This window comes from Haliaeetus leucocephalus, unplaced genomic scaffold (genome assembly GCF_000737465.1).
Source record: "Haliaeetus leucocephalus isolate CR32 unplaced genomic scaffold, Haliaeetus_leucocephalus-4.0 Scaffold217, whole genome shotgun sequence".
Classification (NCBI taxonomy): domain Eukaryota; kingdom Metazoa; phylum Chordata; class Aves; order Accipitriformes; family Accipitridae; genus Haliaeetus; species Haliaeetus leucocephalus.
Window position 1 is genome coordinate 5,788,985 of NW_010972653.1, and position 53,735 is coordinate 5,842,719.

The 53,735-nt window shown below is 46.6% G+C and overlaps 1 protein-coding gene across 1 annotated transcript; it reads right to left on the reverse strand.

The window, feature by feature from the left end:
* Nucleotides 1–13,584: 13,584 nt before the first annotated feature.
* Nucleotides 13,585–50,421, reverse strand: GRHL1 (grainyhead-like 1 (Drosophila)). Its single transcript, XM_010566683.1, has 15 exons — nt 50,341–50,421; nt 47,204–47,274; nt 45,233–45,623; nt 44,353–44,429; nt 43,387–43,543; nt 42,736–42,847; nt 41,670–41,764; nt 28,734–28,892; nt 22,536–22,587; nt 20,094–20,233; nt 18,636–18,673; nt 18,445–18,533; nt 16,566–16,651; nt 14,778–14,842; nt 13,585–13,699 (listed from the first exon to the last, which is right to left on the reverse strand). Exons 1-15 carry the CDS (start codon nt 50,404–50,406, stop codon nt 13,585–13,587), a joined length of 1,713 nt encoding a protein of 570 aa, XP_010564985.1. The 5' UTR covers nt 50,407–50,421.
* Between the last annotated feature and the right edge of the window lie 3,314 nt (nt 50,422–53,735).

Genomic DNA, 53,735 nt, shown 5'->3' on the forward strand with positions numbered 1-53,735 from the left:
GGGCCCGCCCCTCCCTTGGGGGGGGGGGGGGGGCGCCCGTACCCGCTGGCCGGCCTTCGGCTGCTGTCGCACCTGTCACTGTGCCCGGCAGCATCGTGGAGCTGAAGGGCCACGCTCCCAATGACGTGCCGGCAGCGGCGAGTGAGCACGGTGCTCAACAGTGCGTTGGAGGGAAGGGGAGTGCAAACGTGCAGTCCCTCCGCGCTGCCGTGCTGCATGTGGGCCAGCTGCCTGGGGGAGATCTCATTTATCATTGCGGGCCATCGAATAACACAGCAAGTCCCCCCCCGCCGCTGGGCAAGGAGCCCCAGCCCTCCCCAGCAAACTGCGAACGTGCCTGCTAGCAGGGACAGGCTGTGACACAGCAGCCTTTGCCCAAAGGGAGGACGAAAAACACGGTCCTTGCATGCCATCCCCAACCGGTGTGAGTCGAAAGTTGACTTCTTCATCACCTGCATCGTTCGTGTTCGCTTTCAGAAACAGATTGAGCTTTCAGTATGTGGATAAGCGGCCAAGGAGCGGGTGAGCAGCCAGCACAGCATAAGGAAACATAGCCAGGTTACGGCAAAAGGGAAGAGTTTAAGAGAAGAGCCACGCAGACTGTTTCCCACTTTATTTTGGACCCCGGGTGCTTAAAGAATAAACGCACGCTGCCAATTTTTTTTTTTTCTCCACTCCCCAAAACACGTTTCTTTCTGAAGAAATTCTGACTGCATCAAATGCTTCCTGAGACTTGGCAGTACTACAGAGGGAAATCACCACTCGACCAGATTTTTTCTGAGTATGTGAAACATAATGTTTACTGAATTAAAAAACCCAACCCACAAATATTGATTACAGGTGAGGACCATCCCGAGATCCACCGTAATAGAAATAATAAAGTAAGTAACAGTAATAAGTATGACACGACACACTAGTGCACCATCTGCTCCCTCAAGTGCACCATCTGGTTTTTCTACTGCTGCTATTCGTGCCCTGATCTTATTTTAGTGGCACCAGAAGATGGATTCAAATACCAGCAAAAACAAAAATGACATGTTATTTATTTATTGTTCTGCTTAAGTGGATGTCTTCATCGGATTCACCGTTGTCTTGATCTCAATATTACTGTTAGGTAAACCCACGCGTATTTTCTGACACACAGTATATTAAAGCATTAGCAATGCTGACAGATATTCCCCTCTTTTGGTCATCTCGCGACTTGCTTGGGCAGGTATCAAGCCTGTGTGCAAACATGTGTTTCATCCTGAGTCATCTTTCACATTTTATTAAGTCTGAAGTGTTTTCATGCAGCACTTGGATGCTGGGAAGACATCCCGTGTGACCAGAGACCAACTTCTGGCCCATCGGACATCGTTCACACGCTCACAGCTGGGGGTGACTGGTACCACAGACTTCCACCAGGCAGGAGTGGCCTCACATGCAGAGTTAGTGATGGTCTCCTTGCAGTCAGAGAGAAGGTCCTCCAGCACCAACACTGCCATCTCCTCTAGGACATTGCCCATGTGCACCTGACCAAGCCCAAGGGAGGTCTGTGGGTGGGGGGATTTGACTGATCACTGGCATCCAGCTGTCTTGTCATAGGTGTTTAGTTATCTCTTCGCCGGCTCTCAGCCAAGGTCCATGTGTGGTCAGAAGAGATGGTTGGTGGGGTCTTTCCATTTGGCCGCTGCGGGCAGCTCACTAAGGGTCATCTGTTTTGACACCAAATGGGGTTTGTTAAAAATTCGGGCATTTTTTCCCATTCCTCACAACGCTTCTGGATTACCCAGCTGGTATCAGAGGGGCTTTCTGCATGGCTCAGATGTACAACTTCTGTCCCCTGTCATGTCTGATAACCTGAGACAGTACTGAGCATCTCCAAAGGCTTCCCCCAACACCCCTTTCTGGGAACGGGCCCTTCTTATGGGCCTGGGAAGGGCCATGACATCCCAGGCCTGATTGCTGCCTCTTGGGTCACGTCTCTAAGCAGACCTTAAAATAAGTGTCCATTTTACTTCTGGGCTAGTGCCTTATCTGTATTTTTTCTCCCTCCGCCCCGCGGTGACTCCTGACCCTGCGCTTCCTGGGGAATTAATCGCTTGCACGTCCCTAGTCCACATTACCCATCCTGCAGCCTCTCCTGCTCCTCCCTGCAGTTGTGTCTCCCACCCTTCCCTTCCCCAGCCCTGCAGAGCCTCTCCCTCTACCTTCTTGGTCCTGTCCTGGCAAGACGTTAAGAATAAGGAACATCCATGTAAAAAAATATCTTGGGTTGGAGTTAATGACCATCACTGAAAACGAGACAGATGAGGGGGGTCGGGAGGGGCAGGAGACCAGCCAGGGCATCCTTGGGCAGAAGTAAGCACAAGAGCTTGTGTGGAGGAGAAGGGGACAGATGAGATGACCACCTTCAAGCGACTGACCTTGGCACCAAGTGCCTTCACTGCTGCCCTCCTGCACGTGGATGTGCTCACAGACACCAAGGCTCAGCCCTGGTTGCCTCCGGACATTTCCCGGCCAGGGCTGAGGAACCTGGCCGTGGGGCCACCGGCGCAGCGGGAGCGTGGCCCTCCCCACCTTGACGCTCGCAGGTGCACAGGGTCTGCAGCAGCAGAACAGCAGGAGACAAAAGCTGAGTTACCCCTGCTCTGCATGCTCAGCTTCGCTTGCTGCCTCCTTCCACAACATAAATGCCTGAAATAACGTCTGAGTGCGTGCCACCGTGAATTTTGCTGTATAAAATCCTCCCCATGACAGCTAGCTGTCACATACACTGACATCCAAACCGAGATGCAATCACTAACCCATTATATTTGTAAATAAACTCCTCACCAGCCAGTGTGGTTTCTGGCTGTGGCACCACCTTCTTCCAGTTTCCTCGGACCGCGCTGTGCCTGCTCCTGTCTCTGCTCCTCGCCGTGGGGTCTCCGTCCGCACCTCCCTTTGCCTCCCCAAACGCTGTTTGGCGGCCAGAACAGGAGTGCTCTTAAAAACATGTTGTTTCCAGCTGAGTCAGCCCACACTCCCACCCGGGTGACAGGGTTTCTGCGTCCCTCTCCAGTGCCACCTTCCTGCTGGGGGCCCAAGCAGATCTGCACGCTGCAGGATGGATGGCAAACCCAGGGACAAGGACACGTCCCTGTTGAACAGCACCAAAGCAGAGGAAGGCTGGAGCTGGGGACGGGATTGCTTGCAAGGGTAATATCCCCCCGCAACGCTAGCACTCAAACTATACAACTAATAATTATATGTTCTGCACCCTCCATATCTATAATGCTGAATTAACATCGTGCTTTACAATTAAGTGTATATATTACACAGACACAATCAAGTATGGGATTTTACTGCTGACAAATACATTTTCCATTAAGAGCCGAATAAATAAAAGCCACCTGAGCCTTTGGGGGGAAAAGTCGGTAGCAATTGAATCACTCAACGGTTTAAACCCCTGTCCTAGTGTCTAAGGGGGGTGCCTCACCCCAGCGATGTCCACATCCCATCCCTGCCCCAGCTAAGGAGCTGGAAAACTGAAATTCCTGCTCATGTGGTACTTCCCCAACAGTATTGCTGGTCACAGATGACTTAATCTCCTCCACCCACTTGCTCAGAAGCAGAACATACTCTGCTTGCTGCTTGGATAAAGTATCCCATCAGGCTGGGCTGCTGAATGTGACTTGATGCTTTTTCTCGTTAACAAGTGCTTCCTTGGACTCACTTGCTGTTACTCCCCTTGCACAGTGGAGAATCTAATGCCCCCTTCAAAGGCACTTTCCCACTCAGTTTTACACTGTTTACATAAAAAGGGCAAGAAGTCCCCATTTTTTTCACACCGTTGGTAAAGCCTTACGTCAGCGTCGGGTGTGCACTTTCCCTCTGCTACTGCAGTGCTTCAGGATGTTAAGATGCAATGAGACAACGAATGTGAAATAAACTCAGGCTCTAATTCTGGGCTGCGTCTCTTCTGGTTTGTAGCTGTGCTATTTCCCCTTCCCGAGTATGGGTGACACTGTTTACACTGAATTTCTTTCCCCTCGAGCATCCTTCCGTGCTGCCAACAGAGCAGAGAAATGAGTCTCAGGGCTTTCAAGCTGAAGGAGCTTCAGCCACCTTCCAGTGGGAAGCCCACTACAGGTTTTCTGTCCCCTCAGCTTTCACATAGCATCTGTCCTTCCCTGTAAAATTTGATTGCGCTATGCGTTAGAAATAACCTACTGCTCCCGGGCACAGCAAGTCCTCACTGCTCAGTGGGCAACCCGTGCTGCTGGGATGCTGCCCAGAAGGAAGCGCACTGGCTTTGATTGAGTTCCCGGTAACAAAATACGCCATTTAACATTGGATGGTTTACTCCACTCCAAACAATTGCTTGGGCTGTTCCAGCTCCAGGATTGCTTTTTTCCTCTCCCAGCTTTCTTAGTTTTAATTCAGTTTGTGAGTAAAACCCATTTATATCGTATTCGATACCAAGCTCTTCCCTCAGCACTCAGTGTTTTAGCCTAGGAAATGGAAAGCTGGAAAGGGGAAAGTAGCATAAGAGACTTGCCCAGAGGAAAGCCCCGAGATCCAGGATCTTCCCACCTCCAGGACAACTTGTTCTTGTGATCTCTGTGATAACTGTAATGTGAACCCCATCTCTGGCTAAAATCCACTGCGGCTGGAGCAGGAAAATGATGGTTATACTGGGAGATGGCTAAGCTCCAGGGCGTCAGCGAGGGGTTGCCTGGCACTCAGCTGTGGCTCAGTAAAGACGACCCGATGGGCTGCGCAGGACTTGAGCCTCTGAGGCTGCTGGATGCACGTGCAATGATGCTGCAGGGCTCACAGCACGCTGTCTGGGCATGGAGCTCTAACACCAGTACCTAGCAGCACCACCCGGCTGCTGGTCCTCTCCTTGCATCCCACATTCAAGCCTCCCGTCTCACCTACAAGGAAGGGTGCTCCCCTTCCTCGTCTCACCTCCCACTCAGGCTCAAGCCTCAGTCCTAGCTGCTCTCACCACCCCATTCTCCGAGTCTCCACTGTCCTCTGTGAGACACCCTGGTACCAGTAGGTAACATTTTATTTTCATATATAACAAAATCACCACTTCATCTCTCTGATCTCTTGGTACTGTTTCCTCCAGGAGACCCACCACATACCTTTACAAGACAGGAGGCACAAGCCAAAACACAGGAGATGCCATCGGAACATCAGGAAACACGTTGTTACTGTGAGGGCGACCCAGTGCTGGCATAGGTTGCCCAGGGAGGTTATGGAGTCTCCATCCTTGGAGATATTCAGAAGCTGTCTGGGCGCGGTCCTAGGCAAATGGCTCTGGGTGGCCCTGCCTGAGCAGGGGGGTTGGACCAGATGACCTCCCGAGGTCCCTTCCAACCTCAACCATGCAGTGACACTGTGAAGAGCAGCCTAAGGATGAACATTCACAGTTCTGCTGGATGAGAAAGGCCACATACCAGGGAAAAACACTGCTTTCACCCCCAAACCTTCCCCACACGCAGTAATTCCCAACCTCATGGTCGAACTGAGCCCTGGCCACAGCTCCTTCTGCTCCACAAGCACCATCCCTCCTTTTCTCCCAAGCCAAGTGACTGACCAAAACAAGCTGAGCTGTGAATACCCTGCCTGAATACCTTAACCTGAAGGTTTGTGCTTCCATTTCAGTGGCAGACAGACTTCACTGGCTGAGACTTATTTTTTCCCCAGCTCTACCAGTCTCAGGCCAGGTTCTCCTTCTCCCTTCACCTAGGTGTGAAATGCCAGTCACTGCAGCCAGTCAGGCCCGCACCGGCCAGATCTCCACCTGCTATCTCTGCACTTTATGGCATTCACATGGTCTGTCACACTATTACATCCACCCGAGCGCCGTTGTCAGGGAGCTTGAATATGCTTCGTAAAAGCCTTGAAATATACCTTTGGAGCAAAATAACAGCGGGGTAATGGATAGATGTAATGCAGCGTGAAGAAAACCTTGAGGATCAGCGGGAGAGAAAGAGTTGTCAAAGTAGGGCAATGGGGGGAAATTCTGCCAAGAAATTAAATATTGCAAAATCTGATGGCATTGAAGAGCATCATTAACCCCAAGCATTTAGGAATTGGAAGATGGACCTAAAGGAAAAAAAAAAAAAGCGAAGGAGAGTGATTTAGGGTCATAACAATCTTCGTCATTTACCTTCCTCTTGAGGCATTGTGCTGCTTTTGGCTGGGATAGTTAATTGTCCTCACAGTAGCTGGTATGGGGCTGTGTTTTGAATTTGTGCTGAAGACAGTGTTGACAATGCCGAGATGTTTTAGTTATTGCTGAGCAGTGCTCACACAGAGCCAAGGCCTTTTCTGCTTCTCACCCCAACCCACAAGAGAGGAGGCTGGGGGGACACAAGGAGTTGGGAGGGGACACAGCCGGGACAGCTGACCCCAACTGACCCAAGGGGTATTCCAGACCATAGGACATCACGCTCAGCATACAAAGCTGGGGGAAGAAGGAAAGGGGGGATGTTCAGACTGATGGCGTTTGTCTTCCCAAGTCACTGTTACGTGTGATAGAGCCCTGCTTTCCTGGAGATGGCTGAACACCTGCCTGCCCATGGGAAGCGGTCAATGAATTCCTTGTTTTGTTTTGCTTGTGCGCGTGGCTTTTGCTTTACCTATTAAACTGTTTTTATCTCAACCCATGAGTTGTTTTCTCACTTTTACTCTTTGGATTCTCTTCCCCATCCCACCAGGGGGGAGCAAGCAAGCAGCTGTATGGTGCTTAGCTGCTGGCTGGGGCTAAACCATGACCGTCCTTTTCCACATTCCCTCTACAGTCCTGGAGAAGAGCTCAAAATTTTCCTTGAAAACAACAAAAGTCAGCACGGGGTCCCGAGGGTGCTGCTGGCCACGGATGGGGCAATGCCACAGTCCCCAAGCCCCACAGCACAAATGGATGAGTGGGGACAAGCTGTGCCTCCGCAGAGATCAGGTGGATTTGGGCCCCTCTCTTGCCAACACCATTGCCCCTGCTGAAGGGGAAGCCCACAGGCATGCAGCATCCCCATGGGCCAGGCTGGTGGTCGCTCACAGGCAAAGCTCCACACAGGACTGCCGTGAGGTGCCAGCTCATTTAGGAACAGTCACGTGGCATGGCAAGGCATGATTGAAGCAGCAACAGATTGCTTTTTTTAGCTTGCCATCACTGATTTTATAACTGTCTCCTTTTGTCTCACGCATTATCCTGACCTAGGCTTTGTACACGGCAAGTCTTGACCAGCCTCTTGCCTGCAGCCTGGGCTCTTTTTTAAGCACGCAGAGCAGAAGCAAGTGGGAGAGCAAGGGCTGGTTTGGGGCCCCAACTCCCACAAGATGGGGGACCTAGCACTGCTGCTCCCCTTGGCCAGCACTGGCTGACATGCTCAAAGCAAAAGTACTTCAAGCGAGAAGAGTCACGGAGCAGAGATTGTGGAGACATGACCTGCAGAGCTGACCACCAAGTGATTTTTACTTTATTTACTTCATCAATGTTTGCAAAGCTTATATACTTATTTACTTTAAGAAAAAAAAAAAAACAAACCACAAAACAAACCAAAAAAACAAAACTCAAGCAAACCTTATCATGACAGAATTAAAAGTGGCACCAAACCAAGCGCTGGCAAGAGCCCCAGTGCCGCCAGCACAGCTGCCTGGCAGAGCTGATGCCAATCCCTGCGCTCTTGTCCCGGGGCACCTGTCACCCCACCGAGCAGGGCTGAGCATCGCCCCACAGAGCAGTCCCCATGACAGCAGCCACCCCAGCCAACATGCCTCTCCAGGCAGGGGACCGGGCTGTGCCTGGGCACATGCCGACAGCCGGAGCAGGCAAGTTGATTCAAGCCGGGCTGCCTGGCGGCAGCGGCAGAACTGCGCCCTCTTCGCCCCAAGCCATCGAGCCCTGAAAGGGCGGGTGCAGGCTTGACAGGTTGGCAGGGCCAGCACTGCCCAGCCAGGGCTCCATCCAGCTCCCCTCATCTGCCAGGCATTGAGGAACCCCAGGACGTGATTTCCCTGGTGCTGGGGAACCACAGGACTCGATTCACCTGCCTTTCCCCACATCACTTCACCCCTGCTCCAGATTTCACTCCAACTTACACCATCTTTTCCAGCCTGGTGGTAGCAACCACCCACACGCCATGCTCCATCATCCCTCCCTGCCATCGATCCCTGAGCCCAGGGCTGTCCCCACCTCCAGGCATCAAACCCCCAAGAGGCACAAACACTTTTCCACCGTGTTCCCACTCTCCAGAGCTGCCGCCAGCCTCAGCCACGCACCTTTCCTCTGCCCAGCGCGTGCTTCCCACCCATCAAACTGCAGAGGAGGCGACGGACCCACAGGCCAGCGCCAGGCTCGGGATGCTGCCCAAGACAACCAGCACTGCAGCGGGAGCACGCAAGTTCAACCCCATTGACACTGGTCACCAGCTGGTATTTGCACACGTGTATGCAGCCTGCAGGATGTCCGCGCTGGAGGAATGGCAAAATAAATAATGCTTAAGCCAGCAGGCACGCCGTCTATCTGCAAGCTGTGTGTGCAGGCAAACAGATCGATGGTGTAACGGAGCATTGCCCTGTGCAAACAAGAAACTGCAAGAGGCACCAAAAACCCCGCAACCACCCCAGTGACAGCAGCTACTGAAACTAGCCAAGAAGAAAAGAAAAGCCGAAATATCCCTCCTGCAGTATTGTGAACTATGCAAATGTAGCCAGCACTGGTGGTATGGTAGGGTAGTCCAAGATCAAAGAGCAAAACAAGTTATAAAAGCTCATATTTTTTTCATTAGACCAATTCATCTAGTTGAGGTGTCATCTAAATATTATCTAATATTAAATAATTTAATCTCAATAATAAATCAAATAATCTAAAATACCAAACAAATCAAACAGAGGAGCATGTAAGCTCTATGCTCTTGCAAAGCCTTGAGAAAAATCTCTTGCAATTAACAGACAAAAGATCCATCAAGAAGCTGCAGAATTCAGCTTTCCCATAGGAAAAGAGATCAGATCTTAAAAGCTTAACTAAATGTTTGTGATATTAGAGCCCCGAGCCACACCCCAGGGAAGTAGCACAGATCTCCCTGTAAGGCTGCCTGGCTTGGGAGTTCAAAGCTTCATCTTTGGGAGTTCACCTTTCATCCACTGATGCTCTGCTGCAGATAAGACCTGCTTAAAAACACGCTTTAAATTCACTTGAATAGAAAAGAGCCAACAGGGTGGCAGGAGGCGGTATGAGGACTGGCGCAGGCGCACACAGGCACACACTGCGTAAAGGCTTAGGAAGACGAAGGTATCGCGTGCCCAGAGGAGAGGGGGTAGCAGCCATTTCGCAGCCGGCCTGACAGCAGATCCACCCTCACACCGAGGTTTGCTGGGAGATGGCCACCACGCTGCAAACCGACTGTACGGGGGCTAAACCCTGCTCAAAATTTCAGTGGGCACTGACTCAGGTGGAGATAATACTCAGCATCCCCCAGCACTTTTGCATCACCCAGTGCACCCCAGGACTTGCTGGGTGACATCCTGCAGCATCTTCCTACATCTGAGACACAAACTCTGCAAGCGCAGCCCACATGAGAACTAGAAATAAATAAGTTAACAAATAAAAAGCGTTACTGGCCTTCTTCTAGCCTAGAAATCTTGTGCCACCCACACTGCTCCCCACTGAACCCCGGGCATGCCGACACAAACCCAGCAGTTGGGAAGGTGCTGGCGCAGAAGCTGCCCCACAGCAGCACCCTGCAGCCGCTGCAAGGACTGGGGAGCCAGCTAAAGCAAAAGCTTGTCGAGACATTTTCTGACAGTGAAAAAGAGGTGAACACCTCTCCAGATGCTAGAGCAACAGCAGCATTAAGATTCTTCTGGAGAACTAGCATGGACTATATCTGAGTGTTTTCATCTCAGGAAAGTCAATGCTTGCAGCTTCACCGACGGTCCCCTGCACCTCCTGGGAAGTGCCAGTTATGACCAGCTCCTCCTGGAAAGACACCTGCTGCAATCATGGGCTGGTGATTACACAAAGCACCTTGGACCTGGCAGCCAGGGACGAGCCCACAGCTCCCCCCTCCAGGCACAGGAGACCCCATCCACCCCTGCACGGGGCACAGAAGGCAGCAATGCCCCTGATGCTTTTGTTCAACCTCCAGCAGAGACTGTCAGGCATCACTGACCCACTACACATCTGAGCTTACCAATGGTTGTTTGGTTTTGGTTTACTGCCAAAGGAAAGGGTCCCACGGAAACAAAATGCTACACAGCTTCCCCGCACCAAAAGTGAATGAAGTCAGTTGAAATCAAGCAGGGAATGAGAACGGGACTAAGCATTTCTTATGTGGAATAACAGCAAGGCTGGCATTGGGATTATTTTCTTCTGCAAAGAAGAAAAGAGAAACTAGAAAATGATCACTGGGGTTTTGTTTTATAGATTCCCTGTCAATGGAAAAATAAAGGGGTAAGAGCAGATGCTTTTACTATAGAAAAGACTCATCATTAGAAATGAACATATAAAATTTAATAGCTTGGTTTAAAATACATTTTCAATTAAAAAACAGCAGGCAAACAAAAAAAAAATTGTTTTCATAAAACATACATGACATTGCTGCTACTGTTAAAAGACCCGTGTCCCAGTGTATCTTATAGTGGAAAACAATCATCAGATTTAGTTCACATACTTCATTAAGCAGTAAAAAGAAATAACATTCATGTCAATCTTACCTCTATGGAGACTCTAAATCTACTTCCCTGACCCTAGACTGAGTTTCTGTAATAAAACTTCAATTTTCAATAAAAATGTGTAAATATATATACGTATTCTATATATCAGGTTTTAAAAAAATTCCCTTGCTATAGTAACATTATTCCCGTGACTGATGAAGGGAAGCCCAAGCAGCTGGTTGGTGTTGGCTGGGTATGAGTCCCGTGGCTGCTCTGCAGGCAGTGGATTCCTGTACGGGGTGGTATGTGTCAGCCAAGTCTCTTCAGTGCCGTACTGCACTCTGGCTTCAAGCCCACGGGCTCCATCCACACGCCCACAGTCACGGATGCATCCATGCGGAGTTTGCTCGACCCTGGCCACAGAGCAAAGAGGGGAGCACGCGGCACCCAGAGCATTGGCAATACTCCGTGGGGCCCGTCAATGGAGCAGGAGGAGGGAGGGGGTAATGGAGCAGTCTATGAACCAGCTCAAGATTGGTCCAAACACAAATCCCAAATACTGCATTTCATATAAATCATTAAAAAAATATGGTGGGGAGGGACTTCAAGTGGTCACCTAGTCTCAGCACCAAGGGAAAATCAACGATAGCTGTGAGAGTCCAGAGATACCTTTGCCCAGCCCAGCTCTGAAAACCTCTGATGCCAAACTCCAACACCTCCCTGGGCAACTTGCTCTTCTCACTAGAAAAAGCCACCTCGACACCTAACCTGAATTTCTGCAATTTACGCCCACTACTTCTCATTGTGCTTGCGATGGACCGGGAGAATGCTCCCACGTGTTGGGAGGCTGCTCCCCTCAACCTTCCCTTCTGAAGATGACCCCTCACCAGGCAACTCATCCAGCCCTTCCTCCTCAGAAGCCACAAGCTCTGGCTGAAGGACTGGGCAGGCGGTCTGGTCTCTCGGGGACATCCGATAGGACTGGGCTCTGCTGGAAGGGCACAGAGCTCCAGCAGAGGCCTCGGCAATGCCAAGTAGAGCAAAAGGCAGGTCTCCTATTTCTTGCAGGCCATGCTCCTGTTTATCAACTCAACGTGGCATTTGCCTCCCTCTTCCAAACAGCAGCATGACACAGCTGAACAACGTTCGGTTACAATTTGTTAACCCTTCAGTAGAATCGTTAATCATTAAGTAGAATCATATCCTACTTTTCCAGGCTATTTCTCCAGCCTATCCAGATTGACCTTCACATCCTAGGTGAGGCATGTGCAGCTCTTTCCAGCTTTGTGCTGTCTGAAAATGTTATAAACCTCTCTTTCATTATCCAGATCCCTAGCAAAAGCACTAAGTGACACTGGACCTGGTACTCACACTCATCTGCTCACCCTGTAACACAGGTTCTTGCCCTACAGCCAAGTGCTGCTATTTAAGTGTTCCCCTCTCACTTGCTACTAACCAGAGGGTGCCCTTCCTTCATAAGCACATACACTTGATGAGTAAATACTGTACAATCTACTGCAGAGCAGCATTTTCTGGAGGTGTCTCGCACTCCCAGCTGGGGCTAGGCTCAGGATGCCTGCTACCAGCTGCCCATTTGATCTCTCCACCTCAGCAGCAGGTCAATGCCCAATGATGTACATAACACCAGGAAAGCTTAACCTGCTTGCAGCCCCTAGTCCCCACTAACACTTGGCCTGCTGCGCCGGGTTGCCACCTTCCTCTCTCAAAAGCCTTACTTGTGCACTTCCAAGTCGTTGACATCCTAGGTAGGACCTTGCAAGCTGGCTCCGACCCATGGGTTCATCCAGCCTGAACTGCTGTTAAGGCTCAGCTGGATGCTGCCCGCAAGTACACTATTACAGGAGAAAAATCCACCCTCCAGGAGACCTTCTTCCTGAGCCCCAGAAGTGAGATTTCAAGGAAACTGCATCTGCTCAGCAACTCTTGGGACCCAGCTCTCAGACTCAACCCAAATCTCCTCCCAGGGCAGCCGTACGCAGCCGTTTCAGGGGTCAAACTGGCAGTTCATAGGAGAAGCCAGGACTGCTGTCGCCTGGCTGTGCAGGAGGGTTTAGGAGTGAGCTGGTACCTTTTTTCCTTCCATGCAGGAAGATCCACGTTGAACAAGCAGGTCTCTTGTGCCTTCTATGAAAGTACAAACGTGTGCTCACCTTTGGTGCGTGTTAAGGGTTTGTCTGTTTTTAAATAGCTACATTAAATATCTGTTTTCTCTGTATATGGCATCCTTTTAGATGGGCTTCATTGCATATATTCACGGTATATACAGAACACCGTATTTTATATATATTATATATCACTTGTATGTACACATTTACAAACCTTCAAAAAAATATTGCACTTATATACAATGTAGCTTCATCTGATGAGAGTTCACACAGTTACTAAGGCGACTTCTTCATAAGCAAGGCAGTTTTACGTTCCCCCCCCCAAATGACACCAGTGATTTCAACAAGTCTGCCCTGGTTCAAGAGTAAACATTATAAAGACTTTTCTCCAACCTGCACGCAATTCCTACTACTATCAATTAGTAGTTTTGCAGCTCTACCCAGCAGAAAACAGCCCAATAAAATGGTATTAGCTGATAACGGGCTCAAACATGGATACTGAATAGATAAATAAGATATCATCACTCTAAAAGGCCACCTTCCAGGAGTTTTCCCCTCCCTTTTTTACTAGTGTTTTATACACGCTCTCTAATCGCAGATCTTTGTTCACTCATTTCAAGTGCAAATAAGGTCATGAGCATTGCAATGTTCTTTGGAAAGAACAGTAACACAAATGTATTAAGCAAAACCACTGCTCTGTTCCCCAGAACAAGTCAACACCTGGCTTTCTTCTGGAGAAGGCGATTAGTGTTTTGCCCAACATCCTAAATTATGAGAAAAATGTTCACTTGAGACCTTTAAAATCCACAGAGGATCCATGATCTTAGATCTCAGTGAGAGTGAGCTTGTAAGATCCTCCAACTTCTTCAATCTGCAACTGGAAGGTATCTTCATTAGAATAGTGTTTCACAATGTTATCATCCATGTTGACCAGAATTCTGGAAAAATAAAGTCAGTCAGGGAAATATTACAGTACTAAATGCTAAAGACAGCAAAGGCGCCCTCAAGTCTCAGAAAGTCTGGGCTGCCCAGAGGTAATGCAAGATGCCTGCTTACCTATCATCTCTGACCCATTGCTTCCTATAGCAGATTTAGCTGTTCCTACCCAAACCTGCCATCAAGGCTTGCAAGCTGTGCTTCTAGGACCTGAACGAAAGGGTTAAGTCTTGGCTCCTGGACCAGGGAGGGAGGGAGATCTCAGAACTGGCAGAAATCCTTCTGAAGCTCCAGACGCTGGGGCAACCCTGGGGTTCTGAACTGGTTTGTCTGACAGCCAGTGGTTTAGCTATCATCAATTCAAGCCTCTTCCAGTTGTTCTGGTGGATTAAATTCTGCTATGAAAGCACAAGCCTTGAAACTACATTCCAAAAGTGATGAAAGGATGTATTTTTCCAGCCAGAGGGGCTTTGGGGAAGGGGCTAAGACACCGAAGTGACTTTAGAGAAAAAACCCAAGAAAATTACTGAGAGATTAAAAGGAAAACCAAAAGCAGACATGTTCAGGGACTCGACCATTTATGTTACAAAATAAGAGGACTGTGGAGCGTGGCCTCTGTGGGGAACGGGTACTTCACAAGTAAAGCTCTCTTCAGTTTAGCACATAAAAGGACAAGCAGGTGTAGTAATTGTACCCAAATGTGGACATAGCGAGTACCACTGGAACAATTTAACATGGGTTAAAGGAGGTTCTTTGTCACTGGGAGTCTTTAAACAAACTGAACCCTTCTCCTCTGACACGATCAACTCTGGCTCAAATAGCAATTAACTCAGAGAGGTCCTGTGACTTGTATTTAACCAGGAAGTCAGACTACATATTTCTATAGGACCCTTCCAGTCTTCCGCTCTATGAATGACATTGGAATAGGATTAGTACATTGTGTGCACACACAAACACAAGCATCTGTGAATGGCATTTGCGTATGTGCAGTGCATGGAGGCATTATAAAGCAGATTTCCCTGCAGGCTTGAAAAAAGGAGTTCATATTCTCAGACAGTCACTGCACAGGTACATACTCACCCTTTTTTACATTTTTTGAAGATTTTTCCTATTTTGTCAAAAGGAACATCATACTTGTCAGATATCTAGAACAAAAGAAAGCAAGCATTGGCAAAGCAAGGAGACTGCTGGCATTGTCTTCCACTTACTGTTTTACAGAAAGGAACAAAAAAAGGTCTGCAGATGAAAACAACTGCTCTGCCCTATAAAGGCAATACTAAATCCTGAATATAGCATAAGCCTACAGATGAGAAACCCTCCTCTGCAGTTTGCCAATTTCTGTGCAAAAAAATTGAATCATGCTCTAAACCTGGCCACTGACTTCTCATACAGCAACCCCCTACCCCCACACCAAAAAGCCCATGCATCAAAAAACCACACCACACTTTGGCTCTCATCCTTTCTTGGCTCTCTGTTCCCTTAGCATATCAAAACCCATTTTTAAATTCAGTGTCAAAGGGATCAGGTGAAAACTAGTCATCGCAGTGGCTGGTGCAGGAAGAAAATAGCAACAGAGCAAAGACCTCTGCTGCTAAGGACACGAGCTGATCAGAAACATCCCCCTTGCCTAGCAGGGTGACCTCAGTGTGAAACCACAGCCACTAGCCCTAGTACTTCACCATACAAGCCTTCAGAATGTCACCAGTTCAGTAACCTAAGCCTGGTTTACTTTGGCAAATTGCTCTATCACACTGACAGCAAGTACCAAACCAATATGCCATTTTCAGGGTGCAAAGGCACAGGGAGCTTCCTCCAAGCTACGGTTGTGAGCTCTTGGTTCCTTGCTTTAAGAAGCCAAAAGTGAAACAACAAAGGTGCAGCTTCACTTCAAGACCATGGGATAAGGGAGGACTTCATAGCCTTCAATTGCCCTCCCCATTAGCCCCCACCTCCAGCCTGCCTGCGCTGGCAAAGCTCCACAGCCAGGAGTGAGCTTCAGGTTACAGAACCATCTCTGGGTCCCAAAGCTAACAGCAAGACCTGGCTGTACAGCCCCAAAGCCTCCGTCCTCTGGGCATTGACAAGGCATTAGTCACAGAAGGAGACAGCCAGAAACATCAGTTTTGAGCTTGTGCCAAACATTACACCATTCCTTGGAGTTAAACTCTGTATTTCCTTTGCAGCAGTGCAGCAGCAGGGGCAGTGGAAGGCTATTTTGGAAGTCAAGTACCAGAGAGCAATTTCATGCACGTGTGCACAGATATATAAAATTCTTCAAGCACGCTCAGAAGCCGGGACTTAGAGCTCATCATAAGCAGGTTATAAAGGGGGAGGGGAGGCCCCAAACAAGGCTTTGAAAGGCTGAAATAAACCCAAGCTACTGAACACATGCTGGAAATCACTCCATCTTCTAATTAAAATACCCTTTCTGACATGAGACATCCACAGTGGGAGTCTGTTGACCATTTTTTGACAAAAAAAAAAAAAGAAAAAAGAAAAGTAGGAATGTAGTAGGAAAGGACCTACACAGCTGCTTCTGCAGCTTGGCCAAAGCAGAGCCCGCACAAGAAGTGAGCCTAGAAGGCTCTCTCTCCAGAAGCATCTGTCATTTTGGGACTATGTTGGATATCCAGTCATCAAGCTTGACACACCTGGATTTTCACAAAGGCTGAGAAACACTTTCTTACACCCAAACCCCAGACATGTGAGGCATTTCTTATCCACAAGAACAGGAATATGGGGACACAACCTGTGACTGAGACTCTAGCTCCTCTGACTGTCCAGTGTATACGGACTGGATAGCCAGGGACTACACTCGCTTTTTTCTCAAACTGGAGGAAAGGACTATAAAAGAGCCTTATTACTTACTGCTTCCATTAGGCCTTTCAGAGACGGTGTCTTTAACATCAGTGCATCAAAGACTTCCTCTGACTCTTTTCTGACATACAGCAACACTGAAAAGCAAATCAGAGAGAGGAATTTACTGCGTAATTGCTCCTCAAAAATTATCTGTGTATGACAGTGGCTAAGTACAGAGTAATACACATTGAGGATCTCATGGGGAGATATACATACATTCAATATACATTGAAGACTGCATCACAAACATGCATAGCTAGGTTAGCTCAAAACATACTTTTTGCACACAGAAATAGTGTATGCTCAAATATCTTTATTGTCAAAATACTTTTAAATTTTTCACTATTTGCTATTTTCTCTATTATTTGAAAAGAAAAAAGGTTATATTTGAAACACAGAAAGGTGGAATGCAAAACACACAGCTTTAAGACTCTTGGGTATCTGTATCTCACAGGTCATCTGCCATAAGACGTTGCACAATAAAATGATTTGACAGATGCTACCACAGCAGGTGAAGCCATCCTAGACACCTCCTCGTTTTTAAATAATTTATTTGTACAGTCCTCTGCTCCTTCTATGCTGTCTCATCTCTCTTCCTACCCCTTGCCATGTTTCAGTAATACTCATACCACCCCAGCTGACACACAATGCAGACTTAGTCTCCTTCTAGGAGGGGAACAAAAGAATAAGAAACCCAATTAGGTGAGCATCCCTAGCCTTCTCAAGCTAGCAGAGAGTCACTGTATGTAACGTCAGCCTCATTAAAAACTGCATTAAGGCTGAGGAATAAGCCTGAGAGCAAGAAAGCTTGGACTTCAACAGCTTTACTGTCTTTAATCCATCTTCTAATGACTAGGTATTGCAGCCTGGATTGTTTACAAGGGTTCATCAGCCACAGCTTTGACACACCTGCAACACAGAACAATTACTGACACATCTAATTGAACAAGGTGAACTCAGGACAGCACAGCACCTTGATGATTTCCTCTGCTAAAGGCAGGTTTAAAAAAAGGACTGCAGATTTAAAAATGAAGACAGCAGGCACGCTCTCACTTACAGCACAGGTTGGATGACATACCAGCCAAAGGAGAGAGAACCCCATGGGTCTTGTTTTATGGCATATAGCAACAAGAAAAACCAAGCCTAATTTCCTTTTATAAAATCCATCCTTCCTTACTAGTTTATCCAGACTACAGAAGCACGGCTACATTAAGGTCAGATTTGCTAGACTTAACCTTTGCCTCATCACAAGTTTAATCCTCCTTTTTTAATCCTTTAAGCTTTGTCGTGGTCCTTCCACACATGACTCTCATCAGGCAGGTAGTCCTCTACACCATCTCCAAAGGGACCTCTCATCTCCTTCCACAACAACATCCAATCCCACATCAAATTGCAAAGGTCGACAACAGGTTAAAAATAAGCAGAATATTCTCTCAGTTTGGCTCTCAGCAGTGAACAGCCCATTTTCTGGCACCATAAAAGATGCAACAGTTTTATACCCAGAACCAGTTCTTGGCATTCATTGTTTAAAGTCCTAGAGAAGATGTCCAAAGTATTTTGTAGTGGATTATGTGATGAATTCTCTCCACCAATCCACCAAGGAGACTGGTAAACTGCTCACCTCCTCTGAGTCTCTTTCCTTACAGGTTCAGAGCCAATTAGTGTCCGAGTTGGCAGAAAACCCCAGAAATCCTGACACTCTAAAAGATTTGCAGAGCTGAACTACATCCTGATATACAAACTCTTTCTATTACTACTCAAAGCCAGAAAAATGAGGCTAAAGTATACTCCAAAATAAATTAAAACAATTCTTTAACCTCAGATGCATCTCTCTATTATGACGGACAAATACTCCAATAATTTAGTCTCTGAAAGAAGAAAAGAATACCTCTTTTTGGCTCTTCTATTCTGGCCATCTTATTTGGAGTAGCAATAAAGTCCTCTTCACCAATATAGGCTCCTCTCTTCAGGTTGGAGCTGTCATTGACAAGGCAAAAAGTTAGCAACAGTACAATTACAGGGACTTACCCCTCTGTCTGAAGGCAAGACTTCAGTAGGCTGAAGTAGCACAGCTCTTACCTTTCACCCTCCAGTTCTTCTGAAGCAACAGGAAGGACCTTTTAAAACAAAGGGGAGATTTTCTTGACATACACACCGAAAAACACACGCTCAATTAGCTAGCTAGTGAGAACCTTATGTGGCACTCAGTCCTCGGAAAACTCTACAGAGGGCTCTGAGCGCTACAAAACAAAGTTGCATAAGGACAGACCCATTAGCTGATATGGTCTTGCTAAGCAACGCTCTCCCCATCCCTCCCAGTGCTATCTGTTAATAGCAACTTAGCAATAGCTTTGTTTGCATTAAAGAGTCACTGGCATGGAACAACAATCCTGCTGCATCCGGCATGAGCAGAGGTCGAACAGCATCAAGTTAAAGCAGAGGGAACCCCTGAGCTCATGGCCAGAGCTGCAAGGGACAGGCAGATAGCTCACCCCTCCAACTCACTCATAAGCACATCAGCACAAGACAGGGGAAAGTAAGGCTGTCAAGTGGGGAGCCAGCCACGGCTATGTTATTAGAAGCAAGATGCTTTGGTCCAAGCAATAAACATTGGCCTTCATTTTAATATACAAATAATATTTGCGCTTAGGGTTGTGAAAATTTTATCCAGAACTGGAATTAATTTCCTCTTATTATCTTTTAACCCTGTATCAAACGACACTTTGGCTCAATCTTCCAAAAGCCAGTAAGCATCACCTTTACCTCTTTTCATAAAGAGAAATCAAAGGATCTCAAATGAGAGAGACAGGAACACACAAGAGCTAACCAGCTTTCTATCTGGACTGGCGTAGAGTCTTCTCACAGAGCTCAGCACTAGAGCCTTCATAGGAAAACATGCGGAAAAGTCAGCGTTACAGATACAAGTTTATTCTTCATCCCTGTTAAGAGTGTAGGCAATGCTCTTAAAAAGTAAGGTTTAGATTCTGTTAGAGCATGGCAGAATTCCCAGCACAGGAAAGTTCCAAGATTTTGAAACTTGGTTGCACTCTAATTTTTTCCCTTCCTGTCAGCTGGGACTTTCCAGGAACGCTGAGGCAGGGCACTCTGGCAGCGGATCACAGAGCTGACACACTTGCCAGTGCCATAGAACGGCTCTTCACCCTGCAGCAGCAGGCTGGAGGAGCCTGAGGTCCACAGCAGCACAGCAGGAAACCAATGGATTTTACAAGAGAAAAACAGCCTGCAGTTCATTCAATGAACTCTTGGCTGGAGGCACTTCCAAAACATCATTTCAGGTTCACGCAAACGGGAGTTCATAGGCAAATAATTTATTCATAGAACATCCCCAGTTAGCTCCAGCTGACACGACTAGGAGCAATGTTTTCTTGCTCATGTGAGACTCAGCCTGTATTTGTTTACAGCCTCAGTGCAGATAGTCTGGCATTTCATGTGTATATACATACACACAGCATCCTAGGCTTTTTGCAAATACACCCCATAGCCCTCCTCATCCCCACACCCACGAGCTTTACTTACGTGAGCACCACGCTGAAGATTTGCAAAGTGAACATCAGGAATGAAAAGGACTGGCTGAGTGTCTAGATCCATGAAGGGCTTGAAGATGGTGATGTCCGTACGTTTGTGTGAGGGAAGCATTGGCACTTTGACATCAGAAACTGCAGAGACCAAAGATTGGAATAGAGGATAGTGAAGACACGGATGAGGCTGTGGCTTTCCTACATCACTGAAGAGGCACATATGCTGCTGAACAAGGGTACTCTGTAGTCAGGGCCAAACAGAGAAGCTCCTGTGGTAGAAGAGTTTGAGGCTGGGTCGTCTACCTCTCAGATGAGGGCCTGGACCCTGAGGAACACCTCATTTCACAGAGGAGTAGGAGTTTGCTCCATCTCTCCAAGTGAGCTGCTTGACTTTGTTCATATAATAAACTGGGCTGGAGAATGGCCAGGCCACTCACCCCAGCAGAGAAACACAGGTCTTCCACATATCAAGCAAACCATCCAAACAGAGGGCAAATGCTAGTCTGAGTCCCCTCTTCTCCCTATCCATTCCCTGAAAAGGTTGCTGATTTCCCATATCAGAAAGGCAGAAAGAAGACAGAGACAACCTGCCACCAACACAGTTCCAGTTGGGAACCTCCCCAACAGAAAACACCACAGGAGCACTATCACACTACAGAGGTGGTAAAAATACTGTTTCTTGCAAGATGCTCCATTTAGAGATACATTTCTATTGCCACACTTTTGAATTTTATATTTTTGTTCATCTCATTGTTCATCCTGGTCACCTCAAGCTGCCAGACCCCAGTTCATCCCCCACTGAGATCAGCACCATCTCCCACAGAGCACTTGGGTTCTCATGACACACCAGCTGATGTGACACAAGCGACCAAGTGGACAGACTTCACCCACAAAGACCCGTTTGGGAGAGAGTGAGGCAAGAGGTGCCTTAAACTGCACTTCAGACACGTTCATGTCAAACTGACTCCAGCGGAAGACTTCCACTCATTTTACCAAGTGGAAACATTTTGATTTTGGGTCAAACCAGCTGCAAGCAGAACACTTCTCATTTTCCCCAGGGGAAAATACACTTTTTTTCCCCCTTGCAAAACTGATTTTTTTAAAGATTGCTCAATCCCTGCAAAAAATAACTTTGTCCAGAAGTCACAAACTATTTCTGCTGTTGATGAGTCCACGTGCATGTGTCATTTGTAATTCTGGAGGTGGGTATAACAGCTTATGGCTTAGAGCAATCAAAAACTTCCCACACAAGAACTAAACAGCAATCGATTGTACTTTCCAGGAAAATAAAGGTCACATCAGGCTAAGACCAAGCCTAGGAAATTCACACTGGAAAGCAGCTTTTGTAAAATCATAAGATCCTGGCAATCTGTACTGAAACTGCACTTTCCAGCCATTACACAAAGGGCTGCAAGCAGTAATCTTTTGGGAGCCATTGGGGCTACGACATTTGTGAAATGCTAACAGTGTGCTAAACCTGCCTTTCACCATGTACTTTGGGAAAAACACCAAAAACCCAGCCCTTTCTGCAACTGCCCTTGAGCAAATGGGTTCCCTCACAGCATAATCTTCTTCTGAAGCTGCTCCAGCAGCCTGTACCTGCTGCATCAGGAAAATCCTGCCCAGCAAGCCGTGAGGTGCATGCTTGTGGAACCAGTTGGACTGTTAATAGCCCAGCTCCCACAAGCACACCGAGCAGAGCCAGGAAGAGCACACATCGACCCCGTGCAAAGGAAGAACAGGGAGATACATGTTCCTCTAAGCAGCTCTGTTTGTGAATAACTAGTCATCCAAACACAGGATCTGTTGCAGTCATCTGCAGCAGTTAAAGGAAAGATGCTCAGCCAGAAGAAGCTCCACAGCTTTTACATACCACGAGTGCCGAGGCCTTCGTATGCTTCACAACTTCTACTGAAATTATTTGCTAAGGACCACTTTGCTCTAGAAGAGTGAACGTAAGGCTGGGAGGCTGGAGGCTCAGTCCCAAGGCTGCCACCACCTTGCTGCACAGTTATAAATGCATTTTTAATGTAAGTTAAAGCCTACATTTAGGATCAAGGGGGAAACACTTCAAACAGGTCCAGTACTTGCTGCTACACAGAGCTGCAGGGGCTCCAGCAGTGCCCCAAAATCACATACTCACACTGTCATTTCAACTGCTAAAGACCATACCCAATTGAAAACATAGCAGGACCCTGTTTTGGACAGTAAGAACTAGGTAGATGTGAAGTCCTAAGCGGCTCAGCACATTGCAAAACACAATTAATGGCTTCATAAGCAACTGCTTAAAACAAATACTATTCCATAAGGGATAAAAATTGACTTAGGAAAGTTCTACTGCACAAGTTATTTGTAACCAAAATGAGATCTAATATTTAAAATACCGATGGAATATTCTACTTACAGGCATTCAACTGAGAGCTGGGGTCAGTGCACTTGCCTTTTCTTTTGCTTTGCTTTCGTTCTTCATCCCTGATCTTCCTCTCTGCTCCCTGCCAGACAAGAGATTAAGGGGAAGGGGGAGAAAGAGAGAGAGAAGGTATTTTTAGTTTTGGGGGTTGTTTTTCAGCTGCAGAGGCAGGAACACCGATTCTTCCAGAGCTGTTTGTGGAGGTCAGCTCCACAGTACCCGACCTGCAGATTTGCCAGAGTGCGCCAACTTTGAGATCTGCCCAGTGTTCGCTTTCAAGTCCTGTCATCGAATGAAATCCAACAACCACATCCAAGATGCAAACACTTGCTTTTCTTTCAAGTCAGATGGGGATATGATGACAAAAGATACCCACAGCTATAACAACTGTATGAAGTGTGAGATAAAATATATCTGAAGTGTTTAAAGCAGTAAAAACTTGCAAGTTCCCTCCGTTTAAGAGTTCACTAGATCATCATTAAATCCTTATCTATAAAAATCAAGCCACACTTGGATCACCAAGTGCAAGATACTTTGCAGCATGTTGCACATGGAGCTGGCAGCAGTTATACCAGCCTTCAATGATCTCAAGCTGAAGACATGCATAATTGTAAAGTAGGCGTTACTTCTCTTTTTATCATGGCCAGGCTATGGGGGAATCCACAGATACCTAACCAGGTTCTTGCCACAGTTCCTGGCCCTCCAAACCAAGCAGCATTGGGGAGAGAACTATATTTTCTGCAAGGTGCAGGCAGCTATGATGGAGAGAAAGAAGGAAGAAGGTTTGTACTGGAATCATGTTCATTCCTCCAGCTCTGCCTAGACCTCCCACGTGACTGTGGGTTAAGGCAGGAATGTCACATTGCCAGTTGCATAATGTGGTAAGCCCACAGCAGATCCCCAACACTCAATCCCGGTGCTACCACCAGATCACTGCCCCAACTGGTATACACAAGTTCTACCCGTCTCCCAACACCTTCATGCAAAGCAGGGTAAGAGGTAACAGTTATCTGGCCACAGGAAGCCATTATTTCTCACTCCCACCCCTGCAAAGCTGCCAAAACACACCCACATCCTTGCACAGTGCTAGAGGAAGACAGGATTAGTTATGGCAAACGATTTCAAAAAGCATGTGGCGATGGGGTGGGAAATGGTGCCTAACCCACAGCATAGAAAAAGCGGAACGGCACTCCCAACCTCAGAGTAAATCAATACCCTATAGGCGACAGGATGCCTATGCCTGCTAGGTAGCAGTGGGCATATCTGCACTAGCAATAAAAAGGAAAGCTAGCCTAGCTATTTGATGTGCATTAACATATATCACCTTTTCTCCCACCTAACAGCAGTGACACAAGCAGCTTCAGGCAGCTGCTGTCAAAAAGAGAAGAAATTACTAATAAAGACACAGCCATTGCCAGCTTTGGTTGACCCTGTAAAGCTGATACAGCCCACTACAGTGAAAACATCCCACCTAAACCTCAGCACAGCTAGACCTGCATTCCTCTGTGACTTCTCTTACCAGAATAGTCACAACATTTCAGCTTGACAGCAGAAAGATCAGATTTGGCTCCAGCCCTGTCTTCTACCTTTCACATGGAAATAATAAAAGTTCTGCTACTCAAACACTGTGCTACAGAGAACAGTACCTGCTTCTTCATGGAGAAAGTGCCAATCCATTCAAGAGCACACATTTTGAGAAAACCTCTGCTCTCCCATACCTACAGAGTTCTGCTTGAAAGTCAACTTGTTCCAGGCTACAGGGGCCCAGGTAAAAACATCTCAAATCCCACAAAAAAAAAAAAAAAAAAAAAAAAAAAAGCAAGCCATGTCTTGATAACAGGCTTTTCTGCCTTGCCAGTGGAGCTCAGCGACAGCCAGGACCAGATACTTTTGAAGAAAAAACACTGGGAATCCTGTATTCTGCAATTATGAAATAAATAAGTTTGTACCAAAGAGGTTTTCCAAACTTCATCCCTGAGAACGGCCTACAGTCTGAAAAGCAGGATTTCACACTCTTGTCTCTGTGTTAAAGGCTGCAGGGTTGGGGTTTTTTTGTTGTTCTTTCCCTCAAAGTCTCCAGTTGTGTAACGGATTCTTGGGCTGAGAAAGGGAAGCAGCATTTTGGGAAGAGCTGTCATCCCTCCCTCCCACAGAGAGGTGTGATGTATTTGATAAGCAACAGAGATGCAGGGAGAGGATGCAACATCGAGTCATGACACACTGGGATCTGGACACTTCATGATGCCACGGGACTCCCTGCTTCCGTGTGCAGGCTGCATCAGTTGGATGTGCTCCAAAGACGGAGGGCTGCTCCTCGTCCCCTCTGTGCACACCCTCTCATGCTGGATGCAGCTCTGGCACACAGCCCACAAGCAATTCAAGGTCTTCCTCTACCCTGTGGCCCCAGCAGCTGAGCTGCCAGGGGATACTGGTGGACAAAAAATTGGACACGAGCTAGCAGTGTGCCCTTGCAGCCCAGAAAGCCAATCGCATTCTGGGCTGCATCAAAAGAAGCATGGCCAGCAGGTCAAGGGAGGTGATTCTCCCCCTCTACTCCAGTCTCACGAGACCCCACCTGGAGTACTGCATTCAGCTCTGGGGCCTCCAACATAAGAAGAACATGGACCTGTTGGAGCAGGTCCAGAGGAGGGCACAAAAATGATCAGAGGATGGAACACCTCTCCTATGAGGACACACTGAGAATTGGGGTTGTTCAGCCTGGAGAAGAGAAGCCTCTGGGGAGACCATATTGCATCCTTTCAGTACTTAAAGGGGACTTACAAGAAAGATTGAGAGGGACTTTTTACCAGCACCTGTAGTGACAGGACAAGGGGCAACTATTTTAAACTGAAACAAGGTAGGTTTAGGCTGGACATAAGGCAGAAAATTTTTTATGAGGAGGGTGGCAAGACATGGGAACAGGTTGCCCAGAGAAGTTGTGGATGCCCCATCCCTGGAAGTGTTCAAGGCCAGGTTAGATGGGGCTTTGAGCAACCTGGTCCAGCGGAAGGTGTCCCTGCCCATGGCAGAGGGGGTTGGAACTAGATGATCTTTAAAGGTCCCTTCCCACCCAAACCATCCTTTGATCATGCAACAGAAGTAACAGTCTCGGTGTTGCTGCCCATCCACATCAATGCTGCCTCCAGCCACCTTGCACCACCTCTCTCCTTCCAGCAGCATCTAGCCCACTTGCTCCTACCACCCCATAAAAACCTTCCCACAGCAGTGCCCATCACTACAAGAATAACAGCAGGTCCCAGAGGACAACACTAGCTATAGCCTGTGAAGTCTTGTAGTTAGTCTTCCCCATGTGGATGCTTAGCTGAGGCACCATTTACAGAAGAGAAGGTCTTCTTCCTCTGGGACAGGTCACCCTCATCCCCACACAACCCAAATATTGCTGGGCCAAGCCTGAATGAAGCTTGTGCTGTAACATGCCACAGGATTACACCATTAAGCCCATTCTGCTTTACCAAGGTCTTGAAACCGCATAGTATTAGATGAAATCCAAACATCCTGTGCACCTGTGAACTCCCTTTTCCACAGAGAGAGCACGAAGGGGAAGACAGAAACACATGAAGAAACTTGGTCTCAGAGGCAGCAGCCAAAAACTAGAAACAAGTATCAGCAGCTTTCCCTTCCACCCCAAGCATGGGAACCCTCCTCTTTCACTCCTTTCCCGCGCAAAGGCCACCACACATTAACTAAACTATTTGACCTTCCGTAGGATATCTATCGATTTGTACCCACAAAAGAGACAGCAGAGGACTGCCATGCCAGTGTCTGGGTTCAAAGACAGTTCAGGTGTGCAATGCAAGCACAGCCTTAACAGACAAAGGAATGGAGGGGACCTATGCAGAGTTGTCCCTGTTAGGTGGCCACAGCATCAGACCTCCACAGTATAGACTTGGCCCTCCACAGAGAAAACATGGATAACAGCACTTCTACAGGTAAGAGGGGCCACATGAGGACAAACACATTAAGTACTGCAATATGTATGGATACTATAGTAACAATGGTCCTGTAAACATTAAAGACCAGCTGACTGATTACCTAAGATTCAAAGCAGGGCAGAAAATGGGTGCTCCTTCTGAAATGCCAATGCTCTTACAGAAGCCTGGAGAAGGTGGCCAGCGTTGGGGTCTACGAGTGAGTACCTGCAGCTGTAAGGACACAAGTCTGCTCACAGGAGCACTTGCCCAGTGCCTCAAACAAGTGTTTGAAGACACAGTCTGATTCAATGTGGTGACAAACAGTATTCAGCTTGTCAGCCTCTGTCCCCAGCTCTCATTGCCGGACCCAGCCCAGATCTGAAAGGCAGCAAACTTCAACACCATTTCTATAAATGTAAATTGCAGAATCATCAGGCACCAACCTCACATTGGCTGCATGTTCACAGAACGAACAACAGTCAGATTACAGAAAAGTACTCTTTTCTCCGTCCCTCCCTCCCCTTTTAATTTAGCTCCAATTTGCAAAGTATCTGGAGGAACAAAGCAGGAAGAAAGGTCAAAATCCCAAAGGAAAATAAAAGATACACTGGCATTACTGCACCAATAGATTTGCTGAAATTTATGGTATAGACTCAAATGGTTTCCTTCAAGCTATGTACTGACTACATGACTGCCCTTTTATTGACCAATTGGTCTTATTAGCAGCGGCAAAAGCCCGTCAGTAATTTTAGCATGGGGGGGGCTGGGGGGGAAAAGGGAAAAGGGAAAAGGGAAAAGGGAAAAGGGAAAAGGGAAAAGGGAAAAGGGAAAAGGGAAAAGGGAAAAGGGAAAAGGGAAAAGACCTGAAGAAAGCCCATGAGACCCAAGCCTCTTAGGCTTACTGGCAAGCCTTTACGATAGCTCTGGAGTGCATTTGTTAATTCCCTGGTAAATTCTTTGCAGCAATCATCACAACAGGAGCCATCTCAGGAGGCACTTGAAGGAGGATGACTAAGTAGCTTTACACTGGCAGGCAGCTACAGGCAGCTTCTCCCAACCATGCAGGAAAGCAGAGGGGCCTATTTAAAAGCATATAGATGGACAATAAAATGTAGCAGGATGGGTCAATGGAATGCTACAGCAGAGGCAGACTGTAAAGGGCTCCATATATTTTGGGAGGTCAGTGGAGGCAGAGCAATGGCACAGATTAATCTCTGCAGCAGTGTCCTGGGGGATGACAACAAGGCAAGACCGCACAGTATCTAACTGGTACAAAGCTAGCAGGTGAGGGTCACGAGCCTGTCTCAGACCTGCAGCTGCACAGAGAGGTTTCTGAGATATCACTTGCAAAGCATCCATGCTGCAAAGAGTCCAGCTGCAAAGAATGAGAGGCCCTAATCAAATAGGATGCTAGCAAAATAGGAAGTTGGTGTGGTTCACAGCAATCAAAAGAAGGACTGGAGAAGTCCAGGCAGCATTTATCCCAGCCTAGAAAGATCTCGGTCACCCTGGAAATAGCAACATTGCACATGACTTACTCGGGTCCTTCAAAAGACTGTTCAGGCAGGAACAAGTTACAAAGATTGGGAAATGTCTTTTCTTTGCAAACTCAGTTAAGCTTTTACAACTGCTTTCAGCTCAGCTCCTGCTATGTTTTCTTCACAGCTTCTGGTGAACAGTGGCTTTGGGAAAGGTGTTAATTCTCTGTGCACTAAATGCATTAGGCAGAGCAGTCAAATTACAGCACCCACCCAGCTTGTAAATGGGCTTCATTATACTGCTGTATCTCAACATTTTCTGTTCAGGAGATGTGCAAGTGATTGGGTTGTTTGGTTTTTTGGTTTGTTTTTTTTTTTTTTATAACAAATGCAGTAAGAACACACGAAGAAATTTAAAAGGACCAGCACAACATAGCTTGGGCAAAAAGACAAGCCTCCACTTGCTCCAATCAATTGCAATGATTTCTCCTACTAAAGGCACTCTGTAGGACCTTCCAGTGTCTGGAGTACTGACAGTCAGACTTCTGCCACTGACTGACCTTTCCCCAAAGTCAATGCTCAGGAACACTTCCCAGTGCTCCAGCATTTTGAGAGCAGCAAATTTATCTGAGGTCATCATAACATCTATGAGCCAAGTAGAAGGGGTTGAAATTTTTTCCTTGCAAAGGCTGAACACGGACTGGGGTTTTCAGCAAGCCAAAATAGCAAAAGGCAGAACTGTGGGTGGGGGCGGGAAAGCTGCTAAGCTGTGGAACAGCCTCTCCCAAAGGGTCACTGGCACATTGACCCAACCTTACCTTGTCACAGAAGACTTTAATTTGGCAATAGGCTCTGTGGACAGGTTTGTTACTCCTGTTATTGTAGCTGTAGGTGTCAATCTGAAGATTCAGGGGCAGGCCTTTAACTCCCTTCTGAGAGGAGAAATCCGTGCTGAGGCAATTCACAGAAATGAAAACCTGCAGAAGAGGAAAGCAGCATCCATCAGTAGTGACACACAGACTCCTGGCTGGCCGCTGAGCAAGGGACTGCTCGGTAAGTGCTGAGATCTAAATGCTGGTCCTTGCCACTACAAGCAGGACCGTCTTTCTTCTGAGAGATCAGGTAAAATCCCCAAGAAACAGTACAACATTCTTAATTCCCTACATAAGCCATTAAAGGGGACAAAGCCACTTTGTCCAGAATGAATTTCAACAAACTCTGCAAACTTTATGAAGGCTCCACCCACCTTTCCCAGATATTTCCACCCAAGACACCTCAAATGTTGCCGTCAAACTTTTAGCAACACAAATCCTCCCACACCCAGTCCTCACTGCCCAGTGTTTTACCATCTTGGTAAGAACATAACCATGCTTCAAAAAATTTATATTACTTTGGGCAAGTTAAAACAAAGCTTTCTGTGAGTTTTACATAAGCTGCTGTGAGCACAGCTTATGCTTGAAACTACTTGGGGTTTTTTTGTTGTTGTTTTTTTGTAAATGATATTAAAAGCTTTTTAAAAATATTATGCAACATGTTATCTTTAAACACAGGAATAATGCCATTATTTCAGTGAAAGAGTTTCTGGGCTTTACACTTAAAAAGACAAACACTGTTTTGAATATTCCCCAGTAAGACTTACAACACCCTGTTAGTGTTCAGATCAAAAGGGAAAGAGTAATATTTTCATTATTCTAATAAAATAATTGCATTATGGGAAAAATGAATTAAGAGTGTTTTTGAACATATCTAACTTCATTTTCATAATTGCCTAAAAAAAACCCAAACCAAGGAAAAAAACCCCACAACCAGAGAAAAGGTCCAATGCTGCTTAACAAAAGGAAGAAATATCCTTGTGTGGATATGAACAAATAGACCAGGGTACTCTGTATCCAGAACATGGGCTTGCTGTGTGCTAGGCTCATCGCCAGGCAAAATCCTCATTATTGGCATGTCTCAGAAGAAGCTGCAATGATTAATTACCAGGAATTTACAACCTACCAAGACCTGCAATGGCTCCACTCCTCTCCTCTCTGCCTCAAGAATAAAGGCTGGGAACCCACTGCTTTAAAAAATAATCAAAGCCTTACGAGCCAGAAGCACCTTGCCAGAGATTTTGCAGGAGCACTATCCCACTACCTGATCACTTACTTATTGCACTACTACCATGAAGCACCTATTTGACAGTCTCTGCAGTGAGTTAGTGCCACCTCCCGGAGCTGCCCCGGTGTTGCAAAGTCTCAAGGTAGGTTTTGAAAAGCTTAAGGGTTTGCGTTAGATTTGTGGTTTTGCAAAGTGCTTATCGTGGGCTTCTTTGTACAGGTTCTGCAAGGTACTTTTCTAGTTTTAACAAAAGAGGGGAAATGGAAATGTAATAACTATCACCAGATTAAGGATATAAGCCTCCCCCCCTCCCCCCCATATATAACACAGTAGTATAAAAAGCCAGGGCAGGGGGAAATAGGATAGATAAGGGTCTTCTCTTGTAATAACTCGTCTGAATATTCAAGATTCACATGCAACTTCTTGCAGCTCCTGCGAGCACCAGCTGCCCCAGAGTGGAGAGACAGCTGCCAGCACACCAGCTCAGCGAACAGTCCCTACCCCTTCCCCTGCGCACACACACCATCCCACAGAGCTGGCAACGCCACTGCCGAGTCCCGCTTGTGCAAAGAGACATTGAGATGCATGAAACATCTCCCTCGAACCAGCATGGCAAGCTGGCAGAGCCCCAGCCCCTCCCAAGCTGCGCTGCTTGTTCTGCAGCAGCCCAAGCCAGGGACAGCGGCACCAGCCTGTGTCTCAGCATCCCAAACCCTGTGTTGTTCCAAGACAACTTTTTTTTAAACGTTAAATACATTCCAAATTGCAGCCAGGAAAATCACTTTAAAATAACCTCTTCTCAGCCTTCCTCAGACTAACCCAAATGATGGCTTTGTCAGCTTTTATCCACCCCCTTCCCTTTTTGCTACCTTCGGCTTTACAAGGGCATTTTGCTTGCAGCACTGGCACACCCTGGGGGAAAGCTTCAAGGAGTTTGAAGAGCTGCTTTCACCCACTTCAGAGCTAGGTAATCAGATCTATGCACAGCCTGAATAATCGTGTTCCCTGAGCAGGGGTTTTGTTTTTTAAAAAAGAGCCTCAGCTCCGGTGTTTGCATATTTTTACATTTTAAATTTTAATTTTATATTTATTTACCCATACAGAACATTCACACACAACTCTCACGTCTGTATGAAGAAATGACTGCATTCTTCAAGAAAACATACCCAAGCAGCCATGCCAGCAGGTCCACCTGCCTCAAAATTTCTATGAAATCCCTTGTTTGAGTTTGACTCCGCTGGTGTCCAGCAGTGTGAATGTGCAGCATTGGCCACCAGTTCTCTAGCAAGTGGTGTCACTTTTATACTGGATAATTCAGGTCTATGTTTTCAGTTTTCATGGCTTACCAGCTACGCAAAGCCCATGCAGCATGCTGGGCTGAAAGTAGAAGCATTGGTCTCGGCACAAGAGGTGCACGCTACAGCAGCAGAGCTGCATGGGTATCCCATGAGAATTTGGAATTGCCTGTCAGATAACAAAGATGATCCTCCTGCTTTAAAGTCTCCTCATTTGATTAGCTTTGGCTTTAAGCAGCTGACTTCATTTTCATGCCGTTTAAGTCTTCAGGACTCTGGGCAGGAGATGACAACTAAAACCTCATCACCTCTGTGAAGCAACAGAAAGCCAGCCTGTCTTCTGTTTGTACAAAGCCATTTGAGTTCAAAAGGATCATCTACTTCTCCCTACCCATCCTGTGACTCCTATTTTTGAGCAACTTCAGGTTGCCTCAAGTTCCACAAAAAACAGAGTTTAGCGAACAGCTCTTCCAGTTTGGGATAAAACAATTTCAAGCCAGGTGCTTTTTGTTCAGGAAGATTTGACTTGTGTTCGAAAAGAAACATAAGGCCAAGTGACTGCGCCAGCTACATCCCCACCCCAAAATTGCCAGAAGAAAGAAAAACATAACCGCAGAAGTTGCTCTGCGTCTTCAGCCTGCTAAGCAAGATTCCTTTTCATGTGTCCAACCTATTTTTCTAACGGCAGTTCCGCATTCTCAGCTATATTAAGATTTGTTGTTACTTTTAAAAAAAAAAAACATTTTCATCTCTCCTCCCAAGATTCAACACAAAGACAGCACTTAAAAATAGAGCACTGTCAAGCCCGAGCACTTACAAACATGAGTCAAGCCCTCAAAAGTTACGCAGATTTTCTTTAAAACTGAGATTTCTAAAAGGATTAGAAACCTGTTCTTGAGTTATTTCACTTGCTTGGCAGTTAAGCCTTTAGTCTATATTTGAATTGTATTTCCAGGCTTTTCTCTCCAGCCAAAGCCAGGCTTTATTTTCCTTTTCATTGATTTTTTTTCATGCCTTTTTTTATTATTATTAATGAAAGCAGAGATTGTCCTTGAGACAAACAGCTCTGCAATGGCAGGGTTTCAGATAAAACACCAAACAGCATGAAACCTGTGAGGTGGTATGAGCTGCTAACCCCCCACATCTGACATTCACCCCAACATGCTATAGAACCTCCTCCACCCAACACCAACGTGGGGTTTTCTGCAGCTTTTGGGGCAGATGAGCAGCAGCTCAGCCGCACACAATGGAAGACTGAAGGCAGAAGGATTAAAGCACCTCTTCCAGGATCATGGTGGAAGTCAATGTGGGAGGAAGCCAGACCTCATGACTTGCCGATCTGCTTTAACCACCTGACCACTCGCATCCCTCCTTGCCTAACTTGGGAGAAACACACTATGCCTGCGTTCAAATCTACAAGAAACAATCTTCCCTTTTAATAATGCAGGAAAAAAAAATTAGTCCAGCAGCTTTGCTGTGTGCCCTCAAGGAAGGGCAGCAGAGACAGCCAAGTTCTTTCCACACAGCACCTTTTTCTAACAAGATCTGCCTTTCAAACAAACCAGGAAAAATAGGCATAATTAAAGGGCAATCAAAGTGCTGCAGGAACCTCGCTGTCAGCGAGATGAAAGATGCCTATTTTAAATGAAGGCTTGCATACCCAGATCTCTTCTCCTCAGTTTATCTTGGACGCTGTGCTCTTTTGTCACACAAAAAGCACCAGCAATTTTGATTAGTCCAAAGGCTACATATGCAGCAGCTTTGGATGAAATGAGGCTTTACAAGGTGACTTCTGACTCACTGCAAAGCAAAGTTGAAAAGGAATGATACGTAGGTACACATCAACAATGTCTGGGGTGGCCATAGGTAATAGCAAGCAACTCGGATGGGTATTAGCACACTGTAAGCCCTGGCCAGTCCCCAGCAAACACAAGCATGGTTAAGACTGTAATGGCCATGTAACAGATCTCCCCATCGTGCAAAGTCTTGTATGTCCTTCTGGACAAGACCCTACACAGACAGACTTGGGACTATTCCAGTCTGATCACCTTGCTCCACATGGCTTTCATTTCAATAGAAGACAACTAAACTGAATTCACCTCCTCATATTTATGCTCCATTATATTTTTGTACCCAGAGGACAAAGACATTACTCAGTAATCCAAGTTCATTGGGTATTTCCTTCTCTATTGAGATAAAAACTTTAGCTTTTTTCTAGCACTAGTAGGCAAAAGCCTCTCATTTTAATGTTATATTCAACTTAAAATTGTCAGGATGCTTTTGATTTTGGATTACTGTGTTTGTACAGAATACAGATTTTGGAGCCTACAACACAGGTTAAACTCAATGAGCTTCTTTCCAGGGAATGCAGCCAGATACAGTTTTTCTTGACCTTGGCTAAATAAGTTCAATGTTCTGCCCAAGACACAGTAGGCAAAGGGATTCCAGTGTGTCCTAGGACCACCTCCCCAACACAAAGGCACAGCGTCTCACGCGCGGACCGATCACCACACATCCTACTTGCAGATCAGCCTAAGGCCATGCGCAGCCCTTGCACAACGGGATCCACTGGACCTATGCTGTGTCTCACTTTGCCTTCCTTCAGAGCAGCAAGGCCATTCCTGTGGTCTCTGGCTGGGGAGGGCAGCAGTCACCGCACAGTTGACTTGATCTACCTGTTATTTTCACTTTTTGCCGGACAAAGGGTCACAGAAACCCTCAACTGAAAACTCACATGAAGAGAAGCCTTTGAGGCTACAACAGCAGATCAAAAACCAGAGGAACAAATAAGGTAAAGGATCCATCAGACCTAAGTAAAAGAACTTGGGTATGGACCAGAGGACATGAACCAACCCCCTCCTCCTCCGCCTGCACAGACTCCCTTGGAGAACCAAGATGTGTACCCTTCAACACTAGGGAGTGGGAAGCTACACAGCTATGGCCAAACGTCAGGATACAGCCGCACCCCACCCTGGCTGCCAGCAGGAATTCTGGGAATCTCAATGCAAAGCCCAGCAGCCATCAGGTTGCTTGGTCTCCCACGAATGCACGCACGTGCAGTTCTGGGGTATGCAGCCATGTGGTCACAGCACTCCTTGCTGGCTAGCTGAAGGAGCAGCCCTAAGCCTGAATTCCACAAACAAGTCATTTATCAGCCCTCCACTAAAGAAAAATTACCCAGAAGCTCAAAGGTTGTTATTTAAATGCTGATGGCTGAATGCATGTGGTTTCTCTAAAGGCTTGGACAAATATAAACGTAAAAGGGAAAAATAAAGGGTCTTTTCTAAAGACTTGGCCACATGGATGTGTACGAGATAGGCCTTAACGTGCTTCATCCATGCTGTGAGCTGGCTGGATGCAAACGACCTCCAGCCCAAAAGCCTTATTAATTACATCAGCACAGCTCCAAGCTCTTCCAAGAGGCAGGGCTGTCAGCCTGGGCACCGCGCTGTGCTAACATAGCTACACGGCTTCCAGGATTCATGCTGGGTCATGGCCAGGCAGCTTGCAGTGCAGGCAGGGCAAGCACAGGTCTGCCCGCACACATCCGCAAAGGCATGTCCTAAGAAAGCAGCACTGGGAAGACCGTTCTGTCTTAAGAAGAAGAAGAAGAAAAAAAAATGCTTTGTAGAGATCACCTGAGAGGTGGCTAATCTTACTGCTCTCACATTCATTTCTTCACCTCCCACATGCGCCACAGGTTTTGCATCAGCAGGAGGCGAGCCAGGAAAGAGAGATAAAAAAATTGGGCAATTCACACACCTGTGGGCTCCCCAGCCACCTCCTGCCTTTGGGATCGGATGCTCCAAATAAGGCTTGTCTGGCAGATGTGCGATAGGGCCGCATCCATTCCAGCTCCGCTCAGCCAGACCCAGCACCATCCTGCTCACAGCCCGGAGAAGTTAGTTTGCATTCAGACCTACCAGGCCCAATGTGGGTGACTGACACAAAACACATTGCAGGTCCCACACCATACCAAGGAATGCCAAGTGGGAAACATGACCCAGCCCCAGATAAAAGAACATCCTCCTAGCAAGTTCACTCCATCAACAAAACAAAAATGAATGGTAATGAAAGGAAAATACGTATTCCTGCTCACAAAGAGCAATGCTGATTGTTATTCCAACCTGTTCTGAGGCAAGGAAATACAGGAATGTCTCTGCTCGCAATACGTGGGAAACCCAGGGATAGAGGTTCCCAGTCTTACCAGTGCTTCTTCCCACCCCACACTCTGATAAGATAAAGGCATGGGGCCAGGTGTCAGCTTTTGCTGTGTTGGTTGCAAAGAATGTAAAAGCAGCAGTTTGGCAAAAAAAATTGGCAATTTACGTTAAAAAAAACAACCAAACAAGAAAACCACCACACTACCAAAAAAGCCCCCAAACAAACAAAAAAAACAACTCACCCACCAAATAACCTCAACAAAAAACCCAAAAACAAAAAAGAAAAAAAAAACCAACAAAAAAGAAACCCCAACACAAAACTGAAAGAATTATGTCTACAGAGGCACAAAAATGGCTGAAAAGGAAGTTTTGCCATCAGATATGAAAGGAATGGAGAAAAGGAAAAAAGTCATCACCTAGTTTTCTCTACAGAAGAGCTAACTTCAGGAAGATGTGTTAGGAAACACATTGTGAGCACTGTAGTCGGTTGGAAGAGCAGACAGATGGTGGAGATTGGGACACCAAGTTCTGAAGAAAAACTGTGAGTTGAAAACCTGCTTCTAATTTGCAACGCTTAAAATCAAGGGCAACACATGCTTGTTTTTAAGAAAACCCAGAACAGAGTAGGGAGAGGTCTGCATTAAGAGGCAGGTAAGCAATACTTGCTATGACTTTCCTATGTCACTGCTCCAAAGGCTGTATGTACTTGTGCCTCAAAGTACTTGTGGTCTGCAGCCTTGGCTTCAAACCAATCTCTTTCCTTTAAGTATGTTTGACTCATCACATTTCATAGTTTCATTTCCAACTAGCCAAACCTGTACCTCTTCAATGCTGCTGAAGGTGGAAACACCTTCTTTAATGAGGCATATGACTGCTGTTTCATTACAATGGCATCCATATAAATGCGTGCAATATTCATCAATCAAAAAAGTTGAAATTCTTCCTACAGTGAACACCAAGGGAGGCTTATGCTAGAATAAACTCTTAAATCAGTGGTGTACACCCCAGCCTTACTTCAAGTTGTAGCAAGAGATCCACCCTCTCCAAAAATTGAGCTCATCTGAACAAAAAACCCTGCCCAAGAACTGCAGTCAGCACACATGAGGATCTGCCAGAAGATCACCCTCGTTGCCCAATCTGCTATTTCAAAAGGGCAATCCAAATTAGCCTAAAATTATTTTAATACAGGGCCATTCCACTTTTTTTGGAAAAAACCCAAACAAACAAAAAAACCAAACCAGAACACACACAAAAAAACAGGAAAAAAAACATTAATTGCTCTGTCATTGAAGGTGTCACTAAGAGATACCACAGCACCTTCCCTTTGGTGGAAAGACAGCAAAAAGCTCTACCACAATATTCTCCAGCTCTAAATGCCCCTGTTACACCCTCACCATGTAACCCTTTTTAGCAGAAAGGGTCTTTTCACACAGAACATCTGGTTTACAGTGCCTTTTTTTTTTATTTTGGAGGGAAGGAGTGGGAGGACAATAGAGCCCTTAATGTGTGGTGACATCATTTTTGGCTCCAGTCTCACCATCCTGCCTAAAGCAAGCCAGACAGAAGACCCCATGGGGGCCTTTCTCTGGGAGCTGCTGGAAGCAACGCTACGTTTCAGAACAGAGCTGTTGGCAAGCATGGAAGGGGTGCCCCAGCACAACAGCAGGGTCCTTGCGCTGTTACGACTACAAAAACAGTCAAAGAGGCTCTTGTCATCACCATGCAGACACAACAACTCACCCTGCTCAGACACAAGGCCCCAGCACTCCCACTCCATGAGGCAGGAGCTCAGACAGGATTTGAGCAAAGTGGGATCCAGCAAAGCCACTTAACCCTGGGGAAACCGATCCATCCAGATTGCTCAACTGCCACTGACCTGAGAGCAGGCCATGTCCCCAGGCCAAAGGTAAGGGATAGAGAATTTTCTTCACAGCCTAACGGGTAACACAACAGAGGTAACAGGACAATGGCCAACAATATGAAGAGTAGCAGGAAACATCCGAAAAAAATGTGCATTTAACCATGCACGTAGTGGCAATTTTCATTAAAAGACCTCTAATGGGTACCGGTCATGCTGAAGAGACCTGGGAAGAGATGGTTCCCAGCCTCAAAACTCATGACCTGAAACTACAAACACTTCTCCCAATTGACATATGGAGGAGGCAAAAAAGGGCTGCAAGGACAGGATTCCTCTTCCCTACCTTTAAAATCCCCTGATTTTAAAGATGGCCAAGCCTGCTGAGTCAATGAGGAGGGGCAGGCACCTCCAGAAAAAGCTCCTCCAGCTCTAGACACCCTGTCCCTAATGAAGTCATAGAAGTGAAAGATGACGAGCTTGTGTTCAGACATCTAAAAGTTGTTCGCAGAAGAACCCCACCTCAACTGTCTGCCCAACACGGCAAACATCCAGGACGGAGTGGGAATGAAGTCTCCACAAGCCTCAGGGTAACTCCAGCATTACCTGTTGAGTGCAAGTGAGTGTATCAGCTACACATCTTTGTCAGACTCATCAGATCATGCTTCCAACCAACCAGGATGGCTCCTGACTGAGTAGCTGTGCTGGCTTTCCTGAATATCTAATTCAACTACTCACTAGTTTATCAACTAATTTCCCAGTTCACCATCTCCCCCTTTCTCCTCACAAAGCATGATTACCTCCTCATCCAGCTCTTCCCCTACCCTGATCTGTCAGGTGGTGGGATCAGACCCCACTGCTAACATGGACACACCTGGAAGCCCCCCAGAATCACCACTCCCCCACTCTGGAGTGCCTCCTGCCAATCTTTCTACCCTGCCCTTGCTTTACTTCCAGTCTCAGGAGCACCACTTTGGGGCAGTCTGTCTTTTCCTCCCCACCCTCGGCTCACTTCACTGTCTCAGAGCAAGGAGGCTTTGGATCCTGGGTCCTCTTCCAGCTCGAACACACTCAGGGAATACTTAACCCACCTCTATTCCATAAAGTGGCCACTTCTAGCCGCTCCTGTGATGTCCCAAAGCAACAGAAGAGGGCAGAGAGGAGCTGCCAGAAAGAAGTACATAGCCTTTGCTCTGAAACCCACTGACACTGTCTGGTCCCAGAGTGGCAAGTGTCTGTCCTGCATGAAATACTCCTGGTTTCTACACACATGGGCTCACAAACAGCACACCAATGCAGCCAGCTGTGTGACAACTCCACCCGTGCAGAGCCAGACCTGCCTGCTGTGTCCAGCACCCAAAGCCCTGGCGTAGCCCTCAGCTCTCCCAGCACAACACAACCAGGAAATTCTGGTTGCTGAGGGCATCTCAAACATCCTTTCCATCCCCCAACTCAACAGCTGCAAAATACACACATTTTCCTTGCTACAGAGTGAGCAGGTGACTGGTTATCACCTGGAAACAGTGTTTCTTCACCAGAAAGCTATATTTTACAAAATCCCTGAAGCGCCCCAAGGGGACTGGCAAAGCACTCAGGCAGGTGACACCCTCCGGCACAGACAAAGCAGCAGAGTTCCAATATTCTTGTACACCCCCACAATGAAGGCTAGCACAAGAAGAGCAAGTACCTGGTCCCAGAGCTGCTGGGGCAACTTCCTGTAATAATATGCTATTTCTCCCTTAAATCCAACACACACCCAGAGCCCTGGGTGCCTAAATGAGTAATTACACCAAAAACCCCAGACGCAGAGCCTCATTGCCTCCCATTTGACACCACTGCACAGGATCAAATCATTCCCACAGCAAACTGGGAGCAAGAGGGAAATGGGAGAAGCAGCAACCACAGAAGAATCACCTGGCTCTGGTCCTGGTAACTCCAGGACTCAGGAAGCAAATTTCTAATAATCAAGGCTTGCTGGCTAGTAAACATACCATCTATGCAGCACTGCTGCTGTTATTAAATATAAGACACTGTATTTATCACAGTGGAGGACTTTCTGTAGCATCAGAGACGCAGCTCTATTTATTCCCTGCTCTCTTCATATACTTCAAGATTATTGTTTGGGGAGAAAAAAAAAAAGACAAAAAGAAAGAAAATTAAAATAAAAGAGAGGGAGAGAGCATGCAAGGTAAATGAACCATGCAATAAAAATTGTTGAAATTGGCTCAGACATCTCCTGATAAGATCACAGGAGTTGAGAAAGAACTGCAGCTCTACTGGTAAGAAATCCAACCATTGACAAAAATGCATCCACTTAGGGGGAGGAAAAAAAAAAAGTTAAACAGACACTTAAACACATAGAGCATTTGCTAAAAATGCCAGTTCTTTGATCACTGAAGTCCAGAGTATTTTTGTCTTAATATGATTCTGATCCTAGGAGCCAAGGCTTGTACTCTTGGTATCAACAGTACCCTCTGCGGGTTCATACAAACCAATCCTCAAAGTATATGGATCTCACACACTCAGACTGTGAATCTGGAAGCAAATTTCCCTCTGTAGCTACAAACCCAGTCTGGTTCACGCTTCCCCATACCACCTCATCCTGTGAAGTTCAGCCCCAAGCTGAAGTATCACCGTGAGGGTCCTTAGACCTTTTCAAGCTGCTATTGGCAATTTCACTATAGACTGAAACTACTCATTCAGGGGTCTGTAGAGTACCTGGGCAATAACCACCTGCTTCATAGGGCTGGGCTCTGTCACCTGGTGGGAAGGGATGGCTTTCCTTGGGGCAGGCACAGGGTTCTCAGCACCAGCTCTAAGCCCAGCTCCTGGGTTAGCAGCCTGTCCCTACTGCTGTAGGATGGCTCAGCCAGCAGAGAGGCAGCTGCGGAGCTGTGAAGTGCTTCTCACTCCTTGGGGAACCAAAATCATTGCTCTGTCTGCATGATCCATCCCTGCGTGCAAATCCTAAGCCCTCAAGTACCTTGCAGACACTGATTACCCAGGTTCCTTGAATGTTAGACTGGCTATGGCAGCAGGATAACATTTCGGGAATACTTAACTGCCTCCTTTTGACAGCCCTTCTGAAGCTTCATCTGTTTGTTCACATAGCAAAGTGCTTCATGCTTCAAAAATCATGTCAACCCTTTTGCATCCTCCAGTAGGTAAGGCCCTCCCTGCCATCCAGTCAAATCTGGTGAACAGGGAAGCCTGGCACCCAGCGCCAGCCTCACAAGTAATGTCATGCATGCTGCAAGGCAGCACTTTCAGCAGCAGCACACACAGCTCCTCATCGCTGCCTGCCAAGCATCCCAAGCTTCTCCCACAGAGCTGAAACACAACAGCAGCCCCCACATCACCTCTCCCTGCCTGTTCTCCACAGGCCTTGTGCAGCACAGAGCAAAGCTCATGGTGACAGTGGGCTCTGTGCAGTGACACCACCCACTGCACCTCCCTGCAGAGCGTAGTAGCACACACAGCTCTAGAGAAGGACCTTTGCATTCTCTGCTCCTCTGTTCCCCAAGCTAGGCTCTCCCTAGACATGGCACTCTGCAGCTGTCGGTAGTTTTCCCCATGATGCTGGCGACTAGCATATGAAGTACTAGCAAGGGAACAGCCGGTCTCCAAAAATTGAAGGAGACTGTTCCCAATTTTTAATGAAAACCCAGGCAGTAATGAAACTCTCCAAAGAAAACTCCTGCACTTTGACTCCAGCAACAAGCCAGTGGGAAATGCCTTTGGAACTGAGGTGACTCCACTCTGACCTGCTGTCCTTGCACCCAGCTACTAGCTAGGGAAGCTGCCCGTACTTACGCACCTACCGCAGTGCCCATAGCTCTGAAAAAAGATCAAACCAGAGTTCACCAGGAGGCTGCTCTAGCTTGAAATAGGTCACTGGGTGTTGGGATCCGTGGTTTCAGCAATGCATGCTTTGGGAGCTCAATGGCAGCAGCTACTCCCTCTTCTGCTAAAGGCAAGCCCATTGCCACAGCCTAAATCCCTCAGAAGCTGCCCCCTGCCTCACGCAGGGATCCTCCGGGAGACTGTGCTTGCTGCCAAGCGCAGCTACGCTCCATCACACCTCCCGCACCACTTCATCTGCTCTGGAAATGCTCAGCGCTTCCTTTTGTCAGTACTTGTCTGTCAGGTAGGCAGTTCTGCCAAGAACCTTGAAGCAGTTGCACATGCAAACCCTCTTAAGAAATAGCCAGAAGGTTTTGCCTAATGCAAGAGCGTAAACAAACTTGTTACATGCTAATCACCAGGTAGGCCACACACCCTCCCCCTCCCCCAGCCCCCGAATCTGCTAAAAGGACAGGAAATATAATCACAGCCACATACCTTCGCTTCCTCATTGATGTCCCAAGTGAAGGATATGGCATTGTATGCGATCTCCTCAATGTTACTGATGGTGTTGAAGCTTTCCTTGTAGTCAGCTGTTAGAAAGAAGGACGCATGAGGGAGAGGAAGAGGAGATACCATCTGGAATCCTTAATCACACAGAGCAGCTAGAAACTACAACTCCTCAGCAAGCCCTTGGGGGCAAAGGAAGCTGAACTGCACTTAAGAGTGGATCATTAAAAAGGCTGGAAATGGTTCTCATACAGAAAAAAAACAACAACAAACAGGAGGAAGGAGGAGAACGGGACTCTGCAGAAATTCCAAACTAGAAACTCTAGTGAGAAAGGCAGACATCCCAAATATCGCATGTCCTGTGCCATAACCTGCTATGTGCGGGTAACTCTACCCTGTACAGCAAGGGCATAAGCTCTCAGTAAAACTCCTTCAATAACAAACATTTGCATGCGCGTCTGCTTTAAGTGCCAAGTGATTAATCCCTGCTTTTATTTCACAGAAGGAAGGGACGAGGAGTACAACCCAGCCTTTAGCCAGAAAAGGCTGGAAGCCAGCCAGCCCCAGCCTTGTCTGGAGGCAAGTGGAAATTTGCAGTGTTTTCTTTTTTTATGCGTACCAAAGACCACTTGTGAGTGAAGCTGTGGGAAGGAGGATCATTAGTGTCAAGGTATTCCTACAAGGATCTTGTCCTTTGAAGAAACACAATATTTAGGACAGCCACAGAGTCTATAACCTGCGATTTAGCTACAAGCACCAGGATATGCCAGAGCAACTGTAGTTTGGAGGGGCGTGTTAGTTCTCCCAGTGCAAAACCCTGAACTTGGCCTGCTCACCAACCAAAATCCTCCAAAATTCAGCCTCTTCAAGGAGTCCTTAAAACTACAGCATTAGCTCCAAGCAATCAAAAGTTCTCTCTGGGCTTTCAGCAAAGCTATGGATAGCAGAGAGTGCGATCCAAGGTCCCTTAAAATAACAAAGCTTTAGCAGAAAACCAAACCTTGCCAAGGAATTAGGTCTGGAGTTTGACATCAGCAATGACAGTGTTCCTTACCTATGTCAATGCATCTTTGTTTGGCCGTGTGCTGTCTTGAGTGCCAGTATTTCCAGTGCCTGAGCTGATCTTCCCTTGTTTTGTCTTCAGCAAACACAACCATGATGACACTCTGAAAGGAGAGTGGAAGGGAGTAATATTTAAAAAAAAAAACCAAACACCACCACCCCCCACCCCCCCCAAAAAAAACCCCAAACACCACCACAAACACATGAAAGAGAAAAGGCCAGAGAGTACATTTATATTTATTTTGGAAGTTCTTGTTGGTATCAGGTTTTCTGCTTTAGGCTTTCCAACTTGACACACGACAGTATACCTGGCACACTGCTGCCAAACAGGAAGACAGACAGCAGCGCTTTCTGGGTCATAAACAGAGATGAGCAGAACTGCTCTCCTAACTGGAGTTCAAGAATCTCATTCCAGGTGTTGCATCACCTTTACACAAGTGCTGACACCACTTCTTAACAGACTGAGCCAGGATGGGCTGGTCTGGAAGTAAGTGGACAGCAAAGGAATGAACATTGACGTAAGAGAGCAGGTAAGCTGGCCTTAGTGCTGATGCTCGGGTTTAGATTACTGCACTTCGGGAGAGTTTGACGCTACCATTGTACACACCCTCTTTCCCAAGAAACCACAAGAGCTCCCACTCACTCGGACTTTACTGATGGGGTGATGGATTCCTTCACTGCTGCTGACTTCTTTCAGCGTGATTGGGTAAAATTGACCTTTATTCAGGTAAGTCATCGTGCTGTCCCCAGGCTTCTGTCGGAGGGACTTGGAAGCTTCCAGAGTGTATTCAAAGTTATTCCTACAGAGCAAAGAGGGCAGTGATTGCTAAGGCATTTTCCTGGAAAGCCGATTAAACGTTCCACATTTAATTTGGAGAAATTCCAAAGTCGTTAGTTGACTCACTAAGCCGTCAACAGGCAAGGAAGTTGGAAAACAGGATGAGCCCCTTTTTCAACCATTTCCTTCATGAATGAACATTTAAGAGAAGTTCTTGGCAAACTACATCCCAAGACACATCAGCAGGCCAGACTGGAAGCTCCCTATTCAGGCTGAGAGCAGCAAGCTGCTCTCATGGAACAGAAAAGTATCTATTAGCAATTAAATTAAATTCACAAGCTAATAAGCCATTCAGTGGCCATTGTCTTCTCCTCTTCCCTCTTGGTCAACTGTAGTTAACCAAACAACTAATTTATTCCCCTCCCTTAGAGTTCAGATGAGTTTCATGCTTACTATTTCTGCTGTAGATTTCCAGCAGGGAGAGGGCAAGGCAAGGAGGCCAGGGAGAGGGACACAGCTGGAAGCCAACTCCAAGACCACTGCAGAGCTGACAGACAGCGCTGCATCTTCCCATGGGACAGGGAGTTGGTACAAGGACAGCGACTGAAACCGGGTGGTATTTCCAACCCTGCAGGTTGTTTTCCTCAAATATACAGGTAGGATTTTCAACTGTGAAATTCAAATGAGCAGACATTGTTGTGGTTTTGAGATCCACAGCCTCCCCAGTGCCTGACAGAGACTCATTTCAGAAGGGCATGAGCTGTACTGCTTGCTCGTGGACAACTGTAAGAGAATAGGAGGATACGGGCCAACGGGGGCCTTAAGCATTACCCAGAAATGCTGTCAAAAACATAATCTTCTGAATTCATGTTGGCCATTCTGAGATTCAGTTCAGTAGGAAAGAAAACCTGGGGTAGACACAAAACAAAACAACACAACAATTAACACAGCAGCAACAAGAAAAGTCAAGATTAAACAGATACTCATTACCACAGAACTTCTGGCAGGCAAACTGATCATCAGATAACAACTGATTTTTGTTCTGTACAAACAGGACACTTGAGCAGGGTTTTAATCCAAAATTTTTGGGTGTCAACTAAGCAAAACATCTCACAAGCCTTCTGAGTCAGCTTAGGGCAACCTTTTAAAGCTTTCCCAAATCTCCAAGAAAGGGCATAGCTACACAGTTCCTTGAGTTCTGGCTTAAAAATCAAAACACGGTTACACTGTTGTTTTCAGTTGGTACCATAAAACAAAAACCAGGGATTTTTATCCAGGTTTAACTCTCACTCAAGGCCCCTAAATACACCGACTGTTTTCTACTGACACACACACACCACACCTAGAAACCTGCAGTAAGGAAGCTTACAGACATAGCCACTTCACTTTGGTACCTGCAAAGGCACTGCAGAGTCCTGAACTCTTGCAAAACCTGGCCCGGTGCTGTGGATCGAGATACCTATTTCCACACCCTGCAAGTCAAAGGCTCTGTCACTAGTAAGATTAGTCATTTGCTTTTGATAATGAATTCATGTTGTGAAGGTTTTATTTACTAAGTTAAACTTATGCACCTTTCTGACAAAGTCTTCTATTCCTAAATTACCAGACAGATTTCTGGCTCAAGTAGCAAGAACAATTAAAGATGGAACTGGATCTCTCCATCCAGATCAAGACATGCACACACGCGCACAGCAACTGCCTCTCTTGGTACCTCTTGCACGCCCTCTTTGAAAGTCTCTGAGAAGGTGGAGTCCGGTGTTCGCCTCTGGGAGTTTTGAGGCTGGGTGTTGGAACTGAACTGGTCGGGATTGAGGTTCCTGTCGAAGACCACCACCCGCTCAGGGGGCTCAGGGTGGTAGACACTTGGTGGGATGCCCACTGCAAAGCCATGGGGCTGCGTCTCCGTTTTGATGGAATGGGTGGGCATCGTGGCAATTGAAACGGTGACTGTCGTGTCAGGGGTTGTAAGGTGGCCTCTCTTGTCCATGCCCATCTGGGGTGTGTGTGGAAGGACAATATTGAAAGGCACATTTTTCAGAACCTGGACTCTGTTTTCTCCAGCAGAAATGAGTGACTGTTCTGTTACATTTGGGATGCTGTTCCTTTAAAGGACAAAGAAAAAAATCATGCATAAATTATACAGCTCATTTTCTCATTAAACAAGAGCTAGAAATACTTCTCGGCCTTTTGGACAAGGACAGCTGACACCACCTCTCCTGCTCGTGCAGAACAGCTCAATCCTAACCTGAAAAGCTGAGAAACTCATTCAAAAAAAAAAAAAAACAACCCCCCCCCAAAAAAACCCACAAAAACACAAACCAAAAAACAAAACACCTCACCCACTGCTAACAACCCCACCTTGGAGATGAATTACCCTGGAGCAAAGGGTGAGAGTTCACAGCCCAGATCCTCACTGCTTTGAAAACAGCAGTCCAAAACTAAGCACTCTGAGGCCCTTCCCACCACACATTGGCAGACACAGGCTCCATGAAACTGCTCTTTGGCAGATGGAGAAGGACTGAGAGCAAGGCTGCTGCTCCTCTGCCCTAGGACTGCATGCCACCTGGGAAGCACTAATAGGAAAATTACACCCCTTTTTCATGCGCAAACCCCCAGGAAAATCCACACCGAGACTCCTGGGACTCATTTGCATAACTTCCAACTCTCCACCCCACCACACTCATTTCTGCCACGACAACACCGAGATCTGTGGCTGAGCTGACCTCATAGCTAGCAGCCACTAAGTCAGCCTGCCCTCCCTCTCTCCCTCTCCACAACGTGGTCCTGCCCTCTCCTTTGCACCAATTCTGATGCTCCCCCAACCCCTTGGTGAGCCAGTTCAGCTTGTTCCACTGGCAGAAAACTAGCCTCCTCTTTTTTTCCTGCTAGGTTATGGGTCAGTGGAAGACCAGAGCTGGTATGAGGGGAGCAGTGGGAACACATGGCTGGGAACCAGACTGCTCTTCTCAACAACGAGTTGTTCAATGGGCTCAGCCAGACCACAAAACGCCACCTCGAGTCCTTAAAGCATTCTAGTCTGTCCAAAGGAAGAGGATGGTAGGAGGGGAAGCCTGGCTTGAATGAACCTCACATTTGTAATATTTACTTAAGTCAGTATCATCTTCTGCTTGGGAGGCACGAGAGAGGGAGTGCAGGAAGAGGAAGAAAGGCAGGCGTTCCAGAGGATACAAAAGAAGTCCATGAACAATACAAAACCAAAACTAAATCGCAAGCACTTTGAAGTCCTTCCCTATCAGCCCATGCATGAAGAAGCAATGCTGCTGGTAGCTGACAACAAAGTCAGCAGTGAGCAACTGAGGCAACCACCTGCAAAAATAAAAGGATCACCAGTCACCTCCGCAGCCTTGGGAAGGGGTGCATGCATTACCAGGCTGTGCCTAGTGTTAAAAAGACCAGCTTTTGCTATGCTGACTGTATGACACCAGTACAGAGAAAGCAGATGGATGGCGATGAGCAGCAGTTTGGGCCTCAGCTCTTCACATCATGGTCCAATCCCCATCCTGTTCTTGGGGCAGTGCAGGAATTTGGGGCACAGAGTAAAAGCAAACCACTTCTCTCTTCCAGCACAATGCTGCAGTGCAGCACGTTACTTTTCTTCAGCAGCTTTGGTGGTGTAGGAGGGAAGGGAGATAAGCAGACAAACAATAATAAAAACTAATACCTTTTGCTATGGTCTTGGTCAGGATGTTCTACCTCGGGTTTAGCTGTTGAAGATCTCCTCTCCCTTGGAACCTAGGAAATACAACACATGCTGTAATTGCGTTCTTCCTCCCATACAAAAAAACCCAAAACAAAACCACCACTCCTCAAAAACACAGAGACTTAGTCAAATTAAGTAAGCATCACTCTCTGATACCAGTCATTATTAGCATTACAGTTTGATCAAAGTTCGTACAGCTTTGGGATGCCAGGCCCACCCCACGCGATGTCCTGCTGATCCCTGTGTAGACTACTTGGCCAGCTGTGCCAGCCCTGGGCTCCTGCCAGCACCAGGCAGTGGGAAAAACTGGTGCAGAAAATGGTCCATCCCTGGCTGGAGCACCAGCACTGGTGTGAGCAGGACCAGAAGCAGAGCCCCCAAGGTTTGCTCCAGCAGTGAAGGTTTCCTCCTCTGCAGGCTGGCAGGGTCCAGCTTACTGGATGAGCTCAAGGCTTGTGAAAGGACGCTGCTCCACAGCCCCTTCCCCATGAACACGTGCTCTCTAGGCCACTTCCTCAAAGACCACTTGAGGCTTTCCTTTCTCCTTGGAGACCAGGGGATTTGGGGACGCTCAGGTCCAGTAAGTGTATTGGGATGCTACATATCATTTTTGTGCACAGCCACATACAACACCCTGTCCCAAACTGTATTAAATCTTTTATAAACAAAAGGTAATGACCAGTGCTCTGGATTTAAGACAGCTCAATACTGCTCCTCATATTTTATGCCGTGGACAGGATTTGCCCTGAAAACACCACATACCACAACACTGATCACAAGCCACCTCATCCACACACAAACACGTGCCATTTTCCTGGCTGTGCGGCAAGGCCAAGGTATACAGAAGAAGGTGAACTCTTCGACCTGCGGCAGCTTGGTTCACTGGAGCACACAGCCAGTGCCCCAGCGACCCAAACAGCTCTTGCCACCACTGGCACAAGCCTATGGTGCTCAAGTCCCCTCAACTGCACAGCAAGCCCACACACGCTCCTCTGCAAACCCACACATGGCCCCCAGGGCTTTTGTCACCCTCAACACGCCTCCTGAATGAGCAAAGCAAACACCTTCTGGTGTAAGGAGGAGTAAACTCCCACCACCTTCCTTCGCTGAAGCCTGCTCAGAGACTGCCTGCCTTTGCCAGCTTGGGTGCAACACAGGGAACCACCACTTTACTGCTAACTCAAAGGCTGATGGCTTACCTGCACGAACAGCATGCTTCTCTAAACAGCACCCGACTAACACCTAAGTCCTGGCTCTTCCACATAACCGGGAATCTCCAGGAACACCAGAATTGTTGGATTCTCCACAGTAACCAGCAAAATTTGGAGAACCTCTAGCTGGAAACCGCTAGGAGGCCAACACTACTAGTCACTAAAAAACAAGGGTCTTCCGAGCTGTGTTTGGCCAACACTCCTAAACTCTAGATTTTGATCAAAAATTTGTTTCCTGTAAGGCCTTATTAACCACAGTTGAGCTATCAGGGTAGCTCATTAGTCAAGTGGAAGAAAACTCAAGTTGTTTGGTTTTGTTGGGTTTTGGTTTGTTTTTTTGTTTTTTTTTAATACAAAGGTGATCTCATTGGCTGCCTTTAATATTGCAGAGGGGGCATATTAGAAACGTCTAGATGTTGTCCCTCTAGCATTACTTCGTAACAACCCCCAATAAATCTTTCAACCTCTAAACATTTTGCTTCATGCAAGCGTACAGGATACCTGTTCTTCCACAGATTTTTCTGTACACTCACTGATACCCAAACATAAGAGGAAACCCTGAATTAGACGTTAATGTACAGCAAATCCCTTCTGCTTTGCCAAGCGTGAGGGATCAACATCAACGCTCTCTTTGTAATCTACAGGTTTAGAAATCAAAACTGATTTTGTGGATTAAAATCGTTCTGGTGAAAAGCGGTGTGGGTTTTTTTTTTTTCCAAAAGCAGAGCAAGCACAGGCACAAAGCAGAAAGCCAGTTTTCTCACAGAACTAGCTGAATATCATCCACATCAGTGAGTTTGTGGCATTCTGTCGTGTGCGTGTGGAGTGCTAATCTCCATATTAAGCGTTACAAGAACATTTTGATACACAAGACGTGTTCAACTCTTAAAAGGGCAGGCAAGGTTTTTGCGTGCACAAGGCAACCTCTCCTCATGCTTGAAGAATATAGAGACACTGGCAATTACACTCACTGCTGTTAAGACACTAGCCAAAGTGTCAGGCACACAAGTCAAGTCAGCCTCCTGGCCTCCCTGCATGCTCAGCAAAGTAAAAAAAGGCATCTCCACCCAGTGAGCCAGGCCACTGTAACGCAGGCATCTAACACGAGCAGGACTCCTCCCCGCCTGGAAACGCTTGCTGGTCTCCACTGACTTGGACGTGGACTGGAGATAACTACCCTAGCTTAGACTTCTGGTATTTAGGAAAGAAAGCTCAGCAAAACGTATCCCACACAAACCAGAAGGTTATCTGTTTGACTGCTCAATTCACCTGTGAGCATCTAGGAAGGCACATGGAGAGGACCACGAACACTGGGGAAGACAATGACAGTTGTCAAAGGACTAATAGATTACAACAGCTGAAGCTTACTGAAGATAACAAGGGATGCAGACAGCAACTCCTTCAGGTGGACACTTCCGGTCCACACACCACCAAAAATCTGTAGTTACAGCTTAGTATCAGGTGAGACTAAAGTAGCACATCAAAGCCCCAACAAAAGCCAACGGTCCCACCGAATAGGGAGCAAAAGGAGAGAAGTTTCTTTCTCCATGTGTATTTACATTCAGACAGGGACATGCTCCCAAAGTCTCATCCTTCATGACTATTTCTATAATACATCACCTCCTGCAGATCCTGGAGTTGACAGGCAAAGTGCTACTGAAGCTTTTGACCCATTACATTAAGATTCAGGGGATCTTATTTTACTGAGCTAAAAATAAACCAGTTTTCAGAAAAAGGGACATGGAATTTTTTCCATTTAAAAACCACATAGTTTAAAGTCCTCGTGATCTATACATAGCTTCTGCAAAATCCTCTAGCAAATGACACCTTCTCCACGGGTGGAACAAGAGCTCTGCTGGCTGCCAGAGCATACCCACTCCAATCTACCTTGTAGTAATCATAGAGCAGTCCGAGGGCAGCTGCGCTGTCTTCATCACCATTGATGCTCATCATGGCTTTGGTAGCTGCTGTAAGGGGATTTTCAAGAAAGGTTTTCCAGGCCTCATCTTCACTGGTGTAAGGACGTCTCTGAGAGTAGAGAGAGTCATTCTGAAGAACCAACACGGGTCTTTTACTTGAATCATAAAAAAAAAGAAGAAAGAAAAAAAGCCACCTGTTAGAACACATGAAAAACATTCCTAAAGTTCTTCAAAATTAGCTGCCCCAGTTTCACAGGGTTCATATTCTGATTCAGTGCACTGCAAGGATTAGTCAACACAAAAAGCCCAGAAACCTAATTCTGATCTCACTCACGCTCAGTGTAAATCAGGATTAATTTGACCAAACTCAGCTGGATTACACGAGTCTATATAAAAAGGCAAAGCCGTTTAAAAGCACAACTGACCTGTTCATGCTCTGAATCCAACCCAGAAAGAGTTACACATGCTTACTGGCCTTACCACCTACAAAACCTCTAGCACATCCCACGTAATACTACCAAGCTGCAACCTGCTCCAGTTCCCATGTAGAAGTAGAAAACATGAATTAACGAAATATCTCTTTCCCATATGGCTTTCAAAAGGTGTCTTTGCTCTCAGAGTGTATCTGAAAACACCACCTAGAAGCTGCTGATTATAGACTACATAGGGAAATTGGCCAAAGGGACCTCAAATCAATTTGGCAGTGATTTTTTCTGACAAGGGAAGACAAAAGAGTTACTGCCTGGTTACTGTTGAAATAATCCGTGACACTGGTTTGAAACACCCTCAACACATGACTGGGAAAGAAGAAAAAAAAATTGAGTTTTTTCCTTTATGCCGTAGTATAAAAAAAAAAAATTATATTTACTCTGAACATTTTGAGATTGCTGGGAACTTGGACCTTCTGCCCACAGATGAAAGTGGGACATCTGTAGAAAACGCTTTCCCACCAGCTTAGACAACTTAATATATTTTGGTTCTATTGATAAAATATATGCTTCATCTTTCAAGTGAGTTCAAGTTAATGTTGTTTAAATCTGACTTTTAAACCAATTCAAACAGTTTTCCTTCCAGTGCAAATGTAACAATAGTTTACTGCAGATTGGCGGGGAGAGAAGGGAGGCTATTTTATTTTCTTAAATAATCCCAAATTCAGCACTTTTTTTAATGAATTGGTAATAGTTTAAAATAAATAAATAAATATATTTAAAAAAATCAAACCCCACAAAAAGCAGTTCTCCACCACCATCACACACCTTCCCCGGTAGATAAGCATTCTTTTAAGCTATCTACCCAGATGCATGCAGAGATTGAAATATACTACAAATACAAAAAGTTGTGAAACAAAGTTGTGAAATACTCTAATCACTATAATCAGCTTAACAGTATCCTACATTTATCACCACCTTCTACCAAAAAAGATTGCAAAGCACTTTGCAAATTATGCGTTCGATCCTTTATTGGTTACACAAAGAGTCTCGGAGTCTCCCTGAGCTTCAGTAGGACAGCTTGGCTGAGCTGAAGACACTTAAAGCGAGTGGGAGTTTCCAGGACTTGCAAGAGCACTTTGTGGCTATAAATCAGTATTATATAGTTGGAAAAAAGCAAACAACAATGACAAAAAGGCAAGCTCTTGCACCAGGCCCTTTCTTTAGGTCTTTGTGCATATTTGTGTACACACTGACGCATATACTAAAATGCAATCTACCAAAACGCAGATACCTCTGGTATCGAGGACATCCACTTTCTATCAAGGCAAGGTGAGCAGCAGAAGACAAAGCAGAATTTTCTTTAGGGACGTGGTACAACCTCCTATTCTTATACAACGTGATAAAAGAAACCTTGACTATCCATAGCAAATGGGTAAAACCCTCCAGTTAAAGTCACTCGTAAAGAAAAAGGCAACTGAAGTAACCTGGGTGCAGTTCACTTGATCCATCCCTGCCAAGCTGAAGGGCTAAGTCAGCCTTGCTGGAACTCACTAAGCTGATCCCCTCCAGCAACACAATGCTCACATGGAAAGAGAGAACCAAATGAGAACCAAAAATACTGAGAACTAAAGCAGCCACTAACCAGAAATATAGCAAATACAAAAACTAGGTATTTTTGTGTGATTTGTCATTGCAACACCTAAGTATAATGCACATTGCCCTACAGGTAACCTACCCCCCTAAAAGCGAGTAGAAAGAATTATCTGCAGAACTATCAAGAGAAGTGCAGGGTTTGGCAGTAACTCAATCCCTTAACAGAACCGCTGCTTCTTTCAGAAAAATGAGAAGATTTATTAATAAAAGAGAAGGCAAACATTTATTTTTCTTAAGTTTTAAGTTTCAAGATTACTGGCACGTGGATCTGCTCACAAAGTAGTAGATATATCCAGCAAAGGCTGGATATTATCTTTCCTAACTGCAGTTTTAATAATTTCTGAAATTTATTTTCTGCGTGACAGAAGCAGAGGACTACTACAAAGAGCAGATACTGTCTCTTTGCCTGCGAGGATCCCACAGCCTGCAACGTTCTGTCTTCAGATCACAGAAACTATTCTAACTTGCTTACTTAACCGATCCAAAGCCCATCCTTTCTCTCCCTCACCGTGCAATTCAGCTCGGGATGTGAGGAGATCCTCAGCCGCACTGTGCTTTATACCTGGTCTTGCACAGAGCATGCCTTTAACGCTGAGGCAGCAGAGAGGATTTCTTTAGCCGGCTTCTTTCTGCGTGCCAGAAAAGTGAAGTGCATGCACCTAAATCGCTGTGGCCGCGTCTATTAAGTGTCATCGGGGGTAAAAATACATATAAAAAATCCTAATCACAGGGTGAAGTTATCGAGCTGTTGCGTTACAGCGTCCTCTTTCTAGAAAAAGTAGTATATTAAAAAAAAAAAGCTATCTGTAAAACCCCTACACCTTCCCTAGGAAATGAGCGCATTTGAGTCACCGATCACCCAAAAGGCAGTAACTTTATAACCGGTTCTTCAAATCACCTCAGAGTTACCCCGTTTCCTACTCGCTCCCAGCGCCCACGGCGACCGTCTCCCGACGGACACAGTGACAAGTTTGGAAACCAACCCAGGCCGTTAAACACGGCGAGGGACCATCCGTCCGAAGAAGACGCCTCGGCACCCCCACCACGAAGTTACATGAAACGCCTCTCCAGCCCAGTCTTAACTCCTCCGACGCCCGGCTCCGCGCAGGACGAGGCAGCTGCAGCCCAGCTGACCGAGAGCCCCCCCCGTCCGCCGTCCGACCCCCTCACCTGCCGAAATCCACCTTGCCAGAGGGGTGCGCCTCGTAGAAGTCCATGGGGGCCGCTCCGCCGCCGGGCGGCGGCGCGGGGCTCCGGCGGGGGCGGGGGGGACGGACGA

Coding starts and splice junctions, on each gene's coding strand:
- GRHL1 (XM_010566683.1), bottom strand. CDS start 50,406: ATGATGAGCATCAATGGTGATGAAGACAGCGCAGCTGCCCTCGGACTG. Junction 44,430..45,232: donor TCAAAGAGGGCGTGCAAGAG/GTACCAAGAGAG, acceptor TGTCTACCCCAG/GTTTTCTTTCCTACTGAACT. Junction 28,893..41,669: donor ACATCAATGAGGAAGCGAAG/GTATGTGGCTGT, acceptor CCTCTTCTGCAG/GTTTTCATTTCTGTGAATTG.